The sequence below is a fragment of the Silene latifolia genome, chromosome X (genome assembly GCF_048544455.1).
Source record: "Silene latifolia isolate original U9 population chromosome X, ASM4854445v1, whole genome shotgun sequence".
NCBI lineage: Eukaryota > Viridiplantae > Streptophyta > Magnoliopsida > Caryophyllales > Caryophyllaceae > Silene > Silene latifolia.
Window position 1 is genome coordinate 45,999,959 of NC_133537.1, and position 72,089 is coordinate 46,072,047.

At 38.6% G+C, this 72,089-nt stretch overlaps 1 protein-coding gene and 1 non-coding gene across 2 annotated transcripts; both read left to right on the forward strand.

The window, feature by feature from the left end:
- Positions 1 to 29,541: 29,541 nt before the first annotated feature.
- LOC141617300 (protein FAR1-RELATED SEQUENCE 5-like) lies at positions 29,542 to 30,177 on the forward strand. Its single transcript, XM_074434482.1, has one exon. It carries the CDS (start codon positions 29,542 to 29,544, stop codon positions 30,175 to 30,177), a length of 636 nt encoding a protein of 211 aa, XP_074290583.1.
- Positions 30,178 to 45,310: 15,133 nt separating this feature from the next.
- On the forward strand, positions 45,311 to 45,417 carry LOC141624952 (small nucleolar RNA R71). Its single transcript, XR_012534755.1, has one exon. It is a non-coding gene; the product is annotated as a small nucleolar RNA R71 (small nucleolar RNA).
- Positions 45,418 to 72,089: the final 26,672 nt, after the last annotated feature.

Here is a 72,089-nt window from a genome sequence, read left to right on the forward strand (position 1 = left end):
ACACTACTCATGAGGGAAATGCATAAGCAAGCTTACAATGATAGAGTGGATGCTTACAAGGCCCAATATCCGCCCCTCCTACATCTAGCTAGGCAAGGACTTCTTGATCTGTCTTGTCCTTTGCCTAGTTGGGCGGATAGGGAAGTATTCTTTCCTAGAATTCCTAGTGGTAGTAGACCGGGTAGAGAGGAGATGGTTGTTGAAGAGGGTGGTGACCAAGAAGAGGTTCAAGAAGAAGAGGCTCAAGAAGAGGAAGAGGAAAGTGAGGAAGAACAAGCAAGTGAAAGTGAGAGTGGGCATGATTCCACATCTATGGAGGTTGATGATGCCTCTGGCGATGATGATGATGATGATGATACAATGGGTGAGGATTAGCAAACTTTGGAGGCTCCTACATTCTTACACCTCCCTTATGGTTTGTCTACTTCTCTTGTTTTTATTTTATCTTGATCATTCATTTTGTGGAGTCCTAGCAACATTGGAGGACTAACACCTTGGCTTCATTAAGGTGTTCTTTATCTTTGTTCCCAACTTGTAAAATCCAAAATGACAATCTTTAGTTTTCATGCATTGCATTCCATGTGCATAAACTCCCCCGAAATTCATGACGTTAGAAATAATGTCTATTTTGGTTTGGGGAAGTCCATGCATATGCATCGGGAGCTAATTTAAATTATACTCTCTGCCATAAAAAAAACACATGCATCATGTAGTGTAGCTTAGTATAGCTTGCATTTAGTTTAGAAATCATGCATAATCATTGCATAATTTTCTATCGTAGTGGCCATTGAGGACAATGCCCATATTAGTGTGGGGATGGGAAATTCTAACTTTACTTTTATTCAAAATCCAAAAAAAAAAATCAAAAATTTCGAAAAATCCAAAAAAATTGAAAAATTGAAAATCCAAAAACATGTTCATTCCTTTTTAGTATAGATTTGTATATATTGTTTTGTATATATTGTGTTTGTTCATCCTTGTTCACATTGATTGACTACGCCACATCCGAGACATGAGGATATTGAAGACCGCATGGTATGATCTTTCCAATCTCCTTTTTCCTCTTTATGTTAATGACTATGTGGCTTTATTTTGATTGATGCGGTAAAAAAAAAGTGAATTTAGGACTTGCATTTAGATTATTTGGCATACTAGTTGGTAGAAGCATATGCATTAGGATGTATATATGATAGTTGCATTTAGGAAATTTTTTGGTGAAACCATCTATTTGGGAAGCTTGACAAGTGTATATATGCCCTAGTAGATGCTTTTTCTTCTTAAGACTTTGCTTGTTAGAATATTTATAAAACACCCTAGGATGTGTCATGCTAGTATCCTTTGACCCATGGATTAATGCCTAGTCAAGAGTACCTTGTGGTGTGATAACTCCTTGGCTACCGTTTATTCCAAGGTGACCCTTGAAACCATGCAACCATCATTCGTCCATGTTCTACCATACATTTTGTCATCAAAAAAGGAATGGGCACAAAAAGAAATTGTTCAAAAAATTGAGTTCAAGAAAATCAAAAAAAAAAAGTTTGCAAAATTTCATCAAAAGAAAAGAGGAGTAACAAAAAAAAGAAAAACTCCTATGCTTCAAATATAAGGCACCCTCGTTACTAATTGGGGTGACTTTGAAAATGTTCAAAAGGAAAAAGTTAAAAAGTTGTCAAGTATTGAAATGCCAAAAATCAAAAGAAATGGCAAAAAGAAAATGTTCTCAAATGTCAAATGCCACAAGAAATTGGGGGGGGGGGGGGGGGGGGGACAACAACAAAAGCAAACTCCCAAATGAAACTCAATTACTATTAATCCATTTATCCATCGTATCCATTTTTGTGCATGGTAGAGAGGGGACGACCCTTCTTCTTGTCTAGGCAAGAAGGGGAATTCCGCGATCCTCCAGTGTTTCTAACACCATAGGGAGTCTATTCTTGACAAAAGCATTTAACGATTGAGGACAAATGTACCCTAGCTTGACACAACTTGGAGGTGATTTATTGGTATCCTTCTAGACTTAGTAGTTTGAAGAAACCATATCTATGAAGGAGTGTGTATCCTTGAATTGCTTCCCCTCTAGATAATTTCCGCCACTTAGATGAGGAAAGTGGCTATTCTTTTTGTAGATGCATCCATTACTTGATTTTGTGTGCTTTAATGATTGGATGTGTCGCCATTTTGGCAAGACCCACCTTGCCTTGCAAGAAGACATCCTACCTCATGGTTGTCTTTTTGTGAGTTGAAGGGGCGGAGTGAGACCCGCTAATTGTCTCATATCGGCTATATTAGTAGGATAGTTTAAATAAGGGTCCTAGTTTTGTCACCTCTTTACTCGGGACGAGCAAAGGTTCGGTTTGGGATATTTGATGTGATCAATATTTGGGCATATTTAGTCCCCGAATTAGCCTCGTTCCTATGCTTTTTAGTGCATATTTGGGTCATTTACTATCTTTAGTCCTTTGTTTTGCATATTATTTGAGGTTTTATTTCCTTGGTATGAGAGGAGTACAAACCTTGCATTTTCATGGCAAAATAGAGCTAAATTGATCGAATCTAATGACCAAGCATCAAAGAGAAGACACGACTAGAAGGCCTTTGTACATAATGTAGTAGATGGGAAATGATGAAGAAGATCCTTGCATCCCCGACAAAATCCCGGAGGATTGTTTGAAGAAGAAAACAAGAAAAGGAAGCTGAGTCCCAGGACGCTCGTCCAAACCATCGGGACGCCCGTCCAGCAGCTTCCCAGGACACTCGTCCAAGCCACCCAGCCGCTCGTCCGGCAGCTCCCCAATCCGCTCGTCCCGACCCTTGGATGCTCGGATTGTACTCCAGAGGGGCACGTCCTCTTGTTTCTTCATTTGAGATGCGCATATTTTTGGAAGACTAGCTAAAAGGAGACCCGCATCTTTTCTTGAGAGGAGCGATTCCTCAAGGACTTAATCGTCATTTAAGCCCTTAGTAACCCTAATTTGTGCACCTAATCCCCACTATAAATACCCCATTAGTCTAATTAGATTATCATGTTCTTCTTATCAATCTTTAGTGTAGTTTATATTATTCTAATCTCTCTTTAATTTTGTAATCAACTTCTAATCAAATATTAATACAAATCTCATTTCCTTAATTTCTCTTTTGTTCATCTTTTATTTTGGGTAATTGAAGATTATTTGGGTTTATTTGGAGATTGATAACCTTCCATCAATCATCAAGTACTTCTTTTATTCTTTGCATTATTATTTTGGAATCATCATTAGGTATAACTCTCTTAATCCCTTTTTAATTATTGTTAATCATCTTCACTTATTCATCATGTTTTGCTTTGTTAATATGATTGACAACCTTGTTAACATGTTTAACTTGATAATGAGTGAGTAGTTTCCTTAACTAGGGTTAATGGGTAATTAGGGGAAATCAACATGGGGGATGATTCATGCTTAATCTAATATGTTTTCATAATAAATTTGCTTGCTTGTTGTGATCTCAACTTATGCACATGTTATGTTTGATGAAATGCGAGCCTATGAATCTTTACATTTTTTACCCATCACCTACCTTTTCAATGAGACTTGTAAGATATAAACCAACTCGAGTCTCATTAGACCATGCATATAGTTGAGTGGGGAGGACTAAGTCAACTTGTAGGTGTTGTACAATCTTATCGATTCGGTTCCGGGACCCAAACCTTCCTAGGATTGTAAGATATAAACCAACTCGATCCTATCACAACAATAATTGCTTGCTTATAATTTGAGAACATGTTCGTATGATCAATTCCCATGAATCCCCTATGACCCCATGACACCCTAGTGCTTTTAATCAATTGTTTACATCTCATTTTAGTCATCTTGCTTGTTTACTTTTATTGTTATTTAGTTTAGTGATCTTCTCATCTCAACCCAAATTGTGACACCCCTAGGCACCAGTACTTGCAATCGAAAATCCTACATCAATACCCGTCCCTTGGGATCCGACCTTTACTTGCCTCTTTACTAATAGTAGAGTTGTTTGTGAATTTAAAAATATTGTTTTGGTCTAGGTGCTCCTAACGACAAGTAACCGAAATCTAAGCTCAAAGCGGACCGACCACCTAGATGCAACATCCCCACCGCGATTCAGGCCTTCAGGCAAGGGTTACTCCCAGACTAAGACTTATACGAAGAATTAACAAAGTACCCGTGTAATACCTTTGAGGTTGTGCAAGTAAAGGCAATGGCAACAATTAGGTTAGAAGAAGACTCATATTCGTAGACTTATATGCTACACCTGAGGTAGTTCGTAACTTCATAATTTCATTACTTTTTCCATATTTCGAATAGTTACTGACTTGAGCGTCAAAGGGTCGTTGGCTACCCTAACGGCCAACCCTAGCAACAAATTTCTTGTAGGACGTAGAAGAGACCAATCTACTGACAGGGGGCATGCCCAAACAACACGTGGTCGCTCAGGCTGTCCCTGCGGAACAGGACACCATTCATACAGAACATGGAACTCTTCCTGCAGAACAAGTCATTCTTGCTGCAGAACAAATTGCTTCCTGCAAACATATTGTTCTGCCTGCAGGACATGTCACTCTGCCTGAAGGACAGATTGCCCTTCCTTCTGGACGTCATCGTACTTAATGATCCATCAAGTTACTCTATCAGCAGATACATGAGGTAACCATGTCAGAAGTTCCAGCAGATTATCACACAACTCTGCTACCGGAGTAACATTCTAGAATAACGCTTTCTAGTGGATAAGCAAGGAGGTAATGTATTCGGTAGTTCGTTGTCCGTCATCTTGTGTTGTGATCCTTGCCAGGGTATGGATCAATGGCTTGGGGGCGATTCGATCAATGTACTGCCTGTACGCGAACTTCATAATACGCTGGAGGTCTATGAGATAAGGGACAACTCGATTACTGCAAATCATGTTCCTAGAGATACTCCCTCAAGCAAGCCCTACACACTTACAGTCAGGCAGGCCCTAGGGAACCAAAACGAGTAGGCACATGCGCTGGCCATCCTGGGGGCAACATTCAAATCAAGTAGTTGTCTCGCAATTTCATGTAGGCCAAACCCGTAGCACCAAGGACGAACATAAGTTACATTCCTCCAGACAGAAGGAATGCCTGGAAGTTAACTAACATACAGTTGTTGTAGGAACCAAGGGCACTTTACAACCTTCATGTGATTTAGCAAGTTCCTCCTCAGCAGGAGAAAGACGAACATGAGTAAGATTACGTTGCATGCCTTCCACAGTGGAGCTCTGAAAGTCATGTAAGGGGGCAGGTGCCTCTCCAACAATTCACCAGCAGGTATTTACAACCCCAGAAAGGAACGTCCCCGACGGGAATACAATCCCCGTGAAGGGACTACAAACCCCTTGTTGGGACTACATCATGGAACAGTATCAGCTCAGTTGGGGTAAAGCATACAAAATTAGTTTAAAAAAACAAAAAATTTCTTTATCAATCATTTCAGTTTTTCCATTTAATCATCTTCAAAACATTAATCTTTCTCTCTCTTTCAAGTGTTTTGGAACGCTGTTAGTCCAAAGTGTCCTCTTACGAACAATTAAAATTTTGTGCTTACTGTGGCTTATGGGGTCTTGGAGATCTCTAAAGAGACACCAGAGCCCTTTGCGCCAGGTGGAACGTTGTATTGTTCAAATCTACCCCTAGGAATCCTCAGTCTAATGGCAGGCGGAATCCAATAATAAAATCGTAATGGAAAACCTGCAAATGAGATTGAAGGAAATAGGGGGTAAGTGGGCATATGAGCTTCCCCTGGTACTTTGGTGTGACAGGAACACTCCCAAGATGGCAACAAGACAAACACCGTTCAGCCTGGTGTATGAAGCAGAAGCCGTGATTCCTTCCGGGGTGCGAGTACCAACACACGGGTACGAGTGCATCACTGAGTAAAAGAACTAGGTGGAAATATGAAGCAATCTGGATACTATGGACGAACTAAGAACCAGCGCCCACATTAGAATGGCAGCCTATACACAGACTGCTGCCAGGAGGTACAATTGAAACGTAAGAACTAGAACCTTGCAAGTAGAGGACCTGGGGCTCAGGAAGGTGTTCCAGAACACCAAGAACCAGCGAGTAGGGAAGTTTGTTTACAACCGGGAAGGATCGTTCCAAGTAGTAAGCATGGTTGATAATGGAGCATCAAACTCATGGAAGGGCAACTTATACATAAGCCATGCAACATTACTCAACTGAAAGAGTACTACATTTAGGTTCCAGCTGTTGAACCACAAAGTCTCACATTCAGAAGGTACATAACATACAAATGATAAACTTCAAACTTGCACCGTCAGTGCCTAAACTAATTTCTTATGGTACTTTACCATAAAACAACATCTACCTGAAGCGATACAACGCCCAGAATCCACCCGCCGGAACCCTGGTCCTATTTTTCAGTAGGTACAACAGAAGAAGTGGAAATCCAAAACTTTAAGTTGTGGCACCAACTTCTTATTTATCCACCTGAACAGGTATCACTTCGTTGCTTTTTGCAGCTCCATAGAAGGAACATTATACGCCCGACAAGGTATCTCATTCAGAACGTACGTGTTAGCCACCTTGGATCTATCAGGTACCGCTAAGGGGATGACAACTTAAATCGTGCTCTTAAATTATTTCCAGATACTTGAATTCTTATTCTTTTCACCCTTTGGTGTTACCTCAGCAGTTAGTGTTAAGGGAATAAAACGTGGGAGTCACATCTTTGAGATTTTTTGCAAAAGGGCCCAGATTAGATGTTGTTTTCTTTTAAATTTTTAGTTGTACTGCTTGAAGAACTACAATTTTGCTTCTGAAACAATTTCCTTTATAATCCACTCCCATTGGTGATATTTATTTGTTTTTTAAGATTTTTTGAGAACCTTTTGAGTTGAAAAATAATCCCCAGCGGTCTGATGTAAAAGGACTAGCAAAATATTCCTCCTGCAGGACGTATACGGTGCGTGTGGTTGGACAGGGACCCGAGCATCCCGTTAGGTCAGAAGACTCCCAGGACCACCAAAGTCACCTCAACAGAACAGTGAGCCGGCCAACATACAATGCATGCATGACAAACAGTACAGTACGCACAGTAAGTACACAACCAAACTGAAAATAAACATAAGCACATCCGGTCCCCAGAGATGGCAAAACAGAATCCATAGAGTTCAAAAAAGAAAAACAAGCCGAACGCCTCACATGGCTAAGACCAAAATACAAACAAACTGAAGCTAACAACAGGAGGACATCCCCTTATCTAAATCCGCCTTATATGGCACCACAGGAACGGGAGTAGCTACAGAGTCAGGAACATCCTCCTCAACATACACTGCCTCCTTAGCACGAACACCCGCATCCTCAGCAGGAGCCTCTTTCTCCTCCGCCAACAGCTCATTGATAATGCTAGAGTCTGGCTTGGTTGGGTGAACAGACGCCAGAGGAGGAACGTATCTCTGTTCTGGCTCAGGAGAAGGATCAACGAGCAGGCTGGGGGCAGAAGAGACGAGCTTTCGCTTCTTCCTCTCCAACACAGAGTCAAGGGAGAAAGGAGCTTTACCTAAGAAAACGGTCATGGCACCGGATAAGCAACACAGTGTCATCCCAGCACACAGAAGGGTAAACAGAGGACAAAGGCCTCACCAGACAACATCTCTGGTTCCGTCTCGTAATTCTCTTCCTCGTTGGCAGAGGCGCCTTCCCCGACCTCCTCGTGAACCTCCTAGTCCTCTTCGTCGTCTACCTTGAGTGGATGAGAGGAGGACCCTGATGGCTAGGATGCGAGGAGAGAGAGGGAAGGTTCGAGCTTCAATAGGGAGGCTAAGGAGGCGTGTTACCACCGAGAGATCTTTGGTGGGGGTTGGTTGCAGCAAATCTGCAGGAAAGAGCCAACAAACAGTGCATGCACGACAGAATATTTACAAAAGCGCGCTACAAATGATGAACACTAGTACTCGAGAAACACAACAAACAAAACTGGAAGATACAATACAAAGTCCGTCTGCACCCCCGTAGGTGCAGACCACAACGAAGTCGAATTGTTCACAGACACACGTATACTCCATCACTAACATTTTTCAGGTGTTGCCAATATAATTACTGCATGAGTAAGCTTGCTCGAGGTTCACACCACCAGGATCGCCCTTAGCGATCAGAACGGTGAAGTCAGGAGGAGGCTATTTCCTCAAGAATCCACCATCTGGAACCCATCTTCCACCAGCTACTCAGCTAGAACCCATCATCCGTCGGCATCTACCAGCAGGATTCCACCTGATATTTACGTGGTCGTACTTACAGACTAGCAGGAACAAGGAGACATAAGTCGGCTAGAACAGCAAGGTGTGGTCCAATGAGAATGAACATATCAGAGTACCAGAATTCAGGTGGTACAAACTACAGAGCGGGAGTTCAATGTGTTGTCCAAGGTTCACAACGGACACATACGCGTTATAGCACAGCAGCAACAACGTGTTTCAGCAGGACAATACTAGCACCATGCAGAGCCTAGAGGATTAATTCCCCTCCTCAACAAGGTTGAGAAGAGAAATTAGGGGCAATTGTTGGGTCCAAAATTTACATTTTTCCACCTAACGACGTGGCATAGCGTCATTGGAGCATAGCATTGGCAAAGGATCGATGACATGGCACACAAATATCTTAAGCAAAGGAAACATAAACTGAGTCAAGCCTATTACTCAGTCAACACAACAAACTCCTCAAAAAGGGGGTGGTTGAGCAAAGATAGGGAGTGGACGTTGAGGAGGAACGCACTAAGGAAATAGCCTATACATAGCATACAAAGTCAAGCAGCAAAGGGCATTCGATCATTCACTCACTCACACTTCAAACCTCTACTCCAGAACTTATCATTCATCATCATACAAGAGCATTAGACTTTATTTCCGTCATAATTGTATCATCACGTCGTTCCACCTCAGTACCCCAGAAAGTTATAGTGCATACATTGGCGGGATACCGACTCCCCCCGCGGGTTTTCCCACATTTGGGTTTTCCACGTCGCCAATTTCTTGTGTCGTTATTTCTTTACTTTGTCTTTTGCTTCGTTTATCGTCATTTATATCGCTATCTTCACTTATTTTTCGACCGTCCTTTATCACAAATCACATATAAATTAACCCCCCGTTTCGAGGCTAAAAAGAGTAGATCGCTTTGACCCACCAAAAGATAAAATCACTAGTAGGTAATTTTTTACCAAAACAACAACAATGAATTAAAAGCATAAAACTTGAATAATAAATTAATGAAGAACGATTAGTACCTGAGTAATTAATGAGGAAAGATTAAAGAACAAAGTATGAATACTAAAGTATTTTCCAGCCGTCGAAAAGTAATAAAAGAGTAACCTAATAAATCCTACGAGTTTAGAATATATATTACAAACAAGACGTTTTTTAGGAAAATACGGAAATAAGACTGTCAAAGAGGTTCCTCAATCGAGCCTTAACATCCTCGATCGAGGAAGGTTACTCGATCGAGCCCTTCTTCACTCGATCGAGGAATCAAGTCCAGCAGCTTGATTTCTTCTTAACTTCTCTTTTTGTCTTCAGGTCTCCTCGTTTCTCGTGCCATGCCTCGTGTATTCCACTTTGCCATATCCGCAATGCTCATCTTCACTTGATTCACCTCGTAATGCGTAAGTTCTGCATTGAAACATAAAGTGGCGGCAGTATCGACATTTCACTAATAAAGGCATATAAATGATATAATAGGCACAGAAACGGTATCAAAATAACATGAAAGGAGTTATAAAAGTGTATATAAAAGTGATACATCAAACTCCCGCAAACCAAACCTTTGCTTGTCTCTAAGCAAAGCAATCAAACCATACAAAAGACAAACATACAATTGGTGAATGAATAACTCAGAGCAAATGTCAAGGCACATACAAATCCTAGCTATCCATATCTATAACAAAGTAATGACCAAAAATTGTGCCAATAAAACAAATCCAAAGGCACGGGTAATAGAAATACGCAGCTGAACTCAACATGTTATATGATACCGAGACTCAGCCAAATACTTTTCAATCTTGCAAGACAAATTAGTTGGATTTTCGCGGTTTCACTCATGCAGTCATAAGGGGTAAGATATATGTAAGATAGAAAGAATTAAGACACTCACTCAACTTATGAAACGTGCATGCAATCTAATGTGATAGAAATTTCTCCAACTAGTACGCATTTACAACAAAGACTAAGTACATGTATCAAGGACAATATGGTGGCAAATGGGTAGGGGTATAGAAGTGGTTTGTGCAAAAGCACGTAAGGATATGTGAGGCTAAGACGGTAGTCGCAGCACTTAAACAAATAACCAATTCTAAATAGAAATTAATGTAACCATCCCAACTAGAGAAATCATCTCAAATTTGACAACATATGAGAGAATATAAGAAATACTCTCCAAAAGTGCATTAGACTCTAGTATATACCACTTATGATCTCCTAACAAAACCGAATGAAGCAATATTTTTTCTTTTTCTTTTTCTTTTTTCTTTTTTTTTCGGATTTTCGGATTTTTTTTTCGCTTCATAATTCTCTTCTTTTTTCATCATAGGAGATCAACACAATTGCTAACAAAATTAAAGCTACAACCCACATGACATAAAAGTCCCAATCCCAACCAAAGTAGCTAAAATAACATGAGACTCAAGCAACTGCGACTGTCTCGAAAAGGTAGGCAAATTCTAGATTGTAGCTATGAAATAGGATATGAAATGGCTACAAGGTTCAAACGAGCTAACAAAACAAGTTAATGTATGGCTTATTTGAACGGTAAGAACCGCCTTTCCTCATGTACTTAATCATATGAATGCGCAAAAAGCTAAGAAACTAATGTCACACTTATGCAGTTTTATATTACATATTACACAAGGAGACCACACTCTTTAGCCTAAATAACAAATGAGACCAGTTTATTAATGTTCCTGGCCTAGGAAGCTCTAAAGACCTCAGAAATTTAAGTGGTTTACGAACATAATATTGTCAAATTTACTCGGCATAAGGCATATTGTGACGGTCAAAACTTGAGTTATGAGCTTTGTTTTTCATAGATAACATGTCAAAACAATGTACATGGACAACTTAAATGGGATTCAAATGCAAAGACAAAGCAAATTATCATCATTGCTAAACAATTCACCAAGACTCGACCTAAAATAAATAAAAACATGTTTTTGTATTTTATAAATTTTTCAATTTTTATGAATTTTTTTTACACACAACATAGATAAAAACACACAACTGAAAGTATATCACACAACAAAAATAAATACTCTCCCCCAAACCTAAATGTCACAGTGTCCTCATTATGACGTCTACAGCATCGCAATCACACAAAAATCCAGCAACCTAAAGGACATTACTAACAAAGGGAAGAGGGAAACAACAAATAAAATAAAATAAAATAAATACAAAGAAAGATAGTACCAGCTGTGTAGCAAAAGCTCCCCCAAAACAGCTGGAAAGTGAGGGATATAGTGACCAGCTGTCACTACTGCGCTCCATCATCATCATAATCATCATCATCATTGCCACCATGGATGGCCTTATCATACCCATCAATCTTCTCAAACATGGCATGAAACTCAGGATCATGAACACGGCCACCTCGGCCTCTAGCACGGCCACCTCGTCTACCACGGCCTCTAGCACGGCCGCCTCTAGGAACAGTTGCTGCAGAAGAAGAAGAAGCTCCAAACTGGCCAAATGGCCCTCTCTGAGACAGAGGGACCCCAATATCCTCAGGAAACACATTGGTAGGCTGGTGAGGGCGAACATGAGTGTAGAATGGTCGACCCAGAACACCATACTCCCTACTAAACTGCCCGTACTCCGCAGGAGTGACACCATAGAGATGGAAAACACGACTCTCATCACCAGGTGTAATGTAGAAGCTCAGAGTAGTACCAGTATACTGACCTCCCCCAGAAATAGTAGTGGCCTCCATCTGCTCCCATAACCGCCTCTCTGTCAAAGCGGTGTTAATACCTTGGTGAATCCTCACTTCCCTCTTAATAGCTGGATCAAAATGGTAACCATAGTGGGAAGTAGAAGCAACAGAAGGGGCAGAAGGTTGTGGCTGGTAAGAACCAGGCAAGTGGGTAGGAGGTCTACGACGCTGTCTATGGCGCCCTCCAGTGGTAGTTGTAGTGCTAGAACCAGGTAAAGTAACCAAAAGCTCATCGGGAATCAAATAAGTGTTGGGTGCAGGTCTCTGCCTAGACTCATTATCCTCTAGAGGTGCGATTTCTGGCAATTTAGAGTTAGGCAATAACATGTAATAGTGATCCCTCACCTTCTAATAATGGTCCTTACCACCAATAATATCAATATAGGAGATGCCATAACGTAGATAGTCATCATCTACCAAAGGCTCAAGGTCCTCCATAGACTCATAAGGAGCATCTCCCTCAAAATCACACAAAACTCCTGCAATCCTAGTAATAATGGCCCCGCAATCTAAATCCGCATACTTCCCAGACATGCGGTCTAAGGCTTGGCAAACAAGGGCTGGTAGAGAGAACTGGAAGGGCTCCTCCTGATAGGGGTTCAAGTAACTAGCCAAAATCAATACTTCCAAGGACGAGGCCTTACTCCTATCATGCCTCCCAAATAATAAATAACTCATGTACCGCAAAAAGAGCCTAAGGCAGACATGCTGCACATCAAGCAATGCCATAGAACTGACATCTGCATCCGCAAAACCAGTAAACAAGGGAAAACATCGAACATCAGATATGCCAGCACCATTATTATATAAATCCCCATCAGTATGCTTATATATGCCTAGTATCTCAGAAAGTCGATCAAAAGTCAAAGACCGTTCAACATTTAACAATCTAAAACGGATCAAGTGTTGCTTTGGGAGATAGACATACGAACTGAGAAATTCAAGAGTCAAGGCACGATAAGATAGTTCATGCATAAGAAAGAGACCTTGTAACCCAAGCTCAAAGAACATAGCATACCTGGCATCGTCAATTTTGAAAGTGCGCAAAATCTTACGGTCTACACACCGAGTTGGAAGCATTGTCTTAGTAGTCAAATCCACAAATTTGTCCCTTTTCTCCTTGTCCCGAAACTCAACAAAAGGAAACTCGTCTATTTGTAGTAGCTCCTCCTCTTCCTGCACGGAAGACTATACTACCACCGGCTGACGAACGGGAGCGCGCCTCTTCTGTGGCCTCTTGCTACCTTGTCCACCAGTCGACATATCTGTAAAAAGACAAGTATATAACCACAAACCAATTTAATACCCAAAACAGTCCCACGTTTTTAAGACCACATGAGTCGGAAAATTCGATTTTGAGGCCGAAAATCACATATAAACCATGTAAAAGGCAAGGGAATTGCAATTATATAATAAAAAGTGAAGATTCCAAGCAAATAAACACAATTTCTAACCAATTTAATGCTAAAAATCAACCCGTATTTTATGAACCCTAATTCCCAAATTTCAAAATTAGGCCTTTAATTCATAAATAATAGGGTTAATAAGCAAGGAAATAGCAATTTCATATAAGCAATGGAAGATTCAAGGAAATAAACACAAGATTTAAACAATAAAAGAGCAAATTTCGGACCATAAATAGCAAAAATCGGGACTTACTTGATAGATTATGAGCAATAAAATACACAAATAAGCATAAAGGAATGATTTAAATCACTAGCAAGCAATTTAGCACAAATGAAGATTTGATGATGATATGAGGAAATAGAGATGAGGATGTGAGTATGAATGAGAGAATAGAGAATAATGAATAACAGAATTAACAATGAGGGTAAGCAAATATGAGAAAAAGAAAGACAAGCAGCCGGTTTTTTTATCGTGAAACCGGTCCAAGCAGGTTCCTCGATCGAGCCTCATACTACTCGATCGAGGCACAAATTTTCAAACTATCCAACTTTTGACATTTGAAATTCTAATTAATGTTCCTTGATCGAGCCCATGATGCTGTTGATCGAGCATGTGAGTTCCTTGATCGAGCCTCCACTCACTCGATCGAGGAACCAGATTCCGTCCTTTACTTCACACTTTGTAATACAAACCAAGTTGAGAACATATTTTATAGGAGAGAAGGAAATTAGACACTGACCTAACTGCGACCTACAGAAGCATGCATGCAATCTAACATGATAGATATCTCTAGCTACCGTACATATGCACTCCAACCAGGTGAGGTCCAAAACACATGCCAAGGACTTACATATGAATGTGAGAAGAGGTAATTGGGTAAGAAGCGGCAAAATAATTTGGATATGTGGAGGTAAAAGCCAAGCTAGCACCGATCACAACCAAAGATAACCATATTCCAGTTTCCAACCCATCATTAAAGAAGATGCACCATGCAAAGTACGGCACACACTCACTCACATCAACAAGTACTTCTTCTTAAGTAATATGAAAATGAATAAGAATAGGAGTAATAAGAGATTTCTGCTTTTCCATCTTTTATAATATCATTTTTCTCCTCTTTTTTTTATATTATTTTTTTATTTTTTTTCAGTCCATCTTTTTCTTCCTTCCTTCCAATATTCTTCACAACACCAACAAAATTGACCACAACAAGACATCTAATATACCAACAAGACTAGCTTGACAAGGGTAGGCAATATGGAATGTAGTTGGATAAATAGGTCAAAACAAGACAAATTTGGCTAACGTGGGGTTAGTAGGTAAAACGTAAAGGAAGGGTCGCCACTCCACATGTGTCACCACCACAAACCGAGTGTATACAGGCAATAAGAGACAAATTTCATGCTTATGCAATTTGATGTTACATGCCATGTAAGGAGTACTACTCACATACTAAATGAAACCAATCATGAATGTCATTGGTTTATGAAGCTCTAAACCTTAGAATGTATATGTGATGAACAAGAGTTATGGTTTGTATACAACACAAAATATAATAGACTAGCAAACAGAATATTCTCATAAAATAATAAAATACTATATAAGAGTGTACTTGCAACGGAAACTACGAACATAGACATACAATCTCGTCAAATCTAGTCAGTCATACGGGAAATAAAATATTTATGACAAGTTTAGCTGCCACCAATTAAACCAATTTCCAACCGTAAAGTCTCAAAACGTCCTCTAGCTAAAGGCTTTGTCAAGATGTCTACCCATTGTTTTTCAGTACTACAAAATTCGAGTTTTATATTCCCTTGTTCAACATGGTCACTTATAAAATGGTGTCTAATTTCAATATGCTTAGTACGCGAGTGCTGCGCGGGGTTTTCGGAAATTATAATAGCACTCGTATTATCATATAAAATAAGAATACAACCTATGTTAACACCATAATCACATAACTATTGCTTAAGCCATAATAATTGAGTACATACCAGTCCTGCTGCAATATATTCGGCTTCTGCTATTGAATGGGCAACTGAATTTTGCTTCTTTGAACCCCCAAGTGATAATGCAAGGTCCAACAAATGTGGCAACACCTGACGTACTTTTCCTGTCAAAAGAACATCCTGCGTAATCGGCATCTGAATATCCGACAAGATCAAAATGGCATTCCATAGGATACCATAGATATAGTTTGGATGTTCCAATAAGATATCGTAAGATTCTCTTTACGGCCGTCATATGCGATTCTTTTAGAGATGATTGATATCTCGCACAAACACACACACTAAACATGATGTCTGGTCTACTTGCAGTTAAATAGAGTAATGACCCAATCATTCATCGGTAAGTTATTTCATCTACAGACTTACGTCTTCATCTAAAGTCAATTTCTTGTCTGCGACCATTGGAGTAGACATAGCATGAGAATTTTCCATTCCGAACTTTCTAATTAACTCCTTAATATATTTCTGCTGATGAATCTTGATGCCTTCCTCGGTTTGTTGAATTTATAGACCTAGGAAGAATTTAAATTCTCCCATCATACTCATCTCAAATTCGGAAGTCATCAACTCTAAAAAATACTTCCTCGGTTTGTTGAATTTGTAGACCTATTATTTGTATGTCATCTTGTGCTGGAATATATGTTGGATGGATTTAAGCCTTTGGCTGGTTGGTTTATTTATGATGGATGATTTTTGTTATTGCATTGGTTATTCAGTTTAATATTGACAGACATCCCCTCGTGGTGATGTAAATTATTATTAAGGTTGCATACATTGGCATAGCATTACATTGGTAATCAGGTTTAGCATGGCTGACATCATGGTGAGAGCCTTCGGGTGATGTGATATAAACTTACTGGCTGAGGTAGACATCATGGTAAGAGCCTTCGGGTGATGTATTATAAACTTACTGGCATACACCATTTAATACCTTTGTGGTGGTGTAAGGCCCTAGGCTGGTTCTGTAGACCTATCGCTGGTGTATATACTCAACTGGAGGTTGAGGGTTGAATTGTGACTCAACGGAGGTTGAGAGCTGATTATGAGAACAATTGATTTGTGTTTGAATCTTTATACTGTTTATATTATCTGTCCTGATATTGTTATCCTACTCAACCTCGTGGTTGACAGTGTATTCGTGAACACCTGTGATGAACCATAATTGGGAGCAGATTTGACAGGTACTAAAGATTAGCTGACTTGGGAGCATATAGGATTGCGTGAGGACTTGACCGTGGCCTAGGCGTCTAGCTGACTTAACTAGTTCATCACAATTTAATTAATAGTCTATTCATTTTATTTCCCCTGCGAGTTGTATTGATTATTATTTCAGTTGCGTTTAATCATGTTGTAATAAAACCATTATTTCAGTTTAAATTATTAAAGTTCTTTGGTGAGTTGGACTTTCTTATTCACTATCTCGGGAAACCGAGATGGTAACAGTCCTATTTATTTGAGAATGTCTAGCTAAAGGCTTCTGAATAAATGGCGGTGTTACAAGTAGTCAATATCGCAATACATATAGTTTAAAACCATAGCCATTACTTTGGAAATCTTCTAACAAACATTGCACGGGACGTGGCTATTAACGTCACATGCGCACTCATGGTTTGCATTTCATCATAAGAACGGATGGGAGCATCAATCCCGGCGATCATATCGCAAGTAGAAAGCTTGCATCTCACCTCTAGTGTCCGATAGGACCAAGACTTTTACATTCAACCACATAAGACGTAAACTCTCGTGTAGAAAGACATACGCCAATGACCATAATCAAGCAAGACATTTACTTCTCTAAGACTCAATTTCTCCTGGTAGGACGACGATAATATATACGGTCTTGGTCTAAATCTGGCCTGTAATACCCCGTATTTTATATAATCGATTAAACGGATATTATTATATATTAGTATTATACATTTTATATTGGTTGCATCGTAATATCGTGAATGTTATTAAGTCGGGTTTATATCGTATATGTTGAGTCGGGCTACATCACACTTTGTCTTTTGGGTCAAGAATTACTCATCTACATTTACCCAACGACCATACCCGTTTAACCCATTTGCCCTACCCGGAACATGTAACCACCATTTACCCTAAACCTAATCTAAGAGCCGCTCTCCCTCTCCCCTCTTTTCATTTTATCATTCATAAAACCATTTCTAAACCTAGAGAAAGGGAGAGGAAGAAGAATTGTCGAGCCTTTCATTTGATTGAAGATTTCTCATCGATTCCAACCTAATTCGATTTCCCTGTTTGTAAGTCGATTTCATTCCATTGTTTATACTGTTTTAAAGTGTTCGTCTTCAAAACGTTTGAAAAGAGAGTCCTGTTTATTTGATGTCTAGTTTATGCATATAAAATCTCGTAGTCAAGTTCTTTATGGTTTGTCCTAGGTGATTTATTTATGAACATGTCGCTGAAAAGTCCGCGAATATGATTTGGTTGTGGAAAATGATTTGAAACCCTAATTTTTATGTCGATTCAGTTATGAGGCTTCTTCATACATCATCTTTGTATAGCTAGATGATAATAGGATTTGGAATTACTGCAAAATAATGTTTTAAACTCGTTTTATGAATCAATACTTTTTATGCGACGGTTTCTGTCAGTTTTTAGAAATCAGTCTGAAAACTCTTGATAAGTTTGGAATTTGAGAAAAACACGTTAGCTATAATTTGTAGCTAAGACTCATGGGGTTCCAATCTAATTGGCCTTGTATCAGTTTAATTTTTCTGGAATTAGTTATGTATTTTATTAAGTCTGTCATGTCTTTGGAAAATCGGGAAAAATCGTGTTTGTTCTTTAAGTTGATATTCCTATTAAGTTATGATGAGTCTAGGTTATGTGCATGATTATTTGATTGAGTAGGTGGTAATTATACATAATTATGTTATGTAGGTGATGGATATGTGAAGGATCATAATTGATTGCTTGTGTGCTTGGATTGCAAAAAGGTAGGGAAATACACTTGACTTATTATCGTTGTTGTTGAATTGTGTTGACTTGTTTGTGTTTCATATGACCAAAGCGTGAACGTTGGCGTGATTCGTGGTTGTTGATTCATGTTATGATTCATATCCTGGAATGTGCTTGACTGAATTGATCGTATTGAGTATATTATCACAACATTCGGCAGAACCAGGCATGATTCTATGATTTACCAGTTCAATGATATACATATTGTGTTGCATTAAATTCTTGAGCATTCATATGCATTGGAGATGGAGGATGTTGTGGTGACGTGGTGTGGTGATGATGATGTTGTGATAAGGCCCGGGCGGGTTCTGCAGGACTTGCCCTGGTGTCCTCAGTTGCGGTGGGCAGATCGGCTACGGTCGATACATAGTCTCTGGGGGATCGGTATGGTGGGTTGTACGAGTTATGAGATATGAGTTGAGATGGAGGTGGAGGTGACGGAGGAGCATGCATATCATATTTTGTTGTTTCATTGTATTCCCTACTCAACCTCGTGGTTGACCCATATATTCGTGAACACCGTGATGACCCAAATATTGGCGGCGGACTTGACGGGTTTATGCGATAGGATGGGAGCTTGATGGGCGTGAGACACAAGATCAGAAGACTTAGTAGCTAGATCATCATTTAGAAGACTTTCACTTTTATTTATGTTAGTTCTTTGTAATTTGATGTAAATGAGGTTTTGTAAAAAAGTTAAGTTAAAGAAATTATGTAATTTGCCTTGGAGTTTAATTTGTTATTCACTACCTCGGGAAACCGAGATGGTAACAGTCCGGTTTATTAGGGAATGTCTTGCTAGAGGCTCCTTTATAAATCGGGGTGTTACAAAGTGGTATCAGAGCGAACGATCCTCAGGCCTAAACCAATGAACCCAATGAACGTAGGATGTGTCTAAATAAAATGAACCCCTGGGAATAAACTGTTAGGAGCTCACAGTGCGGTTAAGAAGGCGCCCTTAATGCGTGCTCTTTTGCCCTCTCAGTTTTGAACCAGGTAACCCGAGAGAAATCGAGTGAATGGGGTAGTTAGAAGGAAAACCTTGGATATAATCGAGTGGGTGTACACCTTAAGACCTATATATTCTAACCACTCTGCAGGACAACGTTACGGTAATTATTTTGTATGAATGATGACGTGATCATATGATGTTGTGGAGATGAGAAATAAATTTTCGTGTTCAGGTTGATAATCAATGAAGTGTTGGATTGTGGTAATCGTGAGCGTAGAAATAATTCCGAATTGATGATATTTATCTGGATGGATGTTGAATGACGTGTTGATAGTGCTATTATGTCTAATGATATGCGGTTATGTGATCCCGAAGCCATGCTAGTATAGTATTGTGATAGTAATTAGAAACACTATTGAATTGCATGTTTCTAGTCATAGCAATCGTGATTTAGATGTAAGGAGTAGATCGAGATGCGAAGGGATTCTATGGGATAGATGTTTACGTAAGTACAAAGTGTGAGATTTAAGTTGGGATGGGTTAGTATACATAGTATGTTCATAAGAGCTTGTAACATAGTAAAGAATGACCTAGTGCTGAAACTCGTTTTGTTTGATTTTACTCTTTAATTGACCTTACTGCCATTTCTTTTATGTTTATTGCCTATAGATGAAAATTTTATGGGAGATAGCCTCGGGAGTTAGTGTTCATTTGGCGTTGGTTTCATACTTATAGGATATACGGATTAGGAGTAATAAATATTTTAGTGGGCTGTGGTCAGGAAGTTCCTGTGCAGTGATGTTTTGACCAACGATTTTGTAAAAATCCTCATTTAAATTGTATTAATAATTTTTGCATAATTCCAACTCCATCGATCAGAAGATTCGCATCTGTTTTCAAATTGATAAGCCACGAAAATTCTTGATGTCTCTATATTAAATGGTAAGTTTTGCAAACTGACCCAAGTTTCGGACCAATTGCTGTCACATACTTGTTTGGACCAACTGAGTTGTAAAATCCTTTAAAAATTGAATTCTTCAGCTTTGGACCTCATTCTTTTTCTCACGAATTATTAACTCTCTGTATGTTATAAAAAGTAATATAACTCAAGTTTTCGTTAAACGGTTATTTATTCGTGATTTTTGGAAGTTACAACGTGAATCATAACTTTTAAAATGTGAATTCTATGTTGAGTTTTCATACAGTTGTTCGATTATTTCATGAGCCTTATTAATGTGAAATTATAGTGTCCTTATATGATGATAGTAGCACACATATTCATTGGCTATGTATCTTAACAAGTGATAAAAAAATTAAAGTTTAGTTTATAACATTGTTGGCATGATAGTATGTGTGAAATTGAATAGCTTAATCTGATCCTTAATCGAGGGTGAAATATTTTATACGAGTCCAGTTGTTGCATATTTTATATATGTTTGGCATGTTGTAATATCTCTGGTGTGTTCATCATATTTGTATAGTGGTCGGATATATATAAATATAAAACTATATTGTCATATCTTGGTAAAGTTGGTGGCGTTAAATGTTAACTTGATTTTTCTAATATACTCGCGTGAATATTTATAATAATTATGTTTAAATGTTTACACATGGATGGTAGTAATGAGTATGTCTAAATGTTCACACATGTAGGATGTCATCTGAGTTCTCATGTCTTTTATGTGAGTCTGTGTGCCTATAGTTATACTTATTACTTTCATTGCATTAATTTATTTCAGTTGAACCTAAACTTATGATATGATAATAAAATAGTGTTGTTGTTCCTTATTGGATATGTTCATAGTTGTATTGTCATGAAATGCTAAGGTGATTGTTGCAATTGTCACGATATTTGAAATATAGTTGATATAGTTACGATATAGTTACGATATTTGAAATATATTCTCGAACCGTCGAATTATAAAGAGATAACCCTTTGATGATTCACATGTCATGCGTATGTTTAAATGATAGTCGTTACAGTTAGGTTTAATTGAGCCGCGAGTTGCCTATTTGTTCAAACCGTGCAAACCAGAGAACTTGTTCACCTTACTAATCTTTTGTCATAGATAATGTTTTACAAGTTATATGATGGTATATGTACATGTTTAAGTTGTTTATGCGATATCTTTTATTTTTGCTGAAAATGAATTATACTGAGTTGATGGATACAATTGAATGGTATGGTTGCTAAAATGTTAAACATATGTGTGATATGGAAGTAATTTTGTTGTTATTGTGAATCATATAACTATTAATACTCAATTGTAATTTCAGTTGTTTGACTTCTACATTATTAAGTTAATTACTCATGACGACTTTTAATCGATGGTTCCGTAAGGAGTTTAACGGGAATTTTATAGTGTGCCTCCGATCTAAACTAATAATCTTCTTATATTGACTATATGGTTAGACTCTTGTCTAGTTCTTATGACGTGATAAATCGTTTTAAAATTTAACATGTAATTGAGTCGGTACTTATACTTTGTGTGACCATGCAACCTGTGATAAATAGATCTATAATAAAGAGGTAAAAATTTGATTAAACACAGTTAAATTGTAGTTACTTGCTTTACTTTATGGTACGAATCGTATGCTTTGATGAGACGTCACCAGGGAATGTGTACTATCTAAAAGGTCTCCGATTAAATGCTGTAGTCGTGTTAGCCTTGTATATAACTAAGTAAAGAAGTGTGACTAGAACCCTGATGTTGAGGTAATAGTCGTTCATTAGTAAAGATAGGACTGAAATGAATAAGATGAACCTATAAATTATGAAATATGAGTCGACACCGAAGCTTGTATTGTTTGAAAGAATTGAATTAAGTTTATCTGATTTTGAGTTTCATAGTAAGCTGTAAATGGATTCTATGGACGGCTCTGTTATAAGATTTATGTTAAGAAAGTTATTCACCGTCCAGTATGAAAGTAAAAGTTTTGAAAATGAAGTTAAATTTTGTCGTGTGAGTATAAATTGTATGAGATTTCCAGCCAGTGTCTGGTTGTATGGTTTCATGATATTTGCTAGTCTGGAGGAATGAAGCTAGAACGGAGTCACAAATTAGTGGGTTAATTTGGTCATGTTGTTCGTTCATGTAGTGAATTGGTGGGTTGTGGTTAGTTACGAATGTCAAAACGGGAAAGGTAATGTGGTGATTTAAGTGAGTTATCTGTTAACATGGTATGTTGATATTAGCATAATATGTAATGAATATTTGTAAAATTGATGTAGTTAAATACATTTAATCTTCTATGTCATTGTGTTGGGTGCAGTTTAAATATATTTAACACCAAGAACGAAATTTTATGTATGATAGTCTTGTATGTTAACTTTCCAATATCATTTTTACTTGATTGATTGACTCGACCAATAAGTTTGTAAAATTTGCCAATCAATGTGCGTTCATCATTCGTGAATAAATCCCAAACCCTTTGTTATGAGGATTAAAAATATTTCTAGGATGATAAGTCTGCTAAACTGGTTGTTTTCATTTTATTGGTGATTCGTGTCTTGACCTAAATCAGACAGAGTTATGTAAAGGAAAGTCATTTGGACCTATTAGGTTACAAATTTTCATAAATCGATTTATTAAGTTTTGACCCTAATTCTTTTCTTATGTTGATTGATTCCCTATGTTCCTAAGGTATGAGATTACAATGATTAGTGAAATGAATAATTACTAATGATTTTTACTGGTAACCTTGTAAAGCATTGTTCCATTCATAATTTGATTATTCACATGAATAAATGTTACCAATATTTCTTGGAAAATATGCTGCCACGAGAATACGCCGGATAGGATTATCGTGGTATGTTACGTTAGTGATCTTGCTTAGTAACCTTGATGAAACGATGTTATTTGACATGAACCATATGTGAGCACCTAGGCATCTTGAGAGAGCTTATATATTGATTGTCTTTAGTAGGGATTAGTAACTTGAGCGTGAGTTGTGAATCTTTTATCCTCTTTTAGTTGTTAGCAGTAGTTTGAGAACTTTTGTTGTAATAATGAAGGTTACGGGGACGTAACCATGTTTAAGGAGGGTAGGATTGTAAAATCTTTATACTTTCATGTGTGATTTCTCAGTTTGGCTATATTGGTTATGCGTTGTGTGGGTTATGTTGGAGTGTTACATGATGTGTTTCTGTTATGGTTAAACTTCGGGGACGAAGTTTATTTTAAGGAGGGTGGAATGTAATACTGCGTTTAATATTCAATTTGGTGGGTGCCTTACATACTTTTGTATATGCGTTTCATAATTCGTTTGCGTTGGTTGGTAGAGAGGGTAAACTTCGGGACGAAGTTTTTTTTAAGGAGGGTAGACTGTAATACCCCGTATTTTATATAATCGATTAACCGGATATGATTATATATTAGTATTATACATTTTATATTGGTTGCATCGTAATATCGTGAATGTTATTAAGTCGGGTTTATATCGTATATGTTGAGTCGGGCTACATCACACTTTGTCTTTTGGGTCAAGAATTACCCATCTACATTTACCCAACGACCATACCCGTTTAACCCATTTGCCCTACCCGGAACATGTAACCACCATTTACCCTAAACCTAATCTAAGAGCCGCTCTCCCTCTCCCCTCTTTTCATTTTATCATTCATAAAACCATTTCTAAACCTAGAGAAAGGGAAAGGAAGAAGAATTGTCGAACCTTTCATTTGATTGAAGATTTCTCATCGATTCCAACCTAATTCGATTTCCCTGTTTGTAAGTCGATTTTATTCCATTGTTTATACTGTTTTAAATTGTTCGTCTTCAAAAAGTTTGAAAAGAGAGTCCTATTTATTTGATGTCTAGTTTATGCATATAAAATCTCGTAGTCAAGTTCTTTATGGTTTGTCCTAGGTGATTTATTTATGAACATGTCGCTGAAAAGTCCGCGAATATGATTTGGTTGTGGAAAATGATTTGAAAACCTAATTTTTATGTCGATTCAGTTATGCGGCTTCTTCATACATCATCTTTGTATAGTCTAGATGATAATAGGATTTGGAATTACTGCAAAATAATGTTTTAAACTCGTTTTATGAATCAATACCTTTTATGCGACGGTTTCTGTCAGTTTTTGGAAATCAGTCTGAAAACTCTTGATAAGTTTGGTATTTGAGAAAAACACGTTAGATATAATTTGTAGCTAAGACTCATGGGGTTCCAATACAATTGGCCTTGTATCAATTTGATTTTTCTGGAATTAGTTATGTATTTTATTCCGAGTCTGTCATGTGCTGGAAAATCAGGAAAAATCGTGTTTGTTCTTTAAGTTGATATTCCTATTAAGTTATGATGAGTTTAGGTTATGTGCATGATTATTTGATTGATTAGGTGGTAATTATACATAATTATGTTATGTAGGTGATGGATATGTGAAGGATCATAATTGATTGCTTGCGTGCTTGGATTGCGAAAAGGTAGGGAAATACACTTGACTTATTATCGTTGTTGTTGAATTGTGTTGACTTGTTTGTGTTTCATATGACCAAACTGTGAACGTTGACGTGATTTGTGGTTGTTGATTCATGTTATGATTCATATCCTGGAATGTGCTTGACTGAATTGATCGTATTGAGTATATTATCACAACATTGAAGAACCGGCATGATTCTATGATTTACCAGTTCAATGATATACATATTGTGTTGCATTAAATTCTTGAGCATTCATATGCATTGGAGATGGAGGATGTTGTGGTGACGTGGTGCGGTGATGATGATGTTGTGATAAGGCCCAGCGGGTTCTCGCAGACTTGCCCTGGTGTCCTCAACAATGAAGTGGGCAGATCGGCTACGGTCGATACATAGTCTACCGGGATCAAAGTATGGTCTGGGTTGTACGGGTTATGAGATATGAGTTGAGATGGAGGTGGAGGTGACGGAGGAGCATGCATATCATATTTTGTTGTTTCATTGTATTCCCTACTCAACCTCGTGGTTGACCCTGTATATTCGTGAACACCTGTGATGACCCAAATATTGGCGAGCAGACTTGACAGGTTTATGAGATAGGATGGGAGCTTGATGGGCGTGCGACACTGGATCAGAAGACTTAGTAGCTAGATCATCATTTAGAAGACTTTCACTTTTATTTATGTTAGTTCTTTGTAATTTGAAGTAAATGAGGTTTTGTAAAAAAGTTAAGTTAAAGAAATTATGTAATTTGCCTTGGAGTTTAATTTGTTATTCACTACCTCGGGAAACCGAGATGGTAACAGTCCGGTTTATTAGGGAATGTCTTGCTAGAGGCTCCTTTATAAATCGGGGTGTTACATGGCCACACTCTCGGGAGGTACTTTACCAGATTCGACAAGCGATACACATTTCGCATCCAAGACTCGATCGAAAGAATGGAAGTCGAGTACCTCGAATTCGGCAGAACGACACGAAAGAGGCAGAAAGAGCATGATTTAACCAACACTTGGAAGAACGGCACAAGTAAGGCATAAATATAAGTCAAGAAAGAAGGCATAGAATTATGCCATTTTCATAAGAATACGACTCATTACCAGTAGTTAGTTAGAATAAATCACTCATAGTTGAAATATGATGAAAACATGAAAATGAGCAAGTAATAACCCATAAACGAAATATACTAAGTCATTTCATACTTGTATAACTTGGCTAAATATTTTATTTCATATTTACAAGTTACTCGAGCTTAAAATAGAACAACTGATAACAAAAGAATTAAGTGATACGAAATACGAGGCAAAACGTAAACAAACAAATGAGGACTCAAATATGAAGTATATAGCATCATTTCATACTTTTCTAACATGAATAAACATTATACTCCATATTTACATATTAATTAAACATAGTATAAACAAACGATAACAAATGAATTAAGTAATGCGAAACACTAGGTAAAATGTAAACAAACCCAAACCGAACCACATTAAAGCTTAACAACCAAAACCGAGGTTTATCATGTGAATGAGACTTAAGAAAGGGCTCCAATGATAAAATGGTGTCAACACACCATACACAAGCATTATAACCAAGGTTAAGATGCATACCCAACAAGAAATATAAAACCCAATTTATAGCAACAAGTTTAGTACTCGACTACAACAAGGGTCAACTTCAAACGGTAATAACTTGAGTTCTTGACATTTTAATGAGGTGAAACCAATTGGAGGTGATAGCATATCCTCTTACAATTCTAATGGTTGGTCATAAGCCAAAAATGATCAAGAAAAGAGGAGGTTATGACCATTCTACGAAAACTGGTCAGAGGAAGTTATTCCCTTAGTCGATCGACTATTTCCCTTACTCGATAGACTATTTCCCTTAGTCGATCGACAATCCAGTCATAGACAATTCTAACAGCAGCATTATCAGCCCATTTCGATATAATTAACCAACGGATTCTCAAGCATGAACATGACAGGAAATCAATAGTTTCACAAATTTCAACAACCAAATTTATGTCCAATACGACCTCCATTCAACCGTCCAAAACAGCTCTTTTCAAGACAAATTTAAGACAAAATTCTAAGCATGAACAAGACGGAATTCACCCATACAAACTACCCAATTCATATACCCATTTCATCATGAAGCTAAAGTCACCATCTTTTCTCAAATTAGTCATGGAAAACTTGTATAAAACCATCACATTCAGCAATGGTACAAAACAAGTAAAGGTATGAACTTTGTTTAACAAAAGAGTGAACTACCACATAAACACACATAAATTTAACATAATGTCGAGTAACCTATCACCATTACCTTATTAAGCCTTTAATCTCTAATAGAATCGTCTAACTTGCAAGAATCCACTTTCGGGTCGACTAATCCTTCTCCTAAACATAAGAAAACACAAATCAAGACTAAGAACCGGAATTAATAGTGGGTACCGAGTAGAAAATGGAATGACAGCCACTACATGGGAAGAAAGTCGGTTCCTTTCTTACCTAGAAAGGTTGAGGACGGAAAGAAGAAGATTTGGCGCGAAAATGACTTGATTCGGATGAGAATTGAGTGAGTTACGAGGTTGTGAAGGTTTGTAAGAGAGATTGTGTAAAAATGGGGGATGGATGGTGTTTGTGGTTGAAGATGTATAAGATGTATGCTGAAATTTTGAGGTAGAAAGGAGGTATTATGGTTTGTGTCTTAGGTTTAGAGAAGAGAAAGGAGCAGGAGTAAAACCTATTAGTCAAACTAGGCCTAAAACACCAAATTGAGTCAATTTTCGCTAGAAAACACGCCTCAAGCCTAATAAAAACTTAAGACGGATATTTTTATCAACATTAATATTATTATACATGTAAAGACACATTTTTATAAAAACGGATTTAAAATACAAATAAAATAATAAAATGGCTAATTAAATTATAAATGACAAAACGGAAAATTCGCGGGTGTAACAGGATTTTGTGAGATTTTGAGTGGATAAGATGGTGGATAAGGTGATGATGGTATATATATATATATATATATATATATATATAGAAATTGCATCAAGTGAGTCTAGGTATCTTAGGTGAGTCTAGCATTTTAATCTCATCCATTAGATCTACTCCTAATCAACGGCTGAGATTAAATCTCAGAAATTATAACAAACCTATAAAAGCTAAGAATTCAAACCTCCCCCTCATAATTCAGTTTCACTTTCTCTCTCCCCCGTCTCTTTCCCTCGCTTTCTCTATCTCTCTCTCTAAGTCAAAATAATCCTCTGAATCAAGCAAACAAACCCTAGGTTCCTGTTTTTTACTCGCTTTTATCAATTCATTCACAAATCAATCAAATTAAATGCTGTTTTCCAGGTTCTCGTTGCTACAATGGATGCAGATTCTACAGACATTAACATGCAAACAGGTAATTTCCGTAATCCTTTCGTTTTCAGTTTTCCTTTTCGCGATTTCATCTGGATTCTATGTCGCTGATCATTCGCTATTGTAATTTCATTAATCCGTTGCTTTTCAGTTTTTTAGGTTAATCGATTTTATGTTTGCTTCAATTTTAATGAAATCCGTTCACTTCTACTTCAATTTTACGGTGTCCTTTCCTTTGATTATTCTCGTATTTGCTTTTCTCTTAAATATTAGGTGAAATATCCTTGTATTTGTTGTTTTTCTTATCGAATTTTCATATTTGTGTTCTCCTCTGCTTCTGCTTACAATCGCAGTTGCTTTATCGTCACATTCCGTCAATTTTGATTATATTTGTCTTTATTATGTTGCTTTTCAGTTTTTTAGGTTAATCGATTTTATGTTTGCTTCAATTTTAATGAAATCCGTTCACTTCTACTTCAATTTACGGTCTCCTTTCCTTTGATTATACTCGTAGTTGCTTTTGTCTTAAATATTAGGTCAAATATCCTTGTATTTGTTGATTTTCTCGTTCAAATTCGGTCAAATTTCATTATATTTGACCTCTTTTCCTGTCTTGTATATTCTGTTCCCCTGTCGTATATTATTCCTGTTTTGTCAATGCTTATGTGCTCAAACTTGTTATAATATCAATGTTCTTTGTAACACAATCACATATATTCATTTTCCATTGCACATATAACATATGCTGTACCACTTCTGGACGTCCTCTTGTTCTGCTGTTACTTCAATGTACTTTAGTTTCTTGTTCTAAATTGTAGTCCTGCCTCTTCGCATATTCCTGTTTTCCCGTCCATCCTTATGTCACTACATTGTCATAGTACTAGTATTACTGTAACAATGTTACTCTTTGTAATACCACCGTTGTATTTCAGGTCACTAATACTCGTATTTTCCTTTTTGTATGACAGACTCAAGTACTGTCACTCAACCCCATTCTACGCCAATTGTCCAAGAGCAACCCAATCCTCAACCGAATAATCAGCTTGTTCCGTCTCACACGCGTAATGGAAGTGAGTGCTGGATGCGTGTGGTTGAGCACAAGTTTAGACCTACCATTGGTGCAGTTTTCGCCTCCCTTGAGGCTGGAATCAAGTTCTACGAGGTTTATGCTCGGGCATGTGGATTTACCCCTCGGAAGCACAGTACGAAAACACTACGAGGTGGTGTTGCACACCAAAAATTCGTAGTCTGGAACCGTCAAGGGTTCAGGGAATATAAACCGAAACAGCGTCACAAAACCAAGGATGATGAGAATATGGGTGATGGTTCGTCCACAGCTATTACGATTACGGCGAGTTAAAATCACAAGAATTGGATGCCGAGCGTACGTCAGATTTGCCCTTCTACATGGCCTTGATGGCCCAGCTATGATTGACGAGTTTTCTGAAGTCCACAATCATCGTCTCACCTTTGTCTGTAACAGAGATCTCGATAAGATTTCACGATCCCTTGATATGTTCCAGAAGACGCTTATCTTGGACAACTCCAAGTTGAATATTGGCGCTGGATTGACCTTTAGACAGGTTAAGGAACTTGTCAATGGGTATGAAAATATCGGTGCTACATTGATAGATTTTAAGAACTTTCAAAGAGATATCAAGTGCTACATCGGGTTAAGAGATGCTGACCTTTTCATCGATCGACTCGAGAAACTCAAAGCGACCCAACCCCAGTTCTACTTCGCCTATGATGTTGATCCGCAAAACCGTCTAACAAAGTTCTTTTGGGCTGATGCTACATGTATTAGAAACTACTCATTCTTTGGGGATGCTGTGAGCTTCGACCCTACTTACGGAACCAACAAGTATGATATGGTTTTTACACCATTTACAGGTGTTAATCACCACAGAAAGTCGGTGTTGTTTGCCGGTTGTCTCCTGTTACACGAGGATGACATCTCCTTCCAATGGACCTTTCAACATTTCTTGACTGCCATGGGACAAAAAGAGCCGCAAGTCATGATCACGGATCAATGCCCTGCAATAAAGAAGGTAATAGTGTGACAATGTTACTGTAACAGACTTACTTAAATTTATTGTACCACAAGTTTCTGACTTCAACTACCACTGTTCCATCTCTTCCTCTTTTACAAGGTTATTCAATAACAATGTTACTGTAACTAAATTACTAACATATAATTTACTCACTTGCACTTTCCCTATCACTGGTCAATATCACGTTCTGACTTGCTGTTTCATTATGACTGGCATACAACAGGCTCTGCCTTCTTTTTTTTCAAGACAGGTAGGCATCGTTATTGTATGTGGCATATTACACAAAAGATCACGGACAAAGTTGGTTCAGCACTCTGCAGAGACACGGACTTCCTTGCTCGCTTCAACGCTGTTGTTTGGGACCCTGATATGGAGCCGTCGAAGTTCGAAGAGAAGTGGCAGAAGGTCATTTCAGATTTCGAGCTGGAAGATAATGATTGGTTGACTACAATGTTCGACGACAGACACCATTGGATTCCTGCCTACCATCGTGACCTTGCCTTGGGCTGCATATTAAGAACAACACAGCGATCAGAAAGTACAAATTCGTTTTTCAAGCGCTATGAGAATCACTTTGGTACACTGGTCGAATTTTGGATGAGGTAAACAACTCTTTTTCATTCCTTACATTACCCGGGAACAGTGTATGTTACCGTACCATTGTTTCATTGTTACATAAATAATTTGTTGCCGAATCCTTGTTGCATTAAAACCAGGTTCCAAACTGCTATGGACCAGCAGCGCTATACACGAAGGTGCGATGATTATAACAGCGACCACTCATTCCCTGAGCTTAAGACAGAATTACCTATAGAAAAGCATGGCGCTATTATATACACACATGTTGTGTTCAAGGTGTTTCAAGAAGAAGTAATGGCTGCCGATTCATGTGGTGTTGATGACTTTGAGAAGGAGGAGCATGTGCGCATAATTCATGTAATCGATCTTTGCCGAGACGCATGAATTTTCAAGGTGAGGTTCGACCTTAGAAGCACAGATGCAGTATGCGAGTGTAAACTGTTCGAAAGAATTGGATTACTCTGCAGGCATATAGTGTGGGTGTACAAGGGCAAAGGAATTGGGCGAATACCAAGCAAGTACATTGTAGATCGTTGGCTAAATAACACACACGCAGCGAACAGGTTTGATTCGAAAACATTATTACAAAGGTGTGATTTTGACTTGTTACATAATTGTTTTCAAAGATAACATTGTAACCATAATTTCTTATAGTAACATTGTCACCATGATAAAAAAAGAACTGTTGTTTTACTTCTAGGCTTGATTCGAATGGGAATGTCATTGAGGATTCATATATGGCTACGTCGATAATGATCATTTGTGCAACGTATGGTCGTAGTTCCGTCGGATAGTTGGTGTTCTCAAAACTTTACCTGCTGAACACACGGAAAAGTTAGCATCCCTCCTAGTTGAGTTCCGGCAGAAGTTATGTATTGAACCGCTTATAAAAGACCAAGAGATGGAGATTCTGTTGGGCTGCAGCTCGTTGTCTGAAGTCACTATCCACCCTCCGGAACAAGCACGCAACAAGGGCAACGGAAAAAGATTGAAGTCAGCTAAACAACATGCCATTGAAAAAGCAGCCAAGCCAAAGAGGCTATGTGCATACTGCAAAGAAAGAGTTACCCACGACAGGAGAACATGCCCTCTTCGCATAGCTGATGAAGCTGCTGAGAAAGCAGCTAAAAAGAAAAAAGTTTGATACTGTTATGATGTTACAGTAACATTGTGACCTTATCAATAATTAGTAGGATTTTGTGTTGCTGTGACAATAATATGTCACAGTAAAAATAAAAAGTAGAATTGTGTGTTCTTTGTGACAATAACATGTCACAAGAAAAGTCATTCGATTTTCCTACATCATAGTTAACATTTTATACAGCACTTACAACATTTTATACAGCAATAAATATTGTTTTAGGACCATTTTCCGTCCCGTTTTAGGAGCATATTTGCTAAGTTTTATAGTAACAGTGTTATACGATTTGTTTTGTAACTACGCCCTTTGTTTAAGGATTTCGCGGTGCCGCCTAATCCAACCCTAAACCCTTTTCCGTCCCGTTTTAGGAGCGTTTTTCCCCAAATTTAAATCCCGTCCACGACAGGGTATCACCCGTCCTTCCCTAGGGTTTAATTTTGCTTTTACTGTAACAGTGTTGTAGTACGAACAACATTTGTTTAAGGAAAAGGGTTTAGTTCGCGGTGCCGCCTAATCCAACCCTAAACCCTTTTTCGTCCCATTTTAGGAGCGTTTTTCCCCAAATTTAAATCCCGTCCACGACAGGGTATCACCCGTCCTTCCCTAGGGTTTAGTTTTGGTTTTACTGTAACAGTGTTGTACTACGAACAACCTTTGTTTAAGAAAAAGGGTTTAGGGTTGGATTAGGCGGCAGATTAGGCGGCTCCGCGAAGCGGTGCCGCCTAATCCAACCTTAAACCCTTTTCCGTCCCGTTTTAGGAGCGTTTTTCCCCAAATTTAAATCCCGTCCACGACAGGGTATCACCCGTCCTTCCCTAGGGTTTAGTTTTGGTTTTACTGTACCAGTGTTGTACTACGAACAACCTTTGTTTAAGGAAAATGGTTTAGGGTTGGATTAGGCGGCTCCGCGAAACGGTGCCGCCTAATACAACCCTAAACCCTTTTCCGTCCCGTTTTAGGAGCATTTTTCCCCAAATTTAAATCCCGTCCACGACAGGGTATCACCCGTCCTTCCCTAGGGTTTAGTTTTTGTTTTACTGTAACAGTGTTGTACTACGAACAACCTTTGTTTAAAGAAAAGGGTTTAGGGTTGGATTAGGCGGCTCCGCGAAGCGGTGCCGCCGAGCCGCCTAATCCAACCCTAAACCCTTTTCCGTCCCGTTTTAGGAGCGTATTTTGACAATTTTAAACATAGTTACATAATCGTTGTTCAATTTAATATACCACAATTCTAATAGTAAATTGGACAATTAACCGAATTAAGATGTCATTCATTAAAAACAAGTGTTACAAACACTGATTAAAAACGAAATACTTCCAAACAGTAACAGTAGTTAACTTAAATATAAGCTGTCACAGTAAGCATAAACTGTAACAGTTAAGGAAATATTAAATCTTTCTTAGTCGGGTGTCGAACACAAAGATGGCGGGGGTTAGATGCTTAGTCCGTTTTAGTCCCGATTTAGCCTAATAATGAAAGAGGTTTGATTTATGATAAATTAAGATGCAAATAAGGAATAAAATTAAACTAAATGCAATTGTAATTGATCAATATGAGAAAGATTAGAGCTTTCGGGTTCACTCGGGTCATTGGGCATGAAACAAGGCAAATATGGGGAATAGATGATTCAATTAGTCAAGAAATTATGCCTAATGTCTTAGGGCACCTAGAATTCGTTAACCCACTTTCATGTGATTAACTAAAACCCGTCACACACATACACAAAGATCATCCAATAGTCTACACACCAAGATTGTTCATCCATTAGTATAGACACCAAGACAACTAAACATGTGAGAAAATACTCAAACTTTCATAGGAGCAATTCTACAAACACTTCATGTGCAAGAAAGTGACAACCAATAAAACACCCTATTCCTTATAATTCTAACCCAAAATCGTACCCATTATAGACCCGAGATCCCCCTAAGCCCTAGAGGAGAACTACTCACACATGTTTAAGGATGAAAAACTAGCAATAAAATGGAACAAAATACAAACAAGTATGGTAAACATAATAAAGATAGAAACTTTGAATGAAAACATTAAGTAAAGAACATAAATGTAAACAAATGAAAATAAATGTAAACAAAAGGTGAGAATTGTACCAACAAAGAGGAAAGTAACAATCTTGGGCAATAATGGAAGAATGAATTTCTTCTAATCTTCAAATACAACCCAAAATACTAATAGTATACTAATGAGAAAGGAAGAACTTGCATAAACAAAGGAAAAATTAAACTAATAATTAAAGAAAGATTACAACTTTTTATTGAATGAAAATGAGGGAGGAAATATTAGGGTTCTACAATATTTGAGAGGAGAGAATTAACTAGTCTAATTCTATTCTAGGCTTAGGTAGTGGTGTTGTGTCTAATATGAGGTAGTGTCTTTATATACTACTACTACTAATTACTACTACTAACAATAATAATAATAATAATTATTAATAATAATAATAGTTAATAATAATCTTAATAAAAGTCAATCTAATTGACACATTGACCTCACAAACTAAAGACACGGTTCATCAACAATTGAAAAGGGGGAAGAAACCAAAGACGCACAAACGCAGCAATGGGAGCTTCTGCCGGTACACCGGCGGCCGGGGTAGGTCACCGGCAGCGAGTAGCTTGAAGAAAGGGGTGGAATTAAATGGGGTGTAGTCTATGCCGGCCTGTCGGCTGCCGGGCAACCGGCATAGAGCATAATTTGATGCAAGAATTGAAGAGGAGGAGTTGTGTGCCGGTACGTCGGCTGCCGGGGCCATGACCGGTAGCGAGTCTTCATAAGAAAAGGAGAAAAATTGATGTTGTGGCTACCGGTTGAAGGAGTCGGCTGCCGGGGTACCGGCATGGAGATGAATGGTTGTTGAATTGATGGTGATGTCGGTGTTGCTGCTTGTGAATTAATTGAAAGATGATGAAGTTGTTGCATGTTGTTGATGTCGAATTGTGGGTTGGAGTCGTGGTGGAGTTAATGAATGGCGACGGGCTGTTAATGGTGGATGGTTATGGCGCCTTGTTTCGAGCTGCTCCTATTGTTGTTGAACGGAGGAGTTCAGGGGACTGGGGTTGAAATGCAGGTTATGAGGACGAAAATGGAGGTTGATGGTGAACACAGTGAACTGGTGGTTGAATTGGTGTATATTAATGGTGAAGGGTGAATGATGCGAAAATGGGGTTTCTGAGCTTGGTGCGAGAGGCAGGTGGAGTGAAGGTGATGAGAATGATGATGAACGATGAAGTCGGGTTTAACTGAGTTGTTGCTGCTGCTATGGTGTTACAGGTGGGTTGATGATGATCTCAACTCGGGTTTTAATTCCGAGTTCGGAATTGATAATGGAGGTGATGATGGAATCGGGAGCCATGGTGTTGATGAGCACGAGATGAATGAAGGAGGGAGGAGTAGTTTGCCAAAAGTCAACCCTTTGACTTTATCAAAATTGACTTCTCACGTTTGATCAATGCAAAACCCGTCTTTATTTGTTTAGCACTCGATTTCCGTCCACTCGACTCCTACAAATAAGTAAACAAACAAAAGCAAGGCATTATTTATATAACATTTATGGTAAAACTAATACATTAATAAATATATATATTTATTCGCGATAAATAAAATCGAATTATTAAATACTAATATTATTAAATTCCGACTAATTATTAAATATAACTAAAACGACTAATTATTATAAATTAGTAATTAAATGAGCTTTAGTTCAATAAAAGCACACAAAATCGAGTCGAATAAAAGGTTAAAGTATGAGTAAAATGACGCTAAAATATGAGTTATCAAATCTCCCCACACTTAAACCTTACTCGTCCTCGAGTAAGCTCATTAAAACTAAACCGAGACCCATAATATAAAAGACTAGCTAATCTAATAATATCCGATGAAAGACAATTAACGGGCCTTCTCCGTCCCTTCAACTCACACCGAAACACAATGAGGTATGCATTCCGATGCAAGGCAAGTGGGGGCTTGCGGAAAACTTTTGACACATCCAACATTTAAGCACGTAATCAATCATAAGATGCATCAATCAAAAAGTCAAACCGCTTTCCTCATCTAAGCGGCCGTTTTGCTTCAAAATTGAAAGGTCTAGGTTAGGTGAAACCGTCTCAAAACCTCAACGAGGTGCCAACTCCCTAAACGTGGCACAAGCAACCCAAATATGTTCACAAAAGCCAAAGAAACACATTCTAAGGCGGGAAAAGGGGAAGCAAGGCTAGTCCTCCAAGAATGACACGACACGCGCAAGATTCAACCAAAAGAGACCCATGGCTAAGGGGACTTAGACCATCGACAACCTCACGGATTTCACTCGTCACTCATTTAAAGACCGGGTGTTTTTGTACAAAAAGTAGCCAAACACTCACCTACTACGACTCGTGAGAACGTGTCCGCAATCTAATGTGTAAAACAGTCCTATGTCCAAATGAGATGCAAAATGTAACAATGCGCAAGTCATGAAATAAGGGTTGTAATGGGGCTAAGGAGTAGGACGGAACGGGATTGGTGCAAGCACCGTTTGGATATGTGGAGTTCAAATCAAGAATTATCGACACATCACATCCCTTTCCTTATTGCAACACTTGAGACACGTCTATGCCCTAACATAGAATGGATCACCAAAACTATGCAAAAATTGCATAAACCCAACTCAAATTGGAAAAACTTTGAAAGTACTCCTCTTATTTCAACAAATGGTAACGTCTACACCGTAACAAAAACCCGGTTTCCCAAGTCATGCAAAAATTGTGTAAACCCGACTCATTTTGGAAAAACATCAATTTGCCCCTTTATTTAGCAACGGCTCTTTCTACCCCGTTTAATGATGAGGAGGGGTGTTGCTTGCCTTTTTCTTCTTTTAACACAAATATATACAAAACAACCAACTCTTTTTTTTTGAATTTTTCACAACTTTTTCATTTTTCTATTTTGTTTTTCATTTCTTTTTCAAAACCTCTTAATTATATACAATGCCAAATGCATACCAAGTTCCGACCGAAGTGGATATGTATACTATCCACCACTATGACCCAAATCACCTCCTACAACACTACTACAAAACCGACCAATTCTTGATCAAGGAAGGGTGGTTATGGGATGTAGCTATTTTAGTGAGTTTGCCAAATGAATAGGTTGAGGCTCAAAGAGGGTGAATCAAAAAGGGAGATAATGGAAGGGACAAAACAAGGCAATTTGGCTATGTGAGGTTCATATGCATGTGGAAACAAATTTCATTTCATAACTTGTGCACAAAAAATGAAATGCAAATCATGGCCTAAGGACGGAATGACACACTTATGCGTCTAGACATAACACGTCTCGCGAGGAGACCTACTCACAATCCTAAGTGGGGGTCGGGTATGAATGCACCGACCCTAGGAGGCTCTAATCCTCACATTTGAGTAGTTAGGTCGAGGTCTAGATCTAGTCTACGGTCCTCTCGGTCTCACAAGGCGGCCAAAACTTGGTGGACACGCCCTTTTTCCCATATGCTAACCATGTGACACGGGTGCGAGCCATGGGGAGGGGGAAGACGCGGCCAAGACAATATCATCATTGAGGTATCATACTCCCTTCCTAGACCAAATTTGTTCAAAAATTTATGTACAAACTCGATGCAAAATGTAAATAAAGCAACAAACACGTATTCACAAGGTACGAAATGCATTTCTAAGTACTAGCAACCTAAATAAACATGCAACAATTGCCTAAACCTAGCAGCACGTAAGCAACACACACCAAGTTCCAAAATGGAACATCCTCATCAACATAGCCCATCCTCCTCCATACATACAACAATTGTAAAAGAAAAGGAATGGAAAAGGAGAAAGAGATAAGAAAGATTAAACCGAGCGGTCTTCTAGTCTCCTAATGCCTCAAATGTCCCGTATGTGCCTGCACCACTTGTTAGACAAACATATATATACAATGCAATTTTTCTCGAATTTTTGAAATTTTTCAATTTTTAGGCATTTTTTGAATTTTTATCAAATTTAAAGGTGCAAATATTCACAAGGTGGATATTTCCCTCCCCACACTTGAAATTTACATTGTCCTCAATGGAACAAAGTATAGGGAGAGAATAGGAAAAATAAACAACAAATTTTTGGTGGTTTTTTAATTTTTGAAAATAAAAATAACATATTTTTGGTATTTTGATTTTTGGAAATGAAAATGCATGTTTTTGGTTTTTTTTTAGGCCCTCCCCACACTTATTCATTTACATGGGAGGGCAATTGAGTGAAATAAAATAACATGTTTTTGGTGGTTTTAGTCGTTTTTGAATTTTTTAGTTGGTTTTTATTTTGGAAATGCAATGCATGCTCTATTCTATATGCTAAATTTAAATGACAATGCAATCTATTCTAAGTGAATGCAATTACTAAATGTGACAATATATTACAAATTGAAATCTAATGCAATTCTATATGAATGCAACTATATGAATTTCTAACTAAATGCATACAAAATTTAAATATGAATGAGAAGTTTGGATTGTTGGGTACATACTTGACATTTGGATTGAAAAGGGAGGAAAGATAGGCCAAATTCGAGGCCGCCTAAGACTCAAAGTCCCCGTCATCATCATCATCATTGTTATCATTATCATCATCATTGCCATCTCCTTCCACCGCTCCAAACGCGGACTTGCTAAGGAAGTCGTCGGTGTTCATGGGCTCGCCGAAATTTCCGCCGGAAGAAAGGAAGCCGCCGGATGCCGCCCCGGAGCTACTCCCAACCTCGGGGCGGGAGAAAATGGAGGGTGTACCCTCGAACCATTGAGCATCATGCCCCTCCTCTTGAGAAGCGGGAGGGGGAAAAACGGGTGGGGTAAAATAATCCGGTCGAATATTGATGTCGGCGTAGACAAACCGGTTATCCTTGTGGTAACCACCATCCGGCTCAAGGAAGTAGGAGGGGTGGAGATGTTGGGGGTGCTCGTAGTTCCTCCTCATATAATCATCATAAATCGGAAATTGACCCACGGAGGTGTCATAATATATCCGATCCAACCTTTGTTCAATACCCCGCCTCTCATTAGCGGCGGTTTCCAAACCCAACCGCATGTCACTCATGAATTTGACCAAGTCGGCATGCATAGGAGGCGGGGGAGGAGGGATGTTGCTAGAGGTGCCTTCACCAAAATTACCCCCCCAAGGTTGAGGTTGGAAGGTGGAGGTGTAAGGCGCGGGTGGAGATGGAGGATATGGTGGTAAGGGTTTAGGGAGATGAGGGAGGAAGGAAAGAAAGAGAAAGGAATTTGAGGGAATGGGGACTCACGGGCTGATATCGTGCGCTTTAAAGAACCCCTGCCGGTTGGCGAACCGGCAGCCGGCCTGCCGGTAGGGGATTCTTAATACTTCCAAATAAATCCAACGCGCTGCCGGTGGAGGGCACTGGCTGCCGGTCCACCGGCAGAGAATTTCCCTTATACTCCCTTTTTTGATGTTCAGCGATTCCCCTACCGGTGGGCCGGCTGCCGGCCTGCCGGTAGGGAATCCTTCTTCTTCAATCTCCCTTGATGTCGCCAACGCAAGAGATCCTCTACCGGTGGGCCGGCTGCCGGCCTGCCGGTAGGGAATCCTTCTCCTCATACCTCCTTCAATCTTGGCTCAGTAAGCAATCCTCTGCCGGTGGGCCGGCTGCCGGCCTGCCGGTAGAGGATTCCTCTCCTTCTGCTTTTCGAATTTTCAACAGGTAAGGATCTCTCTACCGGTGAGCCGGCTGCCGGCCTGCCGGTAGAGAGTTATCTTCAACTTAATTTCTCCAAATTTTTCACAAGAAATTTCAACGCGCTACCGGTGGAGGGCACCGGCTGCCGGTCCACCGGCAGAGAGGTACACTACGTCAATTTCAACTTGTTTTTCCTCCAATGCTCACAAATAAGCTTCCAAGTCCTAATCTTGCCCATTTCTCGAGTTTTCAACTTTCAAACCGACGACTCGTGTCGGGATTTTGGGCGAGGCTAGGGGTCCTACCTCCAAATTCAACTTCGTCAAGAATGTTCAATCCAAACTATCTCAAATTATACCTACATGCATGCTATTTACAAATGGTGGTTCTTGTGGAACACCACCAAACCAATTCACTTTCGAGAGTTTCAACTTGCCCTCTCCTCGGGGAGGGGTTCCCCGAGATAGAGCACTTCAATAGGACCTTTGCTATCACCGTCATAGTATCGCTTGATCCTTTGCCCATTGACCCTAAAAGTTCCCCCTTCTTCACTCCATAACTCGAAAGCACCATAAGGAAACACTTTCATCACTTTAAAGGGTCCGGACCATCGTGATTTGAGCTTGCCCGGAAACACCTTGATTTTGGAGTTAAAAAGGAGAACAAGGTCTCCAACACTTACCTCTTTCTTCATGATCTTGGCATCATGCCATTTCTTCGTTTGGTCCTTGTAAATTTTGGAGCTCTCATAAGCCTCCAATCTCAATTCTTCAAGCTCATTCATTTGGAGAAACCGCACCTCACCGGCGGCATCGAAGTCAAAATTCATTTCTTTAAGAGCCCACCAAGCCTTGTGCTCCAACTCCACGGGCAAATGGCAAGCTTTTCCGTACACAAGCTTATACGGGGTGGTGCCAAGCGGTGTCTTGAAGGCGGTTCTCAATGCCCATAAGACATCCGGGAGCTTTTGGGACCAATCTTTCCGGCTCTTGTTGGTGACTTTCTCCAAAATGGCTTTAATTTGGCGGTTAGAAACCTCCACTTGCCCACTAGTTTGAGGGTGGTAGGCAAGTGCGGTTTTGTGCCGCACTCCATGTGATTCAAGTAGAGCTTTGAAGGTACTTTTGCGGAAATGAGATCCACCATCACTTATGACCACTCTTGGTGTTCCGAACCTTGGAAAAATTGTGCCTTTAAAAAGCTTCATCACAACCTTGCTATCATTGGTGGGGGAGGCAACCGCTTCAATCCATTTGGACACATAGTCCACCGCAACCAAGATGTATTCATTTCCACAAGAGTTGGGAAAGGGTCCCATGAAGTCTATGCCCCAACAATAAAAAAGCTCAATCTCCAATATGTTAGTCAAGGGCATCTCACTTCTCTTCCCAATGTTCCCAACTCTTTGACAAGCATCACAAGATTTAACCAAGTAGTGAATGTCTTTGAACATGGAGGGCCAATAAAACCCACCTTGGAGGATCTTGGCAATTGTTCTAGAGGTGGCCAAGTGTCCCCCATAGGCGGAATTGTGAACCCGGTCCACAATCTCTAAGCCCTCCTCTCTTGAAACACATCTCCGGAACATTCCATCCCCACACTTGCGAAACAAATGTGGGTCATTCCAAAAGTATCTCCTAGCATCATTTCTCAACTTCCGCTTTTCTCTTGGTTCCATTTCATCCGGTAGGAAACCACTCACAATGTAGTTGGCAAGATCCGCAAACCAAGGGGTTTTGGCGGTAACTTCCATGAGTCCATCATCCCGCAACCACTCATTTATGGGTCCACTCTTGTCTTCTATCCCATGGTCTTCAACGGTCAATCTAGATAAGTGGTCGGCTACAACGTTTTCCGAACCGGCCTTATCCTTAATCTCTAAATTGAATTCTTGAAGAAGAAGGACCCATCTCAAGAGTCGGGGCTTTGCATCTTTCTTCACCATCAATTGTCTCAAGGCGGTGTGATCGGAGTAAACCACCACCTTAGACCCAACAAGGTATTGCCGAAATTTCTCCACGGCATGAACAATTGCCAACATTTCCTTTTCGGTAGTAGCATATCCACATTGAGTTTGATCAAGAGTCTTGCTTGTGTAATATATCACATGATGCTTCTTATCCACAGCTTGCCCAAGTACCGCACCAACCGCGAAGTCCGAAGCATCACACATTATCTCAAAGGGAAGATTCCAATCCGGAGATCGGATTATCGGTGCCGTGACCAATGCTCTCTTCAACCTATTGAAAGCTTCAAGACAAGAATCATCAAACACAAAGGGGGAATCCTTGAGGAGTAAAGAGGTTAGGGGCTTTGCTATTTTTGAAAAATCCTTGATAAAACGCCGATAAAACCCGGCATGGCCTAGAAAACTTCTCACTCCCTTAACATTGGAAGGGGGTGACAAGTTCTCTATGACCGCAACTTTGGCCCCATCGACCTCAATACCCCTCCTTGAAACGACGTGACCGAGTACAACCCCCTCCTCCACCATGAAATGGCACTTTTCCCAATTAAGGACGAGGTTATGCTCCTCACACCGTCTCAACACACTAGCCAAGTTCTCAAGACCAAGCTCAAACGAGTCCCCATGGACACTAAAGTCGTCCATGAAGACTTCCATGCTTTTTTCAAGGAAATCTGAAAATATTGCCATCATGCACCTTTGGAAGGTGCCGGGCGCATTACAAAGCCCGAATGGCATCCTACGGTAAGCATAGACTCCTATTGGGCAAGTGAAGGTCGTCTTCTCTTGGTCATCCGGGTGGATGGGAATTTGGAAAAACCCGGAATAACCGTCTAAGAAGCAATAATATGCATGGCCCGCGAGCCTTTCTAGCATTTGGTCAATGAAGGGAATTGGGAAGTGGTCTTTGAGGGTGGCGGCATTGAGCTTGCGGTAGTCAATACACATTCGCCACCCGGTCACGGGTCTAGTGGGTAGGGTGGTGCCATCCTCTTGTTCAACCATCTGTATCCCCCCTTTTTTGGGTACCACATGAACCGGACTAACCCATTTGCTATCGGTAATTTGGTATATAATACCGGCCTCTAGGAGTTTCAACACTTCGTTTTTCACCACCTCGGCCATCTTTGGGTTAATCCTTCTAAGACCGTCAACCTTGGGTTGACTCCCCTCCTCCAAAACTATCCTATGCATGCACAAACTCGGACTTAAGCCCTTGATGTCATCAATGCTATACCCAAGTGCCCCTCTATGAGTTTTCAAAATTTCCAAAAGCTTCTTTTCTTGGGACTCACTTAGGTTAGCATTAACGATCACCGGGTAGGCCTCTCCCTCATCAAGGAAAGCATACTTGAGTGAGGGAGGCAAGGGTTTGAGTTGTACCTTTGGAGGGAGAAAGCCCTCCACTTTCTTTAATAGCTCTTCATCGACCTCATGATCCTCTTTCATTGCCTCATCATGCAAAGAGATTTGAAAAACCTCTTCCATCTCCGCCTCTTCACGGGCTACTTCGTGCACTACTTCATCAATTACCTCGATTGTGCTCAATCTTTCTACACTTGGACCTTTCATCAAATTTGGCAAGTTAAATTCGATTTTGTTGCCCTCAATTTGGAAGGTTAGCCGCCCATTCTTCACATCAATGAGAACTCCTCCGGTAGCCAAAAATGGCCTACCTAGGATGATGGGAGTGTGGCTATCCTCCGGAATATCAAGGACAACAAAATCGGTGAGAATCAAAAACTTTCCAACCTTGACGGGCACGTCCTCAAGCACCCCCATAGGGCGTTTGACGGACCTATCCGCCAATTGGAGAGCCATGGTAGTGGGAGCCAAGTTTTGAATGCCAATCCTTCTTGCAACTTTCAAAGGAATAACACTAACACTTGCTCCCAAGTCACAAAGAGCTCTAGAGATAGGAACACCGCCAACTACGCAAGGAATGGAAAAGCTTCCCGGGTCACCAAGTTTAGTGGGCAATTTGTTAAGGATATGAGCACTACATGCTTCTTCCATAGCCACTATTTCTTGGTCACCCAAGACTCTTTTCTTTGTCAAAATGTCTTTTAAAAATTTTGAGTAGGTTGGCATGTTCATTATCACCTCCGTAAAGGGTAGGGTAACCTCAAGTTTCTCAAGCATATCACAAAATTTGGCATACTTGAGGTTTTCCCTACTCTTTATGGCTCTTGAAGGGTAAGGAATTTTAGAAACAAGTTGGGAATTGGAAGATACCTTTGGAGGAGCCGAACTTTTTGTTACCTTTTTAGAATGTTGCAAAGGTATTTCTTCAATAGCTTCCTCCTCATAAGGGAGGTCTTCCACATATCCATCAACATCCTTGCCCACTTGAATTCCTCTTCTAGTCAAATCTTCACAAGCTTTCTTTCCTTTCTTGTCTTCATTAGCTTTACCCGAAGCCTCAATGGGTGAGCTTTCCTCTTCATCATCCACTTCTACCTCATTCCCCTTGGGATCTTCATCAACTTCCAACTCAAGGTCTTTGTAAGGGTCCTCAAGCTCTAAACCACTCCTTAGCACTACCGCATGAGCATGGTGGTTATTTGAGGCATCTTTGGAGCTTTGTCCTTGAGCCAACAAACCACCGGGTGGCCTTTGAGGGTTAGCCATAGCATGAGAAGCCATCCTAGATTCCATTTCCCTCATGTCCTTAAGAAATGTAGCTCTCAAGTTTGCTTGTTCTTGTTGAGTAGCTTTTGCAAAATTAGCTATCTCTTGGCTATGTTGAAGTTGCATGTTCTTAATCATCTTCAAAAGCTCCACTTGAGAGAGCTCACCTTGGGGTTCTTGATGAGGTTGGTTGGCTATGGGTAAAGGGAACCCATAGTCATATCTAGCATTGGGACCTTGGTTGTTGTTTTGCCCCACTTGAAAGTTACCTCTCGGACCATAGTTGTTGAAGTTTGATCCTTGACCTTGTTCTTGAGACCCTTGAACATACCCTTGCCCAAATCCTTGATTTGCTTGATTTACTTGATTCCCTTGGTAAAACCCTTGGTTGCTTTGGTTTCCACCAAACTCTTGGTGCCCTTGTTGTTGGTTGCCATAGTTTTGGGGTGGGTTGTTGCTTGACCATTGGTTTTGATTTCCAAAGTTATTTCTTGGGTTTGGGAGAATTCCCCTTGGTTGAGCAAAACCGGGTGGATTGGTTTGGGTTTGTGGTTGGAGATGTTGGGGGTTTTGAACATTGGTGCTTTTGTAACTAAAGTTGGGGTGGTTCCTTAACCCGGGGTGGTAGAAATTGGTATTTGGATTGTAGACATTTGGGTTGTTGTAAGGAGGCCTTGGTGGCCTAGGATTGTTGTTGTGGCTTTGAAAAGCGTTCACCTCTTGAGCATTCTCTTCATAGGCACCATTGTAATTGTTGCCACACAAGTCATATGTATGACCACTTCCTCCACAAAGTTCACAACTCGAGACTTGAGCAACTTCTTCCATGGGCGGCCCAAATGAGGTCCCGGCTTGGTTCACTTGATTCCTTGAAAACTTCTCAAATTGCTTTGTGAGCAAGTCGAGCTTGGCATTTGTATCGGAGTTGGAGGCATTTTCCTTAGGGAATTTCCCGTTTCTTCGTAGCATGTTCCCTCTAGAACCATAGTTTGCCTCCGAGTCTACCATTTTTTTGATCAATGCCGTGCCCTCTTCATCATTCAAGTGGTCAAAACCTCCCCCCGCGGAGGCATTTACCATCTCCTTAGTTCTTGGTAGTAGAGTTTGGAAGAATGTTTGAGTAATGTACCATTCCGGTATTCCATGGTGGGGGCAACTTGCTATCAAATCTTGATAACGGTCCCAAGCCTCACCTAAGAACTCCCCATCCTCTTGTTGGAACGTATGGATCTCGTTGCGGAGCATCGCGGTCTTTGAGGAAGGGTAGTACTTGGCCATAAACGCTTGAGCCAAGTCATCCCAAGTAGTGAAAGTATCCGGTGGGTGAATGTTCAACCACCGGTCCGCTTTGCCCGTCAATGAAAACGGAAACAACATCATTCTCAAGGTGTCTTCGGACACCCCATTCTTCTTCATCATTGAAACTTTCCTTTTAAATTTCCGGAGATGGGCATGGGCATCTTCCTCAATATGACCTCCAAACAAGTCCTTCTCAACTAACCCGACTTGGGCGGGATGCATTTCAAAGTTGTTTGGGGCCAAGGTGCCAAAGTTGATGGGATTACATGAATCATTATGGTTAGGCCGGTTGTGATCTCTAAGAGCCATTTGTGGTGGGTGGTTTGGTTCTTGATGTGGTGGTGTTTGAGGTGGACTATTGTAATTAAGGAAGTTATGAAAGGGGTTCTCTACTAAAGTCTCAATTGTGGTATTTGGTTGAACCGTAGTTGTTGTATCAAAATTTTGTGGGATGTGTGAGTTTGGTTGATCAATGTTTGCTTGGGTGGAATTGTTCCTCACTCTTTCAAGGGTCCTAGTCCTCAAGGTCCTAAAAAGCCTCTCGGGGTCGGAGTTGAATAGGAGAGCTTGATGATTCCTCCTAGGCATACACTTGGCAAATCGTAAGTCTCCTAGTGTTTTTACACACTAGGGAAAGGCAAAAATCACACACACTCTACAAACAACAATCAACTACTAAAGCAAAAATGACAATTGAGACAAGATTAAAGCAAAGACTCTAAATGAAACTAAGCATAACCTAACGCCATCCCCGGCAACGGCGCCATTTGATAGTAGGAAATTTGTCGTCTACTTCCTATACCAAAACTATTTGTAAAACCCGAAAAAGCGTAGTATTTAGTCGGGGTCGAACTCAAGGACGGCGGGGGTTGCTACAAAGTTCTATTAAGAGTCAAGTTTAATCAAAATTAAGAGTAAAGGTTTTGGTTATAATTACTAGAGCAAAAGACAAACAAGATGATGATAATGAATACGGTTAATTAAAAGCTAGGGCTTTCGGGGTCATCAATATGGTCTAGGGGCAAACATGAAGATCAAAAAGGGTCAATGGTGAGAGATTAACCTAAGATGAAGAACCAATGTCTTGGGTATCTTAAGGGTGGCTACTAATTTTCATTAAGTATCCCTCCTCTCCTAACATACATCAAGACTCCCAAAAACTTTCATTCTAAGGGAGAATTAAGCAAAAAATGAAGAAAGGCAAAAGCTTTCACTTGAGCAAATCAACAAACACCTTGAGTGCAATGAATAGGAAAGTTAAACAATTTCACCAAGGACCAAAATATTCAAAGAATCATGCCCATAAATCAGTTTCAGTGTATTTCTTCACCTTATTTTCTTCTAGCAGGTTCCCAATACACTTGTTTTCCGCCATCAGAAACTTGAGATGAGCTTCAACATTGTTCAAGTCTTTTTCAAGCACTTGTACTCGTTCTAGCATTTCTATTACCTTACTATCAGATGATATAACCTGCTCAAGTAATGAATCTCTATGCCTTGTCATTTCTTCCAGTTCAAACTTGGTGTCTTCCAGTTTCCTTTGAATTCGTTCCATTTTTCTCTTCTGAAAAAAAAAGAAAAAAAAAACTATTAAAACAGAAAAAAAAACTGTTTTCCCTAAATTAGAGAAAACAAAATCTATTTATAAACAAACATAAACTGTAACGCTGTTACTTTCCGTAATAACATTAGAGCAAGGTAGTCATATAATAGATGAAATTTTAGCAACAGTTGTAATATTAAACCATCCATAATCTTTATAGATATTTAATATTACAAAAGATTAAAAAAAAATTAGAAATGAAAAACCTTTGAATTTGTCTTGGCTTATTTTTTTGTTTAGAAAATGAAATGTAAATGTTGAATGAAAATGAGATTATTTATAGATAATTGAAAAAAACAAAACAATTTTTTTTTTAAAAATAAAAAAAATAATTGCCTTGAAAAATGTCACTTTGAAGAAAGTGAAAAACTGTTTTAGAAAGATAACTGCTGCAGATTGTAGAATTCAAAGCGTCAAAAATGTGTGTTACAGTAACATAATTGTGTTTTATTAAAATGAGATTATTTATAGATAATTGAGAAAAACAAAACAGTTATTTTTTTTAAAAAAAAAATTAACTGCTTTAAAAACCACTTTTATTAACTACTTTGAAAACTGTTTTTAAAAGATGATTGATGTTAACCACGTGCCTGTTCCCCATAATTAAGTCCAGTTATAAATGCTGCAAAGAGTGTAGAATTCAAAGCGTTAAAATCTTTTATTATAATTTTCATTTATTACTATCACAGTGTTACAGTAACATTATTTTCATTTTGTCTCGACTTTTTTTGTTAAAAAAAAAACACTTACATTTTAAAAACTGTTTTCAAAATTAAATGCTTTAAAAAACAGTTAATTTTTGAATTCGAAAAGACAAAATAAGACATGAAATTTATCGAACCCATGTTTCGTTTTCCCTATGAAGTGCGATTATAACAATTTTGCAAGAGTGAAGAATTCAAAACGTCAAATTATGTTTTCTTTTTCACTTTTGCAATCACACATTCTGATAACATTGTTAATGAATTCTGCATATAATAAGTTACTGTTACAGTAACAAACTTATTAGTAATATATTCCAAAATATGTTCCACTGTCTATGACAGCCACTATTACGTTGTTAAAGTAACATTGTTTTAGAGTACATCACTTGATTTTCACTTTAAAACGAAGTACATGCATTTCGGTGTTGAGTGGCTTCGGTTCATTCTCAATCGGTGGTTGTTTGTCTGACAATTCATGTTCCGTTGCCTTCCCTTTAAGCATTCTAGCGGCTTCCCTCCTTGCAGCTATATCAGGCCAGATTGTTTTCTTTGATTTTTTGAAGATTTCAACAGCGTCCAACAATTCAGCCCGTATTTTGTTGATGTCAGCCATGAGCAAACATGCAGCAATTTGGGAAGCACATGCCCGCCGATAAAATGTGTTGTTGAGCAAAGAAGACTTGTTTGAATATCCCAAAAAATTGGAGACGGCAGTCATAGTGATACAGGCTGACTCTTCAAATACGGAAGCCCGTTTCTGCCATTTAAACTTCACATTTACCACAGGATAGCGGAGCATTTCAGTTACCCTCAAGTCGCCCTTTGTGTCAGGTAGTCACTCATGCAACCGGCCTGTCAGAAACAGAACATTAATTTCCTTTTACTATCAATTAAGAAATCTATATAATCAACAATGTTACACTATAGGTGTAACAATAACACTGAAACAACATAAAAATATTACAGTATAGGTATTACTGTAACACTGAAACTGAAACTGAAACTGTAAACATACAATTTGACAACTCAGGGGACTTACTGCTGCCGTTGCGATGCCGTAAGTGAATGAAGATTCCCAGTTAGCATACGATTGACTGTCGATCACACTAATTTCTTTGTTGAGGAAATTAATACACACACAGAAGTAGTGATAGCCATCCAAACAAGGTATAAAAATAAGTTCGGCATTAAGTCTGTAATTTGCCTTGCTGGCGTTGATGAATTTATCCCAAATTTCAAACGACTCGTTCTTTATATCAGACTGTTCACTATCCTCTTGCATCACAGCCAGTAGAGCATGCTGTAGTTTTAAAAAAAAAATAAAAAAAAATGTAAGGGTTAGATTTCCCTTGTAAAAGAATCATATGTTATTGAACAGAAGCCGACATTTAACACCGATGCAACTTACCATGTGACCTAGTCCTAAGTAATGTATGGTTGGCCCTGCTGCCCTTGTGCCTCTTTTGCTGTTCTCGACATAATTCAGGAGTACAGACCAGCATTCAAACACCATCCAATTTGTGTGACTCCTTGGACGTAGTGAGAGTATATCAGCTCTTGTCAACCTCCTGTTGTCTCCAAACGCAGCCAGGATCTCACTGATACAGAACCATAAGAGTCAGATTACTCAAGAGTTTTCGCAGAAACAGTGTAACATAAACAGTGTTTCAAAAACACTTTTACAAAAACAGTGTAACAGTAACACTTTTACAGTAACAACAAGTATTTTACCCTTTGTGGAAGTCAATATCATCCATAAACGCATAATCAAGAACGTGCCTTCTCAGATTAGTTATACTGGACAGCAGTTTCTGATTTGCTCTCATAAATTCAGAGACTAGGAATAATTTCACCGTCAATTTCACCGTGACCTAGAGAACATCCCATAGCATCATCATTATGAAATTTAAATATTATCTCCTCATCTTAACCAATTGCTCTACGAGAATGCTTGTAAGCAATCGACTTCACCCTCGGCTTTTTGGGCTCTTCCTCCTTTTGTTTTTCCTGTGGCTCCTTTGTTTTTTCCTCTTCCTTTTTTTCCTTCTTCTCTTCCAGCCTTCTTTTTTGCAGCAGCTTTTTCTTCAGCTGTTCCCTTTCATTCTTGAATTTGGATATCCTCCCTTGCACCTCTTTTCGTACTTGATTCAAGTCGCTAAGAACAAGTATTGCACCTATTTCAGCACAGTACAACATTCTTTTCCGTTCATCTCCCAGCTCACAGTCAAAAACATTCCCCGTGTAGAAAGCCATGTGCATCATCATGAAAACTCCAAAATCCACATTTTTTGCAATGCTCTGCCATTTAAATTTCACATTCTGCAGTGGCAAACTTTCCACTTTGGAGCCTTTTGCAATTTGCATGTCTGACAACATTTTCCCCATGATATTTGCCTGCACAAAAAGTAATATTGTTACTGTATCTATGTTACTGTAACAATGATTTCCAAATTTTTTAATGGAAATTTAAAAGTATAACATTGTTACTGTAAGTAGAGGAACTTACCGCACTTCTTGCCATTTTTGCTTTTCGGGATCTGGCATATAAGGGTTTGTTGTCGAGGTAGTCAACGGTTTGCGACATGAAATTTATGCAAGCACAGAAAAAGTGGTCCTCCAGAATGAGTGCAATGAGTATCTGCAATTAAGCAGATATATATCATTGTTAAACAGAACTTCTATACACTCTACTTATATAAGAATAAAAAAAAAAATTAACAGTAATGTGGTTTACCATATCACAGTTGAAATTCAGTGGACTCGGGTTGTATTTGATCCAATGTCTGAAGGACAGCAAAACTTCACCTTCTAAATCTCTGTTATGAACGGGTTTTCCAAGAGCCATAGTTGTTAATGCGTCCTACAAAAATAAATATAAATACAAAGTCAATAAACATTATAGAAACACAAAATCAATAAGAATAAAAATTTATTTATTACAGTAACATACAGATTGACCCAAGCCCATGAAGATCCTCAATGGTGTATCACTTGCTACCTTTCTGAAGATGAGGTCATTGAGCAACATTGACCAACATTCAGTTACCATTAAATAAATAAGCTCACCAGGAGCCAATGAAATTATATCTTCCCTTGGAATGAAGTAATACTTCCCATACGAAACAAGCCTTTCCCTGTTGGACAATGAGATGTAATAGTCAGAACACCTTTTAATAGAGTAACAGTTTAACAGTAACAACTATTCAGTTAAATCAGTATTCACTTGCAAAGTAAAACGTTTTGTTTATCACAGTGCAAGAGTAAATAAAGTACTCACGTAGCTGAGAGGTTCTCGTCATCGTCGATAAAACAATAGTCAATTGTTTCTTTCCTAACTTCAAGAATAGGCGCCATTATCTCCTTGTGTTTTATCATAGTCTTGGACACAAGTGTTAGATCCGGAGCTGGTAGGCCACATTCGATTGTGCAGCCGTAGCAAGGATCCATCACGCGTATCCAGTCTTAAGTTGTTTCGACATGTAACAAATAGTGGTCGCCAGTATCTTCGTCGAAATCGGCATACAGGATCTCATCACTGCAATCATCGATAATACCAATTTCATCATCGTCGTCATCTTCTGCTACCTGACTGCACTGATTAGTTATTGGTTCTTCGTCGCCAACTGTCTCATCACCAGCCTCACTGGGTTTTTCTCCTTCCTCGCCTTTTTCATCATTCCCATCGGCGTCTTCATTACCAGTTGCTTCATCCTCCTTCTTTGTTATCTTCGTTTTTATCGCCAAAGATTGTCTTCATCTTTATCATCATCGTTCTCTTCATCTGGTTTTTCATTGCCATCATCCTCTTCTTCATCTTTATCGTCATCTTCCTTTTCATTTCCCTCACTGGTTGGTTGGTCATCATCCTGGCCTGATGCATCATCATCGGCCTCTTCCTTGTTATCTGTGGCACAAGTAATTGAATTGAATATAAATTACTAATGTTTTTCGGGCCAACAATGCCTCATAGTTATACTAACAGTGTTATCAGTAAATTTGCTACTTCAATTACCTTGAAGATCCTTCTTTGCCTCGATCATTGGGTTCTCTTGACTTGGCCCGATGCATCATCTTGACCTCTTCCTTGTCATACGTGTAGCGATAATTGAATATATATATCATCTTTGTAAACTTCGATAAAACTACGACACGATAATAGCGTATCAGAATTGATGTTACGATAAGAATGATGTTACGATGTTACATCACTAATACAACGAGTGCAAATAGATTTCTCTATTACCTTCGGGAGATCCTTCTTCTTTTGCCTCATTGGTGGGTTGTCTTGAGCTTGCTTGATTCATCAACTTCCGCCTCTTCCTCGTCATCTGTGTCACAGGTAATTGGATTCAATATATATTAACAATTTTTCTTTGAACCAAAAAAGGCACAATAGATACACTGTAAATTTCTGTTAAAATTACGTCACAGTACCATTTTTACAGTTACATCCTCTGACACATGGAGTTTAAATAGATTCCTCAATTACCTTCAGGAGATACCTCTTCACCTGCCTCACTAGTTGCGTTATCTTCAGGCTTGCCTGATGCATCTCCTTCGGCCTCTTCCTTGTCATCTGTGTAGCAGATAATGAATATATATTACTAAATTGTTTGTTAAAAAAGCACCCAGTAATAGAAAGCCTATAACAGCATTACACTATTACCTTCACCAGATCCATCTTCTGGCTCGCTAGTTGTTTTGTCACCCTGCCCTGATGCATCATATTCATCAGCATCATCGTTTTCATCTAAAAAGAAAGTAATTGAATATTAGTAATTATTTGTAAAATGAAAACTCTATAACAGCGATGATGTAACAGTGTTAGTGCAAGTGATTAGATTATTGTAGTAGTGTTACAATATTACCTTCATCAGATGCATCTTTATCATCCTCGCCACTCCCCTCTTTGTCGTCTTTATTTTCTTCGTCTTTATCATCCTCCTCCTCTTCATCTCCGTCATCCTCTTCACTTTTGCCAGATTCATCCTCTTCATCTGCATCATCGTCTTCATCTGCATCATCCTGTTCCTCTGCATCATCCTCTTCATCTGCATCAGAAGTAAGTAATTGAATATTATATTACTAACTATTAATATATATAACATATTACAGTAACAGTGTTATTGTAAAACTATAACTAAAAGTAATAACAGTAACACTATTACTCGATCTATTACCTTCACCAGATTGGCTTTCAACATCCTCTACATCCTCCTCTTTGTCCTCTTTGTCTTCTTCCTCTTCATCCTCCTTTTCCTTTTCATCCTGTTCATCGTCTTCCTCCTCATCGGCACTTTCTTCATCGTTATCTATGTCCGTGACACCCTCTTGAAGCCTCTTGTTTTTAAGACGACTCTCAACATCGCCGCCATCGTCATCCCCGTCCTCATCATCATCCTCCCCATCATCAGTCCCGTCATCATCGTTGCCATCATCAGTCCCGTCCTCATCATCACTTTCCACTCCACCCTCCATCTCATCTTGCCTGCCCTCACCACCCGCCTCCTCATCTTCCGTGCCCTCATCATGAACCTCCTCATCCTCTTCATCATCTTTTTCATGATGTTTCTTACTTAAACTGCTCAATACCTCCTTTTCCAGGGATTCTGACTTAACTGTCCTAGGACTTTTCTCTGTTGGAAATGGTTCCAACTTCCTACTGACTTTGGACCTAATATACCGGAAAGTCATTCGCCCTCCTCTTCAACGATTCAGCTTTTCGCACAACATCTTCGGCATATTTAAGGCATTCAGGCTTTAGTGGTGATTTCTGTTTCTTCTTCGATTCGAAAACCTTCAGTCGCTGAGCAAATCTCTCTTGAACAAGGTTGGAATCCCTTCTATACATCAGCAACATCAGCTCGGTCTCCTAAGTCAATAAACTAGACAGAAAGAAACGAATTAGATACCAGATTTGGGAGTTGTAACAATTGCACACAATTAAATTTATAAAAACAACTCACATCAACAGCTTTTTCCTTCAACTCGGCATCTGTTTCAATGCCAGGAAGCTTCTCCATCAAGATGTACTCCCTTCCCTCACTATTCTTAAGAAAAACTGCCTCGTCATCCTCACCCTCATCAGATTCTGCCCATCCTATTTACAAAAACATATTAGTAATTAGTAATTAATATTAATAATTAACAATATAGTAAGGTAACAGTAATGTTATTACAGTAAAGTCATTACAGTAACGATATTACAGTGACCATATTACAGTGACGATATTACACTGACAGTGCCACATTACCTTCAGTTGGGGATCCCTTGCCAAGACAAATAGGATAGACAGTTTCTGACATCTTATCAGCTTCTAGACAGCCAATCTTTCCTTCGTCTTTGACTCTTTTTGAAAGACTTTCATCTATCCAATGCTGTATCAGAGGTAAGTCAGTTGGTTGTTCCTCGCCATTGAACTCAAACCGGTGAATGTAGGCCAACAGTAGCACCACAATACACCCACAAAGACACTTAACCGTTCCTATCTTCAACCCCTTGACACCCTCAGCTACCTTCTCAAAGACATACTTTGACCAATTAAAACCTTTTATTTTTTCAACATCGTCCACAGCCTTCAACAGCTTGAAATCAATAGAATAATTTGGAGTCGGCGCTAAAAAAGTGGAGAGCGCATAAAGAACGAACACCTGCTTGAACTCATCACCGCATGCGCTCTTGTTATTCTTAAACCAACTAGTCACCAAATCTAGCTTGATGTTCTGTGCTGTAGAGATGTTGAACTTCCTTCTCCATTTGTTTTTTTAACGCAGTGTCCTCAGCTTGGGATCCGCGACCAGTCGCGGTCAGAACCACATTATTACCCTTCACCGGCAGTAAAAATAGGTCATGAACATCATACTGTGAAACTCCTGTGTTTCAGTAACATGAACCTTGAAACTGTCGTAATCAAAAGCCTCAACAAGCAAGTCTGTTAGCCCGGAAGGGACTACTGATATATTCATGTTCAATAGTCATCCAAAACAAATTTCTTTAATGGCTTTCTTTTGCTTTACGGAAAACTTGCTCATAACATCGACCAACGACTGGGCCCTGCACTTAGTTGGGTATTTATCCGGCCTGTAATAAGGAAGTGTAAATTATCACCACTGCTTAAACAGTGTGACACTATTTTATGCCAACAAACCAGCAGTAAGAAAGCAACAAAACAAGGATACAGTAAAGGTGTTACTATAACACTTAAACTTTAAACAACTCAACACGACGAACAAATAAATCAGTAGAAAGGAGAACGGTAACACACATTAATTGCTCATTTATTACAAATTATTAACCCGAATTTTGAAGCGAAAAACTAGAACGCAGAAAATCAATTACTCACTTCGAGCAAAACAATTATGCTAAATTTATTACGAATCAGTATAATCGACACAAACAACAACAATAACAACAAGAACAACAACAACCTAATTTTTTAATGGAAAATTAATTTCCTTCTACGATCAATTAACAAACAAGTATAATCGACAATGTTAAATACAAGACATTACATAAAGAGCATCAAAAAAGACATAAAAATGTTACAGTATAGGTGTTACTGTAACACTGAAACTGAAACTGAAACTTTAAACATACAAGTTTTGGCCACTAGAAAGACACATACTTTTTTAAGACTTCTTCTTTTTCAGCCTTCACCACCGTCTTGGCTGGTCTCTTCTCTGTTTTAGCCCTCTTCGACGTTTTGGAGCTGACGCTCGAGTCATCCGAAACCTCATAATCTCTATCACTTTCTTCTTCAGATGACATGGGCTTATCTCTAGGTCTCTTTTTTGTTACTCGTCTTTGGTTTCTTTGTTTTCGCCACCTTTTTGGCATGCGTTTGTCGGTTTCTTTTTTACAGACACCTTCACGCTCTCTTTCTTGCTTACTACCTTTTCTGGTATTGGCTCTTTTGCCGCTGAAACTTTCTTTTTTGCTACAACCTTCTCCGCCGTCTTTTGTTTGGGCACCTTCTTTGCCACCTCTTCTGTCACCAACTCTGCAGATTTGGCCATTGCTGCCTTCGGGGTCTGACCCTTTGTTACAGTAACTTTTTTGGGCACCTCTTCTTTTGGCTCCTTTGCAACCGATTTTGATTGCTTAGTCGCTGCCTTTGACGTTGGCACAGTTGCTGCCTTTTGAGGAGGTGCACTTGCTTGCTTCTCAATGGGCACCGATTGCTCCTTCGACAACACTGGCACATCATGCGATGGCTTTTATCTTCGCCTTCTTCCTCGGCACATTGGTTTCTTTTTTACTTTGCTGGATCGGAACCTTCTGACCTGCTCCTTTGGTATCTGCTGGTGGCTTAAGCACCTTTTCGGTAGGCACCTTACTTTCCTTCACTGGCACCTTTTTGAAGGAGCGGTGTTGCTCGGCGTAGACTCTCTGTAGGCACCTTCGTCGCCTTTTCAGCTGTAGGATTTGACAACTTTTCGGTTTGCATCTTCTTAGTCGGCTTTGGCACGTTTCTCGTCGGCACCTTTTTGCTCTGTGTCTTCTCCGATGCGGCCACTTTAGCCTTCTTAGTGGGAGCGATTTCTCGATACCTCTTCTTTCCGACATTGTTATTTTCAAAAATTAAAATCAGAAGTTTACAATAACAATATAACAGACAACTATTAAATTGAAAAGGAATGATGGTAGTCAAGTCGTTGAAGAAATGACAAATGGAATACGAATAATGGCGGTCGAATAATTTTTTAAAGATCAATTGATTCATTTTTTGTAACAATGAGACAATATATCATACACCCTAATAGTAGTGACTTGCGGTCGAGCAAAGATTTTTAGACACATACTCTGATGCATGAGATGCTTCGACTTCCTTTCGTGTCTTTGTTGGTTTTTATGGCTTCGTGTCAAGACCTTTTTGCTAGGTGTCTTCTCTGATGCTGCTACTTTTGCCTTCTTTGTCGCAGCTGATTTCTCGGGCACCTCCGCTTTCCTGACATTGTTTTTCCAAAAATAAAAATCAGAATAAGATTAAAACTAAATCAATTACAGCTACTACACTGATAGGTAATGATGCTGCTCTTTAAAAGGACAGGGGATAGTATACGCTGTTACTGTATCAGTGTTACAGTAACATTGTTAATGTATATCTATTGAGAAATATTATAAACTTCAGGAAAAGGGACATTTCATGCAAATCACTAACAACTCAACACAACGAAGAGTCATAGGGACATACTGATCCGCATGAGATGCTTCAACGTTTTTTGGTTCTGGCATTTTGGAAGGCTTCGTGTCGGCCGCTTTTTGCTCGCTGTCTTTGTTTTCCGAAGCTTCCACTTTAGCCTTCTTCGACGACAGATTTTCGTTACTACGTCCGCTTTCGACATTGTTTATCAAAAAACCAAAACAGAATAACATTAAAACTAAAACAATTACAAGCTATTAAATCAAGCGAGAATGATGGTGGACGAGTCGACAAAGAATGTGGAATGGAACAAGAATGATAGTATCCTTAGAGAATGAGACAGTGTTGTTAAAGATCGTCAAACAATTGTTTTGATATAAAACTACAAAGATAAACATTATCGAAGCAATTTTTCGCTCTTGAAAAGGATAGGGGATACACTTTTACCCTGATAGTGTTACAGTAACATTGTTAACTAGATCTGTTGAGAAATATTAGTAATTTCAGGAAAAGGGACATTTCATGCAAATCAGCTCAACACGACGAAGAGTTATAGGGACATACTGATCGACATGAGATGCTTCGACGTTTTTCTGTGCTGACGGTTTGGAAGGCTTCTGTGTCGGTGCTTTTTTGCTCGCTGTCTTTTCCGATGCTTCCACTTTAGCCTTCTTACTGACGACAGATTTTTCAGGTACTACCTCTGCTTTCCTGAGATTGTTTATTAAAAAACCAAAATAGAATAACATTAAAACTAAAACAATTACAACTATTAAACTGAGGAGGAATGAAGGTGGACGAGTTTGAGAAAGAATATGGAATGGAATAAGAATGATAGTATCCCCACAGAATGAGACAGTGTTACAGTATTGTCAAACAATTGTTTTGATATAAAACTACAGTAACACTGTTACAGAAGCAATTGCTGCTTTTTAAAATGATAGGGGATACACTTTTACTATGACGCTTTCTGATAATATTATTTCGTAGATTTGTTCGTAAATATTATTAATTTCAGGAAAATGAACATCCCCTGCAAATCACAAATAACTCAACACGACGAACAAATAAATCAATCGAAAGCAGAACGGTAACACACATTAATTGCTCATTTATTACAAATCATTAACCCTAATTTTGAAGCGAAAAACTAGAACGCAAAAAATCAATTACTCACTTCGAGCAAAACGGTTAGCCTAAATCAATTACAACAGCAACATTAACAACAAGAACTGTAATAACCTAATTTTTTTTACTGAAAACTCAATTTCTTTCTTCGATCAATTAATAAACGCTTCAAATCACTATAATCGAGACTAACAACAACAACAATAACAACAAAAACAGTAATAACCTAATTTTTTACTGAAAACTCAATTTCTTTCTTCGATCAATTAATAAACGCTTCAAATCACTATAATCGAGACTAACAACAACAACAACAACAACAACAACAATAATAACCTAATTTTTTACTGAAAACTTAATTTCTTTCTTCGATCAATTAATAAACGCTTCAAATCACTATAATCGAGACTAACAACAACAACAACAACAATAATAACCTAATTTTTCGCGGAAAAATCAATTTCCTGCTTTGAGCAAAATAGAAACCCTAAATCGATGATTATTTGAAGAAAAAAGAGTATAATCAACACTAAAAACAACAACAATAACAACAATAATAGCAACAACAACAACATGCAATGGCGAAATAAGTTTAAAAACAATATAATGAAATAGAGCGATTTTATACCTCTTCGTCATCTTCGAAACGATTGTTCTGAGTAAATATAATAATGATCTTCACTTGATTAGTGCGATTTTGCTTGATGTAATAAAATTTCCGGAAAAAATTTAGGGTTTAGTGAATTAACTGCCAGAGAGAAAGAGAGAGAAGCGGTTTTTAGAGGGAGAGAGAGGCGTTTTAGAGAGAGAAAAAGAAGTGAAAATTTATGAGGAATAATGAATGTGTCGTTCTTATTATATCAGCGCGCCTACTTTTTTTTTTTTAAATTAAAACACGTGTCATAATCAGGACGGTTGGATCAAAAGATCCAACGGTTCTTATTGATATGCTAGACTCATCTAAGATGTTAGACTCATGAGATGCTCACTCTATATATATATATATAATTATAAAATGTGGGGTATTAAAGTCTTGCCCCCTTAAAATGAACTGCGTTCCCAAAGTACGCCTCACTCTCTCATTTCCTCAAGTCTCATCACTGATTCTCAAGTACTCTCTCAAGGTTCTTATTGTCATCATCACTCTTATTATGCCAATATGATTCTCACCTCTCTCAATAGGCTCACATAATCTCACACGTTTCCCTTTATCGTATATCCTCTGTTTACTCATACGTTACTCATGTGCATATTACTCTAGTTTTCCTTCTTTAAATTCCTAATTGTTACATTCACTCCCCCTAAAAGAGAACTTCGTCCCGAAGTTCAACTATCAAACCTCACAGTGTGCTCTCATACGATCATTACTAAATTCCACAAGTGACTATGTTCCAGGTTCAACACTCTCTCTTACTCATTGCAATTCCGTAATCAAACCTCATATAGTTATAATTTCATTGATATAATCCCCCATCTATAAGCCTCCCAAAGGTCAAGTGTAAGGTCAAACCCACGGTTCCAATCTTTAATCCCATAAATAACTCCAAACTCATGTTGGTTATATGTATAATCTATCATGGGGTAAAACTCAATTATTATTACGTATCTATATCACGTCAAATCTCATACATTAACATGTATGCACATGAATCACGAATATGCGGACTCCATGCAACAATTAAACAATGCCAAAATTATTCGTAATGTGACTCAACCATGAACAACACTTCCATTTCTATACACCATGCCACGCATGTACCGCGTCAAATCCACCACATGATCACACATGTGTTTCCATATCTGTTCCCATCTATCATCAACACTTCCGCTCATATGGAAGACCATAATACATAATCATGCAATGACCAATATGCGACACATAATTTTCATTATTCATATTACTTTTACACAACAAAATAAAATCATGTCGATTAACACACATGAACCAGATTATCACACCATTTCTGTCGTCCAATTACACATGTTAATAACAATTTTCATTCACTTGTAAATTGCCACACCATATGATCAAACGTAAACAATCCACAAAATATTACCTATGTAGGGTCAACGTGCTCACCAAGCACAAGTCAACTATTATAAATCGTGAAATAAGAGTGCCCGCTCAATATTTGGTCAAATATCAACAAAACAAGGGTCAAATCAGGTCACTCGGTCGAGTGTAGGAGGTCACTTGGTCCAGTAGGCGACCACTCGGTCGAGTGTCACGTTAGCAGAAGGTTCTGATTCTCAACTCGGTTCCAACTTTCCTATTTCATCACACAAATGCTAATATACTCCGATGGTGACTAATACACCATCAAATAACCAAATTAAAACAAACTCACGGCCTTGCATTCCCCCAATACCAAACTAAAACAAAACATGATACAATATCACATGTCAAAATCCGTTTCATAAGAATTGCATTCCCCCAATACCCGGTGACGGTACCACGCTACCATCATTAACAAACGCACAGTAGTGTGAAACACCATAATCACATTAACACTCATCGCATCTATGCAATCTCATAGACGTGGTACTACTATCACCTACAACCATAACAACATCTCAACTCAACGGAATACTACAACAAGATTATGATGTATACCATGGACACTTTACTTGACGATTGGAATACAACTTTACAATAATATCTACACTACCACTCATAGGGTCGGTCATAGGGGAAATAATAACTACCATCGGAGTCTATTAGCATTTTTTCGTATGGAGTCAATAACGCGTGATTAATACATTCTAATAAAAACTTTCTATTATTTCCCGGAGTCAATAAACCCGATATAATCACGGATACCGGCACATAGAAAGACATTAACGGCGCAAAATTCCATGGTTCGACGAATGCGACTATCCGAGGTTGATGCCACCGTAGCATTAACATGTGTATTATACGCTAGTGTCACAAAAGTTTTCTAGTGTCACGATGCATCCACATGAAACGGCGTAGATTAATGCGACTAGTTGTATAATCCATGAATTGTCTAGAGGGTCTTTTGTTGATGCATAATTGGGAACTTTCTATGTGATTTACGGAGAATTTTGTTACCGGCACCCCCAAATGTCTTCCGTTGATGCTCGGGTCATACCGGACCCTGTTTCTTTCTATTTGGGGGAGTTATGAGGTTCGTCACCCACTCCACTCTTGATTCAAACCCAACCTATAGAACATGAACTCCTAACACTAATTCCACCAACTATGCCTACCTCCACAACATGCTCCATGCGTCAATAAGCTCATTATCCGACAAAGAGAGTTTGATGGTTGTATATGTTGTAGTATAATTAGAAGTAGAATGTTGGTGTAGCATAAAGGATGGATCTTTGTTGTGGTTGATTTTAAAAAAGGTCATGGTCGTGCTTGTAGTAGTATCATGTTTAGGAGTGTGAGTAAACTTCGATAGTGTTGGCCTTGAACATTAGATACTGCTAATGCTGAGAAGAAGGAACTAGAGTCTAATGTTATAGCTAATGAAGCTATAACCTCAGACCTAAAGCTTAATATTAAGCACCTTCAAGCCAAAGTTGTAGCCAATGAAGCTATAACTTTAGAACTTAGAAAAGCCAAAGAACTTTTAGAGTCTAGAGCCACATCTAATAAAGCAGTGATTTTAGATCAAAAGAAAGAAATAGATTCTCTCACAAAGCAATTAAAGGATTCTAAAACTGACATGATCAATGTTAAGAAACAACATTCGGATGTTGTATTTATTCTCAACAAAAGGTTCCAAGACTTTCGTGACAATTTCAAGAAGGATAATGACGTAGATCACACGAAATGTCTTGAGGAGATTACAACCCTGAAGGACTTACTTTTACATGCTAGGAAAGTCCATGATAAGTGGGAAGGTAGCACAAAAGTCTTAACCTTCCTAACCGAACAATATGACAATAATATGAAGATGGGTGTAGGACATGAGTGCTACAGCCGTAGAGATCACTCTAAATGCAAATCAACACCTTCTGATCACGATTTCAGAAAAGGAAAATATGCTGATCTTCCTGAATATCTAATTTGAAATTATTGTGGTCATACGGGTCACATCCAAGACAATTGTGTCAAACGTGTACATGATATACGAAAAAATGCCGAATTTGTTAAGAAGGTTGACACAACAGTCGAGGATGATGAATCCCTTATAGATGAACCTAACGAAGAGAGGAATAATAACGTAGGTAGTTATTATTCAAACTCACGATGGTAGTTATTATTGACTCCGATGGTAGTTATTATTGATTAAGTTGATTGCTCAACGGCCAACCAGCATACGAGAGGTCAATATGACTCCGATATAAACGCGTGATTAATACATTTTAATAATAACTTTCTGTTATTTCCGGGAGTCAATAAAACCGATATAAACACGGATACCGGTACATAGAAATTTATTATTAAAGAAACTCGGGTTTATTAACTCCGGGAAATAATAACTACCATCGGATTTGGGTGGTCCTCATAACCGTGTATTTGGGGGTGCCGGTATGCCATAAAAATTCTACGAGACAAAGCAGTGGGAGCATTAAACGAGCATTAATCCATTCATGATTATCCATGGTTCGACGTAAAGTTGTCTCCCAATTGAGCATTAATCCTTTTTCTCGTAGGTAGTTATTATTCCTCTCGTCGTTGCATCCATAGGAATCTAACCAAGATTCCTGAATTTGAAAAGGTGCTGAAAGATAAGGGAATCATTCCTGCCGATTCCGAAGTTTGGATCCCTGAAAATTCTCCTATCAGGGCTGACTGGGCATGTCCTAGTTGGTTCTGTATTCATGATTGGGCCTTCAGGGCAGGTTGTAAGCTTCCTTTCTCTCCTCTTATGGTGGAGGTTATTAAAGAAATTGGTGTCCCTTCTTATCAATTGATGCCTATGGTATGGAAAGTGGTTTGCTCCGTTGCGTATCTCTGCAAAAAAACATAATATTTCATTTTCCCTTGATGACCTGTTATGCTGTCAAGACCAATAGCCCTAGCCGTCTAAGCTTCAAGGTCAGGCCTTCCACTACTCCCCTTCTCAGCAATCTGGACAGTGGCCATGACAAGAACTGGGCTGCTCGGTACATGTTTATCAGGATCAATTCTGTGGGCCCTGATCTGGCATATTTGAACTATGAAGCTTGCGTTGCTGGTGAGTACTTTGGCTTTTCCTTTTATCCTGCATGTTTATTTGTTAGTAAAAAATAAAATTATATTGAATCATACCTCGTTTGTGCGCAGTTGATGATTGGGTTACTAAAACCGAGTACCCTACTGCAAACATTTCTGTTTTCCTTGCTATTCCTCCTTTGGAGAGGTCTTGGCCTCTCTGTTGCGGGGCTGGCCATCTTCCTTGCTGCCTTAAAGCTGATGGTGCTACCAGGGTGCCTAAACCTTCAAAGGCTGTTAGTGCTTCTACTTCAGGCAGTACGTCCATTTTTTTTCTTTTTTCTTCCTATTTCGGCTCTTCCATGACAGTTAGTTTTTATTGCTAATGTAGTGTTTCATATTATAGCCACCTGGTCATCTACTCGCCTTGCCAGATTTGGTATGGCTGATCTTTCAGCCAGATTGGCTAACATTAAGGAGGAAGGCTCCCAGGAAGGCGGTGATGCTGAGCCTGTTATTGATTTAACCTAGTTGTCTGATGCTGCCAAGGTTTCTACTGTTCCTGCTGCCTCTGGTGAAGCAGCTCAGAAGAGAAAAATAGAAGATGTTTATATGTTTGCACCAGTAAGGAAAGTAAGAGCCAGGGTAGATAATATGGAGGCTGCTAAAGTAAAACTCAGGGACTATGCTGCTTCCAAGTCAGATGTCATGCTCACCCTTGATCCTATTGAGACTGCTACTCAGGCAGTTGCTTCAGTAGATCACTCTGTCAGCCTTTTGGCAAGTGCCTTGGCTGCTGTAAGGGAGGTACACCATTTTTATTTTTTATTGTTATGTATATTTCGTAATATGTGTATTTTATTTGGAGGTTTTTATTATTATGACATAATATTTATACTATTCTTTTTGTTTTTGGTTAGGATGCCACGGCCTGTCTCCACAACGCTTATCATGCTAGTTCTCTGGTAGCCAGGATTGATCTTATGAGGTCCGATCATGATAGGCCGGCGTCTGAACTGGATGTTGTTCGGGCTGACCTGGCTGCTAAGGCTGCTGATTTAGCGAAGGCGCAGGCTGAGAGAGATGCTGCTAAGGCTGAGGCAGGTTCAAACAAACAAATTTTACAGGAGGCGCTGGACAGGAATGAAGAGCTTACCCTTGAGAGGGATGATTTAGAGTTCAAGCTTGATGATGCCTCCCTGTATTTTTATATTAAGGGTAGGGCAACTGCTATGTCGGAGCCTGTGGAGGCTAGGGCTAATTGGAACCCTGAAGCTGAGATGGCCTTCGCTGCCTCTAAGTATCCTGATCTGCACAACATGGGCAATGAACAAGAGGTCGATTCTCCAGGGGAGCAGGATGTTGATGTTGAGGCTGGTCAGGCCAAGAGTGGGAGGCTTGATCTTTGTTTCTAAGGAGAAGCAGTAATTTGAATTTTTCTTTGCTGGTATTGGCCCATCCAGGGGGGATGTCCCTGGACAAACAATTTTATTTTCTTTGTTTCGGTGCAGGCCAGGGAGACTATCCCTGGCTTTTATGAATATTTTGGTGCCTTTGCCCCAGGGGGTAAGGGCTTTATTAATATGATATTAATGGCCTTCCTTGGCTAATTTTGCTTACTTCCTGACGTTCTGTTTGCTTTTGAATTTTTTGAACCTGTGAACTTTGTTTTTCCAGTCCTGTGGACCTGTCCAAATCTTTATTTTGTTCAACTGTAAGACATTTTTGAACTTGTCCCGTCATTTGAGCTGTCGTGAGTAATTCAACCAAGTATGGTTTTTGCGATAGTGGTTGAAGGGGTGGGAAAACCGACCTGACAGGAGGGCTTATGTCCCCTGCCTGACTGGAGGGCTTGGTACTCGGCCTGACAGGAGGGCTTTTTAGACTAATGGTTGGGATAACACACCCTTCCACCGTCTTGCTGCGTCCAACCGTTTTTAAATATGTGCACTAAACCTAGTCAGGTCAGACAATTATTTCATACCTGATTAGTCCTGAGATTTACTGTATCCGGTGATGGTTACCAACTCGTTAGGCACAATTAAGTGCAAAGTTTTGTTTCAGAAATTGATGTATAGTAGAGTAGCCCTCAATCCTGAATATTTATGCATATAAACATTTATCATGTATAATTGTTTAGGATTCAAAAAATAAGAGAAATTGGGTTAGTTAGATATATAGACATGGATTGCACATGGAGCATATGAAACACGTAATTTTTCAGGTAGCACGTCAGGTTGAATCACTGATAGTAAAGATAAAGTTTTTTACCTGATTTTGGCGTGATGCAGGTTTTTATATATGGAATAATTTCAAGTGTGTTACATTCCAAGTTCTTGGGATCATTTCTCCTTCTAATGTTTGGAGCCTGTATGCACCTTGTCCAACGATTGAATCAATTAAGTAAGGGCCTTCCCATATGGGGGCGAGCTTGCCTGCTGATTTTTCTTTTTTGTTTGGAAAAACTTTTCGTAGAACAAGGTCTCCTTCTTTGAAGACTCTAATTCTAACATTTTTATTGTAAGTCCTGGTTACTGCTTGTTGATATGATGCCATCCTGATTTTGGCAGCGTCTCTTAATTCTTCTGTCAGGATCAGGTTGTCTTGCATCAGGTCTCTGTTTGCTTCAACGTTGTTAGGCTATATCTTGATGTCGTCACCCGAACTTCTGCATGGATGATAGCTTCACAGCCATACACCAAAGAGTGGGGTGTTTGGCCTGTCGATGCTTTTGGGGTCGTCCTATCTGCCCATAGCACTAATGGAAGTTCCTCAGCCCATCTGCCTCGTCTTCTTTTTAGTTTCTTCTTTAGGCAGCTTATAACTACCTTGTTACTGGATTCAGCCTGGCCGTTGGCTTTTGGATATTCAGGGGTTGATGTTACCAGGACGATATTCCATTCTTGGCAAAATGCTTTGGTCTTTTTCCCCACAAATTGGGTTCCATTATCACATACTATTTCTGATGGGACTCCATATCTGCAAATAATATTCGTCCTGATGAAGGATATTACTTGTTTTTGATTTACTTGCTGAAAAGAGAGCTTCGATCCATTTGGAGAAATAATCAGTCATAGCCAGCATGAATACTTTCTGTCCTGGAGCTACATGCAACTTTCCTACAATATCCATTCCCCACTTCATGAATGTCCAGGGTGCGGAAATTGAGTGAAGGAGCTCAGATGGCTGATGTATTATTAGTGCATGAACATGACAGGCTTCACACTTTGAAGAGTATTCCAGGCAGTCAACCCTCAGTGTAAGCCAGTAGTAGCCTGTCCTGAGTACTTTATTTGCCAGGCTCTTTCCTCCTTTATGGTTACCACAATGTCCATCATGTATTTCTTGAAGTACTTGTTTGGCTTCGTCAGGCTCCAAGCATCTCAGGTATGGTCCAGCCTGCGATCTCTTGAATAAAGTGTTATTAATAATAGCATAGGTTGAAGCTCTGATTTTAAAAGTCTCATCTTTTGAATGAAGAAAGATAGGCCATACATACCTTGAGTAATCATCTACGAGACAAAGACATACCTGGATCCTCCTCTACTCCTTACCTTCATGGGACCACACAAGTCCATGTGTACCAAATCTAGGGCTTGATTCGTGCTTACCACTCTTTTAGGTTTGAACGATGATCTAATATGTTTGCATTGGGCACAAGTGTCACACATCTTCTCTTGGTCGAACCTGATTTTAGGTAGTCCTTCGACCAAGTCCCATTTCTTGAGTTTATTCAAAATAGGTGAGCTAATGTGACCCAAACGTTTGTGCCACAAACAAGGATCATCGAGTGTAACTTTCGTGCATAAAAAAGAGTTAGTAGGGACAGCATTTAAATCTACCATATACACATTTCTTTTTCTATGGCCTTCAAGAATAATGCTACTTGTACCTTTAATTATAATGCGACAAACATCACTGATTGTGTATGATTTAGAAATTCTAATTTTGCCCACACCAATCACTTTGCCCTTCTTGTCATCCCCAAATGTTACCTTTCCTCCATTGAAAGGTTTGAGTGAAAGAAACAAATTCTCATCTCCAGTCATGTGTCTTGAACAACCACTGTCAAGATACCATTGGTTGTTTTCTTTCACTATTACCTGCGAAAGGATTAGATACAATTTTTAGGTACCCAAGCTAAGTTGGGACCTTTATGGTTAGTTACTCTATATACCATATCCTTACGTACCCAAACTTGTCTAATACTCGTATTTCTAAACCTTGGGTAGTTTCATTTAGGAGGAGTTCTAGGTCTAGGGGACTCCCTGGGTCTCACATATCTAGTCTCCTTGTGTTTAGGTTTACTTTGTTTAGGTTGACAAGAAGTTTGTGAAGTGCTAGGCTTTTTGGTGTATTCAAAAGCCATGTTGTAGAACCAACGAAAGTTATTATTCCTCTCTTCGTTAGGTTCATCTATAGGGGATTCATCATCCTCGACTGTTGTGTCAACCGTCTTAACAAATGCGGCATTTTTTCGTATATCATGTACACGTTTGACATAATTGTCTTGGATATGACCCGTATGACCACAATAATTTCAAATCAGATATTCAGGAAGATCAGCATATTTTCCTTTTCTGAAATCGTGATCAGAAGGTGTTGATTTGAATTTAGAGTGATCTCTACGGCTGTAGCACTCATGTCCTACACCCATCTTCATATTATTGTCATATTGTTCGGTTAGGAAGTTTAGGACTTTTGTGCTACCTTCCCACTTATCATGGACTTTCCTAGCATGTAAAAGTAAGTCCTTCAGGGTTGTAATCTCTTCAAGACATTTCGTGTGATCTACGTCATTATCCTTCTTGAAATTGTCACGAAAGTCTTGGAACCTTTTGTTGAGAATAAATACAACATCCGAATGTTGTTTCTTAACATTGATCATGTCAGTTTTAGATTCCTTCAATTGCTTTGTGAGAGAATGTATTTCTTTCTTTTAATCTAAAATCACTGCTTCATTAGATGTGGCTCTAGACTCTAAAAGTTCTTTGGCTTTTCTAAGTTCTAAAGTTATAGCTTCATTGGCTATATAACTTTGGCTTGAAGGTGCTTAATATTAAGCTTTAGATCTGAGGTTATAGCTTCATTAGCTATAACTTTAGACTCTAGTTCCTTCTTCTCAGCATTAGCAGTATCTAATGTTGTAGCTTTATTAGCTGTAACTTTAGATTTCAACTTCTTAGCTTTTGCCTTTAGAATATGATTCTCCTCAGCAATATCAAGAATCTATTCTTTTAGATCCTTTAATTCTATATCCTGTTCTTGACATTTGTCGAGGGATTGCTCAAAGAATTCGATTAGGGATTTTCTAGATAGTTTCTTAACGCGCTTTTTGAGTTCAAGATAACTAACCTCATCATCTTCATCTTCATCTGATTCTCCAAGAAAGCAGTAGTTTGAGTGAGAATCCGTGCTATCATCGTCGCTGTTAGAAATTAGGTCAAGACTGACGCTACTGAGACAAAGATTTGCTACTTCGTCATCTTCAGATGCTTCATCATCTTTTGAGTTAAGATCTCCCCAACACGAAGCCATCATTAGTTTCTCGAACTCCTTCTTTGTCTTCTCGCATTTTGTCTGTTGGATTATGTGTCCTCCGACAATAATGCGATCACAACTGTTGATCATGATGATCACATGTTTAAGTCTCATTTTAAAGAATACAATGATTGGCTGACTAGAGTTTGACATTACTATCGTACGACGGTGGTGACCAGTTGATCCCCTTAGGTCATACCTATAGGGTAACACTCTTAATTGCTCATTTAATTGATCGTATGACGATACGAGTCAATTAAATTACTTAAAATTGACGGATGATTTTGGAAGTAATATTTACGTGTCTCATTGAAATTTGATTAAATAAGATACGGTCTAAGTAATCGAATTGTTTTATTACTTAGATGAAATTATTGTTTAAGGAAACAATTGCATTTGAATGAATAAATTATTATAAATACAAGATGTTGTGATTTATAATTGGTAAAATTTTTGGTACAAGTAATTATAAATTACTAAGTCAATTTTGCATATGACGTATTTTCATTAATACGTTGATTTTTAATATGTTAAAAATACATAACAATTTTATGTGACATGTGACATATGACAAATTGACAATTTGACAAAGATAAAATGGAGTCCATTTTATCCATGTAAACCGAAATTAAGGGGAGTATTAGGAACATATTGTGTTGATTATGTTAGTGGTAAACATAATCATTTCCTTCTAGACCCAGCCATGCAACCCTACTTGCTCTTGTGAAGACCACTTGTGCATGCATTGACCCTCTTTCCTTCCCCATTCCATCCGGGTTTTGAGAGGAGAAAACCATGGGTTTTTCTCCTCATTTTACCTAATATACACTACCTAAAACTTTTTAGTGTATTATTCAATTTCATTCATCTAAAAATAATAATTTTAGAAAGATAAAATCTTCCTTCTCCTCCCTCTCTCTAAACCGAAATAATAGAGAGATCAAATAAGTTTTTGGGTCAATTTTTACACAAAATTAATATTGTTCTAGTAATAATAATTTTAATTTTTATTAAGTTGTTATCTTGGGTATAAAACCTTGGGAGGGATTCTCTTCTTGAATCCTTGTTCATCCACTAAAGGAAGCTCAAGAACAAGTGAGTAGGAGAACTCACTTGTGCCCATATAAACCGAAATCCTCAATGTATGATAATGATTTCTTCTTTAAATCTTTTATTGTTTGCATGCATAAGATCACTTTTTAATTTTATGACTAAATTAAAAATAAAACATATATGAATATGTTGAGTTAAGAGATATAGATTTCTAACAAGCGGTATCATGAGCCTTGGTTGTTTGCATGCAAATCGGTTATAGTTTTTTCGAGTTATACGATTAACATATAAAACTTGTAAATTTGTGTTATTATGATATATCACGAAATAAATTTATACATGTTAAAGTTTCTGGTCCTAAAATGTTTTTAGGATATTTTTGTTATTTTATGGATTTTTATTGTTCATCTTATACAATAATGGCATTAAAAATGTGATTTTATGATTAAAATGTCATTTTCGGACTAAAATTAGCTAAACTTCGACTTTTCTAGCAATTTTTGGATATGTTATCACATGTTTTATTTTTAGATGACCTGTAAATTTTCAGAATTTTTGGAGTTTTTATGCTCGAAATATGGATTTTTCATGATAAAAATCGAATTTAGATGAAAAATAGGTTAATATGAGAAATATTTAGAATCTGGTCATAGAAATTTAGTATGTTGTCACATGCAATTTTACAAAATGTGTGTAAAATAATAGGCTATATTGAAGTCTTTAGGCATGATTTATGTATTTTTAATGAAAAATAGCATAAATAGTGACTTAATTAGTGAATAATTGCTAGAACATACTCCATGACTAAAGAAAAACGTCACATGTTGCATTTTATTATCTTTTTCAGATCTAAAATTGAAAAGTTGATGAATAAAATTTTTCTCATGTTTTTATGATTATTATTGATAAATCCGATAAACCGCAACATAGTTTTTCCGATAAATACTTCGAAATTTTAACCTAAGTTTTTGAACATTATGAGTGTCATGGTATTTTTCCAGAATGTTCATGAATTTAAATTTCAAATTTTAAATTTATTTGAAATTTTTGTGATTTATTTGAAGTTTATAGCTTTTTATTGTAATTTTGGATCCATTAATGAACAATTTTAAGAAATATGAGTTAATTATAGTCAAATAGTTAGTGGAGACTAATTTTGAGTCCTAAGAGGTTAGGGTAATTAACTTGTGCATAAATATGATTTTATGTAATTTATTGTGATTTTAAAAGGTTGAATCACGCAAACAGAAAAATTAAATATACGATATTGGCTTCAAAAGGCGATTTAGCATAAAATTGGGCATGTTCATACATATTATAATGATGCATTTTATTTATGATTGTCATAATCTTATTTTATGTAATTTTTGAATTATGTAATTTTTACTTAGTATGACCTTAGTTTTAATTGGTATTTCCCGAAATGTATGGGAAAATCGATTCGGTTGTAATTTATTGTGATCTCGTATCACCGTTTTGTAATTTAATAGTTTTATTTTATTTTAATTACAAATGTATTATAGGAAATTATGTAATTTGTTATGTAATTTAATTATTCCGGAGTTCCTTGAAGACGGTGTCACACAAGAAGGCGATACATAAAGACGGTGTTACCTCGAGATGCGTGCCAAAACCGAAGTTCAAGGGACCAATGGAGTTGGTTTCCGAATATGTAATAGTTAATTAGATTTTCTATTTTAGAAAGGCCATACTAGGATTTATTTTTATGTTTTGCATTTTATTTATATGTTGCATGCATCACTAAATCGCCATAACTAAAACATGCATTGTCATTTTAATCGAGTATATCGATCGTGTCAATTAGAATTATCGTAGTTCACCGCTTTAGTTCACTTAAAACGTGATAGATAATAAATTGACATGACCTCTCGCTAAAAATAAACAATTGAGACATAGCATTACCAAAAGTAGAAACCATGAAAACCTATTTCGCGAGGGAGTGCACTCGGCTATCCCGGGGTACAAACCTTGTTACGTTGGGGAAGTGGGTGATAAATGTCTATCCACCGAATTCATGTTGACGAGGGTTTCATCGGCCATCCCGTGCCCAAGTTAATGTGAATTTGGATCATGGACACATTTATTCGATATTTGGATTGACCTCAACGGAAGTATTCGTGACCGTAGTCGCATGTGTTCCGGGCTATAGATAAACATTAGAGTAATTTTATCGACCAAGAGTTCTAAAAGTAGAATCGATTAAAAGTTAATCCACCGAGTTATATTAAGAAGGGTTTCATCGGCTATCCCGTGCCTAAGTTGATATGAATTTGGGTCTTGGAATCATTTATCTAAGTTGGGTAGAGGTCACTAGA

What these genes read in the sequence shown, in the direction of transcription:
- LOC141617300 (XM_074434482.1), top strand. Translation starts at nt 29,542, where the DNA reads ATGATTGACGAGTTTTCTGAAGTCCACAATCATCGTCTCACCTTTGTC.